Source organism: Borostomias antarcticus (genome assembly GCF_949987555.1).
Source record: "Borostomias antarcticus genome assembly, chromosome: 9".
NCBI lineage: Eukaryota > Metazoa > Chordata > Actinopteri > Stomiiformes > Stomiidae > Borostomias > Borostomias antarcticus.
In genome coordinates, this window is record NC_140242.1 from 17,997,118 (window position 1) to 18,068,934 (window position 71,817).

General features: G+C 46.6%; 4 protein-coding genes and 1 long non-coding RNA gene across 5 annotated transcripts in view; 4 read left to right on the forward strand and 1 right to left on the reverse strand.

The window, feature by feature from the left end:
- Window positions 1-14,011: 14,011 nt before the first annotated feature.
- On the forward strand, window positions 14,012-15,529 carry LOC311312799. Its single transcript, XR_014630586.1, has 3 exons — window positions 14,012-14,424; window positions 14,589-14,684; window positions 14,800-15,529. It is a non-coding gene; the product is annotated as an uncharacterized lncRNA (long non-coding RNA).
- A 19,356-nt stretch (window positions 15,530-34,885) lies between these two features.
- On the reverse strand, window positions 34,886-38,911 carry atp5po (ATP synthase peripheral stalk subunit OSCP). Its single transcript, XM_084443084.1, has 7 exons — window positions 38,845-38,911; window positions 38,045-38,095; window positions 37,739-37,849; window positions 36,574-36,703; window positions 35,954-36,066; window positions 35,736-35,822; window positions 34,886-35,481 (listed from the first exon to the last, which is right to left on the reverse strand). The coding sequence occupies exons 1-7, from the start codon at window positions 38,869-38,871 to the stop codon at window positions 35,371-35,373; spliced, it is 630 nt and encodes a 209-aa protein (XP_084299210.1). The 5' UTR covers window positions 38,872-38,911; the 3' UTR covers window positions 34,886-35,370.
- Window positions 38,912-41,807: 2,896 nt separating this feature from the next.
- slc5a3b (solute carrier family 5 member 3b) lies at window positions 41,808-43,943 on the forward strand (the record flags this gene model as incomplete). The annotated part of the gene is made up of 1 exon (XM_084442864.1): window positions 41,808-43,943. The coding sequence occupies one exon, from the start codon at window positions 41,808-41,810 to the stop codon at window positions 43,941-43,943; it is 2,136 nt and encodes a 711-aa protein (XP_084298990.1).
- Window positions 43,944-58,486: 14,543 nt separating this feature from the next.
- On the forward strand, window positions 58,487-58,822 carry LOC311312858 (potassium voltage-gated channel subfamily E member 2-like; the record flags this gene model as incomplete). The annotated part of the gene is made up of 1 exon (XM_084442865.1): window positions 58,487-58,822. One exon carries the CDS (start codon window positions 58,487-58,489, stop codon window positions 58,820-58,822), a length of 336 nt encoding a protein of 111 aa, XP_084298991.1.
- A 5,436-nt stretch (window positions 58,823-64,258) lies between these two features.
- The window catches only part of casq2 (calsequestrin 2), a gene marked incomplete at both ends in the record, with an annotated part of 8,833 nt that continues 1,274 nt past the window's right edge, over window positions 64,259-71,817 (forward strand). The window contains 7 exons of the mRNA XM_084442771.1: window positions 64,259-64,498; window positions 68,092-68,176; window positions 68,834-68,934; window positions 69,659-69,770; window positions 70,492-70,565; window positions 71,282-71,412; window positions 71,747-71,792. Of these exons, the coding sequence (XP_084298897.1) occupies window positions 64,259-64,498; window positions 68,092-68,176; window positions 68,834-68,934; window positions 69,659-69,770; window positions 70,492-70,565; window positions 71,282-71,412; window positions 71,747-71,792 (789 nt within the window). The remainder of the gene's footprint in view (window positions 64,499-68,091; window positions 68,177-68,833; window positions 68,935-69,658; window positions 69,771-70,491; window positions 70,566-71,281; window positions 71,413-71,746; window positions 71,793-71,817) is intronic.

The following is a 71,817-nucleotide window of genomic DNA, read 5'->3' on the forward strand; positions in this document are numbered from 1 at the left end:
GATGGATGTTGAGGTCATTAAGGCTTCACAAAGACAGAGCAGCTTCTGTAATTGTTTGAATTGTAAATGATTAAAGTACAATGCAACTTTGATTACCAACCTTAATGTTTCTTTGGCGATTTCTCCATTGATCTAATAGCCAAAACACGATCAGGATCCCAGAGAGCGCAATCAAAACTCCCGTGCAGAGGAGTGTCACATCAAGATCCAGGAACTGGGTCTGAAAGGGCGTCGCCTCAGGACCTTGGTTTACAAGTCTACTTGAAATTGGCACCCTCTCTCGGGTCCTAAAAAGATTAGTTATTCCACTAGCGAACATATTGGCAAAGTCACATCTTTAGCAACATGTTCTTCTCATCGCAAACATCATCTCAGACGCTTGTCCACTTGTTACAGCAGGATGTACCTTGCCGCTGTTACGTGTCATCTTACGCCGTAGTGCCGTGATGTCAGACCGGATAGAACACTGTGACTTGATGGCTAGTCCAGGCGGCCAACTAATTGAAATAAATGTAGACTAGATTTAAATAGATTTAAGCTATTTTCTTTTTGCTTAAGACCCAACGATACCCCTTATTTAATACACTCCCACATTCAGAATTAAATAGGAGCGCTTAAAAGGCTGGTCGGATAACAACCGATAGTGTCCGTCACTCAGCGCTGCAGTCGTTAATTGTCCACGTTTTCGATAGAGATGGATAGGCATTATTGGCTAAATTAAATAAAGGTAATCGCTCTCTATGAATCATTCATATTCAAGGGCGTTTTGTTATTTTGAAGACTACTCGTAGGCTAGCAGTAGGATTTGAAAGAAGCCACAGAGGCGCGCTGCACTCTTGACCCCCGAGTGCACAGCCCATGATCCGATGAGAGAGAGCGGTGTCGTGTGGCCGATTAAAGCCCCCCGGGTCCTGTTATTCTATTCATAAAGTAGCCTACTTTGAGACACAACCTCAAAGTGCTGACGAAACGGTTTGGCTACTCGTTCCATTAACATTAGGCCTACCTCAGTCCCTGAATAGCCGCGAACCCAACCAAAACATAGTTTTGATGAAGACCGTTTGAAGACCAGTGCTATGGATGTAGGAGCACCCTACTGTATACTATTGAAAATTACCCATTTCTCATTCATGTGATCATCGTTGAAAATGTATGAATTCATTGTTCAGTCATAACAGCCAACAGCTGCAGGAGCAGCCTAGTCTGACCATATAATTCATCATAACACAGATGGGCGCACTTATAACAGAATTACTACATTTATTCAACATCACAAAGTTGCATTTGAATTAAACTTTATTTTTCTCTCTCTCTCCCCCACCCATCTCCCCCTCCAGTAGTACGAGTAGTAGTATGTTTACTACAGTATCTACATTAAATGCAATTATTGTAATAAGTCACTTTGGATAAAAGTGTCTGCTAAATGACTTTAATTCAATGTCACACATACTGAATATACTGTAACACACAACACATACTGTATCACACAACTATACCTATACCACACAACACACACTGTCACATAACTATAACTATAGCACACATAACACACACTGTATATAACACACAACTATACATATACCACACACAACACATACTGTATATAACACACAACTATACCTATACCACACACAACACATACTGTATATAACACACAACCATACCTATACCACACACAACACATACTGTTTATAACACACAACCATACCTATACCACACACAACACATACTGTATATAACACACAACTATACCTATACCACACACAACACATACTGTATATAACACACAACCATACCTATACCACACACAACCCATACTGTATATAACACACAAATATACCTATCACACACAACACTGTACAGTAGGACCCCACTTATCCGAACCCAACGGGACCGAAGGTCGTTATCTCTGAAATGTCCGGATGACTGAAACATATGTTAAAATGCACCAAATGCAATAAGTGGTATACTTGTTTCATATAGACTCATAATAGACCGATATTACTTGTGAAAATGCATAAAAATTGCAATCAAATAGCCAACTAAACTCATACAGCCTAGCCTATAATAGGCCTACAGTAGCCTATAATAAAATAAATGAATTTCCACTTGAGTGCATGCTTTGATCAAGTACTTTATTCTCAAACGAGAACTACGCTGCATCGCTACTGTATTCGCAGAACAAAATGGTATAGCCTAAAAACAACCCAACATTAGGACAATTAGAGCAAATGATAATAAATAAATGAAATGACTGACAAGTTGTCGTGTCTTAGGCTATTGCAGCCTAAACAACCGATGTAGGCTAACGTGGCCTAGGCTGTAGGCTATTATTTAACAAATACAGTAGGTCTAGTAGGCTAATCTACATGCCCACAACACGTCTGTGTTCCTGAAGTCCATTAACTGGGAACGAATAATGACTCGATGCTCCTCTGCTTCAGGTTGCTGACGCGCTTTCTGGCTACCAAGGAATGCAGCTCTCGCGCAGCAGACTCGTTTGCGTTTTGCGCTCGACATTAAAGTAACAAAGAAATTAAATGTGACAGTTCAGGCAACATGTAGGTCTACATACCTAACTCTGATGATTGCTCTTCAGTTTGCTAGCCAGATGTAGCTACTGTCACGTGTAGTGGTGGTGGCGTTCTCTCTGCTGGAGGGCAGCCTATCACGCGATAACGTCAACCCATATCTCCATGCGTCATCCGTCAACCGCTCCACCTGCTCCTCACTTTCCTCATTGAACGACGGAAAAAAGACTCGTAGCTACGGCCTGTGTAGTAGGACGGTAATGGCTAGTTCCCATAAACGGACAGGCCATAGGCTTAAAGGAGTAGTAAAGGGAAAAATCATGTTTAGTCCTGTTTTAAATTTACTTATGATCATATACAGATCAAGAGGTTGACAAAACTAGCACTTCTGAGAAAGTTGATAATTGCTCCACCACCATTTAGGTCATACAATGGATGTGGGTGGGCACCTTGAAAAATCATTCAAAAACATGTTAAACTTTCGATTTAAAAGACAAGAAGCTCACCGAGGGGGTAATTGGTGTTGGTGTTCTGACATCAAATTCACCACAAAGTATGAATCCTGTAGGGTTTTATTGATCATTTTATGAAATCCATTGACTTGTATTGACAAGACCGTTGTCGATGTGGGGGTCAACCTATATTCCCCGGGTCCTATGTTCCCCGGGATCTATGTTCCCCCCAAACAAGGGTTCTATGTTCCCTGGGTCCTATGTTCCCCCCCAAAAAGGGTTCTATGTTCCCCGGGTCCTATGTTCCCCGCGAAAGATAAACGTGATTATGCCATCGCATGATTTAATGCGAAAAGGGGCAGATTATGCGCCTATCACCAAATTAGATAGACTAACTGTTGTCTATATTTTTTCATAGGCCTATGTGTGTGATGGCCTATTTATTAAACTTCAGTTATTTCAAGCACATAGTGGTTGAGTGACTATCATTTCTACTGCGAGCAGATCCTCTCTCCACGGAGATTTTCCCTCCAACGGATTTGCGCCTCTCATGAGCCATATCCCAACTCACAGGATGGGTTTGGACTGGGACACTGTGAACTTCACGAAGGCATCAAGCAGCTTCTCCATTCATTGACATAAAACCAATATGAGGCTGGCCTTACGATAGCCTACATTATAGTCAGAACTGCTTTGGGTAACCTACTGAGGTGATATGCATTGCGCATCACATATAGGCTAGGCTACGTCTGATCCATGTCAAGTTAACATGCAACATTTTTGAAACTTCATATGAAAAAATGCGGGCATGAAATCATGCAAGCCTCGCATATTTTCCATGGAATTCTGCAATTATTGCCGTGAAAATGCAACCTTCCTAAAATAGGTGCATAATCTGCCCCTTTTGGCATTAACATGCGATGGCATAATCACGTTTTTCTTTCGCGTTTCAGGGGGTAACATAGGACCCGGGTAACATAGGACCCTTTTTCGGGGAGAACATAGGACCCGGGGAGCATAGAACCTGGGGAACATAGGACCCGGGGAACATAGAACCCGGGGAACATAGGACCCGGGGAACATGGAACCCTTTTTTGGGGGGAACATAGGACCCAGGGAACATAGGACCCAGGGAACATAGACATGTTCCCGTAGATGTGTACTGTACATCAATCCGCAGAGGGGATTCAGGAAGTGGAACTACTTACGGTAGCTATTGTTATTGTTTATGTTGCTAAGCTACCTAGTTTGCGGAAGTTTACACACGTACTGTATGTGCTGCGACTAAATAGTTCTATGCTAAATATCTAAAAAGCCTTTCCAGATGAACTAGAATCTTACTTTATGGCAAATTATATGTCAGAACGCCAACTAACACCTCGGTGAGTTTCTTGTCTTTGAAATTGAGAGCTTAACATGTTTTTTTTAATGATTTTTCAAGGTGCCGCGCCTTTTTGGTGTGACCGACGAGAGCTTCCAGCAGACATGCCACGCAGCGGGAAGAGCAACGCCTGATGCAGTACAATTAATTGCCAAAACACATCCAATTCGGATATTGCACTGCATCGTTTCCCCACAGACCCCAAGAGGTAACTAACGTCATCTTGACATTTCTTTTTGAGTTATTCTCAAAAAGGTAATGTTAATGTTAGTGCCTGGCAGCCTTCCATCAATGTTAGCTAGCTAGCTAGCTACACATTAATGTTAGCTTAGCCAGCGCTAGCTAGTGCAGAAAGTAACGTCAACGACCTACATCGACATATGAGATAATGTAGATGTTGTTGAATTTATAGACGTGCTGTTCTTGATGAAGTTAATCAGTGCATTGTAACAAACTTATCACAAAACGTTCAGTATTATGATAAGATTATGCTGCTTTCAGTGCTAGATAACTAGCTAGATAACGTTAGCTAACTTGACGGCACGTGAGCGTGGCATTTGAGTTAGAGACATGGTCCTTCCTACCATCAAATAAGCTCTCCTTGGTCCCACAAGCTGGTAACGCTGCCAGAAGAGGCACCCAGACGCCGGCCGTGAGTCCCTGCTGGCCCAGCAGCTTGCAGTCGGCTGTCCCCCCGGCACAACAATATCATCGACCAGCAGCCTGATGGCAGTAACCCAGCAGCTCGCGGTCGGCTGTCCCCCCGGCACAACAACATCAACATCCTACCCGAAGACAGTGTAGATCTACACACAGGATCAGTCACTGCACCCGACACTGTCCAAGCAGGACCCTCCACATCACCATCACGGTCTCAGCATGATCTGTTTGCTGCAAAAGAAAAAGCCCTGAAGAGGAGGATAAGGAATCTTGGGGATTCTGTCTGTCCAAGATGAGGTCTAAGGTGAAGGAGCTGAAGAGGCTAAAGCAGAGCAAGACTACACACCTTAGTAAAGAGTCTGTGCTAAAGCAGATGAAGAAACTCCTTCCACCCAAGGCCTATGCTTCAGTACACAGATTCGGATGAGTGAGCGTAAACCACATGGATTCCGATGCTCCATTCAGGACAAAGCTTTCTTCCTGTCGCTTCTACATACTAGTCCAAAGTGTTACAGGTTGCTAAGCAGAGTGTTTTCAATGCCGTCTGTCCGTACACTCCGGAGGCTTATGAGAAACACATATGAAGCCTGGGTTGTACAGAAGCATCCTACTAACCAGTGCGCCATTGTCACTGATGAGATGTCTCTGAAACAAGCACTCCACTACAACGAGCCTGAAGACAGAATAGATGGATGCGAGGATTTAGGAAATGGCCAACGCACGCCATACATAGCCAACTACGCCTCTGCATTCATGGTCCGTGGTCTGTTCAGGAAATGGAAGCAGCTTGTGGGCTATTGCTTTACCAGTGGGCCCATTGATCACACCCGTCTGCAGTGTACTGCCTGTGGGATCCACCACACCTGATCAAAAACATCCGTAACAACTGGCGCAAGCGTGGGTTCTCACTGGATGATGGGCAGATCACCTGGAGCATTCTGGGGGATTCGTACGCTTACGACTCTGAACAGGACATCAGAATGTGTTGCCGTCTCTCCAGAAAGCATGTCTATCTACCTCAGTTTGCTGCCATGAGGGTCAGGTATGATACTCAGGTCCTGAGTCATTCAGTTGCGGTTGGAATAAAGACCTTGGCAGATGTCAAACGGCTCACCGGTGAAACTCACAGGAACTACATAGCAGCTGCCACATTCTGTGAGAACTTTGATGGGCTGTTCAACTGCTTCAACTCCAAGCGGCTCAAGGAGTCAAACAAGCTCAAGTCTGCTATCTCAGAGGTGTCAGCTCATTTCCCCTTCCTGGACCAGTGTATGAAGTGGCTCCCTCGTCTGAAGCAGATTGGTGCCCGCCCTGAAGCCAAGCAGGTCCCATGTGTTCAGGGGTGGCAGCAGAACATAATCTGCCTGAAAATGATCTGGGGAGACCTCTGGCACCCAGACCCCGGCCGTGAGTGGGGCCGCGCCCATGGTCCCTGCTGGCCCAGCAGCTCGCGGTCGGCTGTCCCCCCGGCACAACAACATCATCAACCAGCAGCCTGATGGCAGTAACCTGTAGTTGGCAACAGTAAACAACGGCAGCTCCATGGGTGCCAGAAGAAGCACCCAGACAGCTAAGCAACAAACAGTATGATGATCTTAACTTAGGAGAAAAAGGTCTGAAAGTACCCAGCCTGGTCCTTGTAGATTTAATCACAGCCATGGAAATGACCTTCAGAGAGGCAATCAAATCAGTTGTCCACATGGATGGCCTGGGAGGGAAGTTATTTAACACAACAATGGCAGTTGTGAGTGAGTGTAACAGAGTGGTGTGTGACAGAGAGCAGTGCCAAGAGGTACTTATCTCTATGGTGAAATTGTTTTTAAGGGTCAGAATCCATCATGCTAAGACACAACCCATGCGGAAGTAGAATGCGGAAGTAGTCTAAGTTTGCTGCGCTCGCCAGCTCTCCCAAAGTGTATTGTTTTATCCAGTTTTCTTCACTTGTATACCATCCCTACTAACACAATCAGGTTGCAGCAATGTTGCAGAAACGTGCAATTTAGACTTTGGTATGGTCCACTCAACGTCAAGTTAAACGTGCATGCAACGCAAACGCGGTATCTGCACACAAGTTGCTGCAACGTGCAGGTCCAACGTGTCTGCAACGTGCCTGCAATGTGTACACAACGTTGTGATTTCCGCGATGATTTCGATGTATATTGCTGCAACGTTGTATACACGTTTATATATTACTTTGTTACGTTGCTGCAACGTGGTCTACACTTCCGTTGGCTACATTTATAATTTGCATTACAAAACAAATCAGCTCCTTGCACAAGCGCCACTACTTCCTGAAACTCTACAGGCATATTTCTTTACCGTCCTATACTATTGGATAGCAATTGCCATGAATCCGGTGTGCAGCACACCTGATCAATCACTTCCATCCACTAGTATAGGCCAGGAAAGAAATACGCCTGTAGAGTGTCAGAAAGTAGTGGAGCTTGTGCAAAGAGCCTATTAATGTCATAGTCAATGCAGCAAGCAAAATTATGGTACAAAAGTTATGACACAACACCATTTAGTCAAGAACAATTTATTTTATTAAAAAAAGTACACAATATCTAGCCTACAAATGATAAACAATTTTAAAAACAAAAAGTATTTAAAAAAAAAACAAAAAAAAAACAGTTATTTACAAAAAAGTATTTACAAAAAATGGCAGGCTGTGCTCAGATAGGCTGGGGGGGGGGTGGGTTGCTGTGCTCAGATGGGCTGCGGGTGGGTGTCAGATGGGTTGGGGGGCAGCTAGGAAGGGAAGTCTTCCTCATCAGTATGCTGGGGAGTGCTCAGATGGACTGTTCTTGGATGGGCTGTGCTCAGGCGGACTTCTGCAGATACCTAAAGACACAATGAAATGGCCGTAAATACACAACGCACATACATGCACAAAAAAGTGGTACACAATCTTTGGAACCATGCAGTGTCACTGGGTAGGAGAAACCAAAAAAAAAGACATCACTTACCCTTCTGCATTTAGCAGGGGCATGTTTCAATGTCTCCTGCAGCTGGGCGGCCACCTCCGCCATCGTAGCCTTCGGCATGGAGACCATCACTGCACCTTTAAGTTATCAAGAAAGGTAATGGTTTCAATTCACATCGGTCATGGAACAAAGACAATGTATTAAAAAATATTCAAAATATGAACCATTTCTTACGTGTTAGAACATTGAAGAGTGTCATACTCTTCAGTGGCTTCTTCCCCTTCTTCCCGTGCACACTGTAGGCGCTCCACACCGCATGTGTGGCTACAGCTGACAGCACCCGCCGGACTGTGTCCGCCAAGTCTCTGCCACCAATGGCACCTAGGTATTGTGTCTGCAAAACAAAGACAGTTATTTACTGTACCCTTCCCTGCACTGCAAAAATAAGACAAAGTTCTGCCCTGCAGACACTCACCATCTTCCTCTGATGTTCCCGGTCCTTCAACCTGGCCTCACAGACCTGCAGCTCCTCGTCCGTTTGGGCAGGGTTCAGTACATCCAGCACTTCTCCCTGGGCTCCAGACTCCACAGGCCGCATGCTCTGGGCCAGTTCCCTCACAGTCCGTGCAAGCTCACGGAGTTGCTGCCGCATCTCTGAGAACTGCTGATGTACAGACCTCTGGAAATCTAGATAAACACAGATGTGGCTATAAGTACATTGACATAAAACTAAATGAAACTCAAAATATATCCCTGCATGCAACATGAAGTAGTCCCATACCAGCATCTGCAGAGCAGCATCGATTAGGTAGAGGGGTACACGGAGTCAATGGTGCTGGAGCCGTTTTATTGGGCGACGGCATCACAGACCTAACTGAAAAACAAAAGGGATAAAGGAAAGGGATTAGCAGGAAACTGTATGGTGTTGGCAGCATGCCTTGGCTTCTGGCATTTGAAGGAAAATAAATTAAGACATTAACAGGTAGACATCACAACACCACAGCAGTACATGCCACTCTTACCTGGTCTGGCTGGGGTGCTATACATGAGGCCTGGGCTCATATGGTTTTCGCTCACAGGGGATGAGCTCGGAAAATCTGCAAGATGAGTAAATGGTATTCAATCTAAAAAAGCCAATCACAGAGCTAACTGAATGGGATTAGCAGGAAACTTTATGGTGTTGGCTTTGGCTTCTGGCATTAGACACCACAGCAGTACATGCCACTCTTACCTGGTCTGGCTGGGGTGCTGTAATATCTGGCTGGGGTGCTATACATGGGGCCTGGGCCCCGCTCGCTCACATGGGACAAGCTTGGAAAATCTGCAAGATGAGTAAATGGTATTCAATCTAAAAAAGCCAATCACAGACCTAACTGAATGGGATTAGCAGGAAACTTTATGGTGTTGGCTTTGGCTTCTGGCATTAGACACCACAGCAGTACATGCCACTCTTACCTGGTCTGGCTGGGGTGCTGTAAGATCTGGCTGGGGTGCTATACATGGGGCCTGGGCCCCGCTCGCTCACATGGGACAAGCTTGGAAAATCTGCAAGATGAGTAAAATGGTATTCAAAATAAATAAAAAATAGTCCAACTATCAGTGTGCAGTAGGCATAGACATTTCATTTCAACACAAACATGCATACCTGGATTGTACAGCACACATGGATTGTACTGGACCGCTGGCAGAGGCCTTTCAACTCCGGCACCTGGCACCTGGTCTTTGGCCGTCATAGTGGGGACCAATGGCTGCCCGGGGCTTGGAATATCTAGTGGAATATCACTAAATTAGCTCACGATTTCAAAAGTACTACTCTTTTGGGACTGTTGAATGCACTTTAGTATATTACCTTCGTCACTGGAGTGATAGCGCGTGTTGCGCCGTCTCTTTCTAACGTCCTGGCTCTCGTCCATCAACGACTGCTGCTCAAAGACTTTTGCCATGAGCCTGGCACCTTCGTAATGATCTGTGTGCATAAAGTACCATAATCAATACATTTCAGCCATCCTTTTTCCTCAGAATAATGAGTCATGATCTTTTCCCCCCCCGTCAGTATTTTTTAACAGCTTAAAATGCAAACAGTACCAGTTGTGGACTTGGGGAAAACCCGGACTCTGTGGAGCGCCCAGCCAGGGTTAGGTTCCACGCAGCTCTTTATCCGTTGGCTGACTTTGTTCATCGGCCAGGAACACATCTGCAACTGTGAGTGAAACCATGTTAGTACCCGCTTCCCTGTACTATTGAAAAGGCAATCAGAAACATTGTTCACACAAACATGTTCTTACCCCATCCTTTTTGGAGAGCCAGGATACTGGGACAACCGACACTGTCCTCCCCCAGAAACTCCACACTGCAATACAGTCTGCCCAATAAACAAAAAAAATTCAGGTTATAAACACATAACCCTATGGGAAAGTAGGCAGAGGGGAAGAAGCGACTAAAACAACAATTCAACAAGTCATTACAGCCGATAAGTAATGAGTGACTCGCCACTATTCTATCCTTTTTTTTTTAATTCTCTGCCGGCATCTGCCCAGGACAGATGCGGTCAATGGCGGCTAAGTGTGTGTGGGAAACAACAAGCTAGTTTAGGCACCGCGATTACCTCGTGGGTGGCAGTCTCCCACTTTACAGACAAATGGCAAATATATAAAGCATTATCTTGGCTTCGCCTTCACTGTTGCCTATGTAAAATTAGCCTAAGATTCGTGATGGCCTTAGAAAGCCTGACACGAGCGAGCTCCCAACGTGAGTCAGTCGAACAAACAAACAATTCACATTTCCCTCAGTCCAGCGGCCATTTTAGAGTTAACTAACAAAACAAACCACCAGCTACGTTAGCTAACGTGGATTTTAACGCAGGCCTGCGCTGGTAATGTACAAATGTAACTTAGTGCGCTCTTACCTTGAAGTCATTTTTCGAAGAAACGGTAAAAGTAATTAGTCGTCTTTGTGTTCGCGTTCGTCTTTCTCTTCGTGTTTGCGTCTTCTCTCTTCTTCGTCTGCGTCTCTCTCTGTATTTTTCTTCGTGGTCTGGGGGTTTAAATGCCCCACCTGAATCCTCAGTCGCCGAGCCATTGGCCAGTTATTTGTTAAAACGTGACCAATGACAGTACAACTACAGTACACGTTAGCCAATAGGATCCCACCACACCGATGCAAGCGGATGTCCGGCGCTTTAAAATTCGTCTTCTTCTCGCCTACATCTGAAACAGCGCCTCGCTCGCTACCATACAGAGAAGAAGAGGAACAACAACAACAACAACAACTACCAAGTACTACTGTTGAATTCAGGTCAGTACAGTGTGCATTAACCAGCTACAGTATAGCTGGTTAGCCGGCTAGCAATATTTTAACCTGCAGTAACCTGCTAACGTTATACGTTTTCTGTTATCCGGGCGGGCAAACAACAGACAGGCTGGCATTGAAGCTAACGTTAGCACCCCTGTGTTTTTAACTATTGTTGCCCACTGCATTAACAGATGTAATGTTTTTCATACACACGGTAGTAACGCCTTCGAATTCGTATCACTGGCAAGCCTTTTAAAGCTAGCCAGCCTAAAATTGGCTGGTCAAACCATGCAGTTCATGTATACGCCGCCATCATGGCTTTGTGTTGGAGTTCAGTTCAGTAGGATTGTGTACTTTTGGCCACCTCCGACAGAAACTGTTTGTTTTTTTCGGATTTAATTACACTTTTCCTCATATTTGCATTGTCCCTGTTGACGTATTCCATAGTTATCGCCATCAACCAACTGTGTAATATACAAAAGTCACTCGCCTTGAAAATATTGCTAGCCGCCTAGCAAAGGCTAACAATAGCGTCGTTGTGTCTGTGGGTATGGCGCGTCACTGCTACGCGACGTGTTGTTGGCCATATAAGCTATAACTAGCCGGCTAGCAATATATTTACAAGGATTGACTTTTGAATAGTATGCACTGGGTTGATATTTGTCCACAGGGACACTCTAAATATGCGTAGAGGTTTGTTTATGTATTAAAAAGCAAGCATGTCGTAGGTGGCTGAACGTACAGAAACACCGTTCATAACAGTGCGTTGTCCCCCCACTTCCGGAACTACCGTGTATACTAAAATCAAATATCGCGACACTCAACACCCACATCTAAACAATCACTATTGTCTGTCAGTTATGTTGAGATTTCTAAAAGGGCTCTTCTGTTTTTTTGTGTTTTTTATAGGATGGACTTGGAAGAAAGGAGACAGAGAAGGAATCGGTATAGAAGGCATTGGAGAGCTGGACACAAAATGTTCAAGGAACTTAGGGAGTTTCAACGGCCCCTCCACAATGCTGAACACAGCCACATGCAATCCATAGGTGGCACTGCGGAGAGCTATAATAATCATGAAGAGATTGCAAGAGTTGATGTCCCTGACTTGGATGAAGACGCCCTTACAGGCAGCAGAGAGGAGGATGATGAGATGGTGAGAATTGATGTCCCTGGCTTGGATGAAGACGCCCTTCCAGGCAGCAGAGAGGATGACTCGGATCATCTGCGAGAGGATGACTCGGATCATCACCGCGAAGATGACTCAGAACATTCCCAAGAGGATACAGACTCTGATCATTCGGCCTCTCTGCGTGAGGAATTGCGGGACTGGACAAATGCATATCAGGTCAAGCTCAATGCCCTGGATGCATTGCTCAAGATCTTGCAAAAACATGGCCACCAAGAACTGCCTTCCTCCAGCCGTACAGTAATGCAAACACCCAGAGACATTATTGTTGAGAAGAGGTCAGAGATGGAGTACATACATCTTTCACTTGAAAAGCAGTTACGTGATACACTTGAGCAATACCCACATGGAGATTTTGAAAACATCACAGAGGTTGAATTGTCCATTAATGTGGATGGCCTACCACTGTTCAAAAGTTCAGGCCAAAGTATGTGGCCTGTTCTCTGCGCTGTCCAGCTTCATCCTGTCAAGATCTTCCCTATAGTTCTCACTGCTGGGGACAGCAAACCCAAAGACTTGGACTTTTTGAAGGAGGTGGTTGCCGACCTGAATGCTGCGATGAGTAATGGCCTTCTGTTCAGGGGCAAGAGGCTCCAGGTTAAAGTCCGATGCATTGTCTGTGATGCTCCTGCCCGCGCACTTGTGAGGAACACGAAATACTGCACTGGGTATTATGGATGTGACAAGTGTGAGCAGAAGGGTGCTTATGTGACTGGTCGAGTCACATTCCCAAAAGTAGATGGCCTGATTCTGAGGGACAATCACTCCTTTAGAAACAAAACGCAAGAGCTACACCATCGAGGTGACACCCCACTATCCGATTTGCCGATTGACATGGTTGCAGCATTCCCCATTGATTACATGCACCAGAGTTGCCTTGGGGTTATGAAGAAACTGCTCCTCACCTGGACCAGAAAAGGAAAGCGAAGTGTCAGAATGTCTGCCCAGCAATGTGGATTACTTGGCAACAGAATGCGTGAGCTCAAGAACAGCATCCCATCAGACTTTGCAAGGTCGCCTCGATCGATTGAGCATGTGGAGAGATGGAAAGCAACAGAATTCCGCCAGTTCATGCTCTACACTGGAAAACTTGTGCTGAAAGGTCTTCTGGATGATAGACTATACAAACACTTCATGGTGTTCAGTGTCGCTATGGGCATTCTGGCGTGTCCAAAACTCCTGAAAGTCTACAGTACCTACGCCCACGAGCTTCTGGAGTACTTTGTTGCGCAAGCTAGACTCCTCTACGGCGATGACTTCATGGTGTACAATCTGCACAGTTTGGTTCACATTACTGCTGAGGCAGAGAAATATGGTGGACTGGACAACTGCAGTGCATTCCAGTTTGAAAACTACCTTCATGGCGTCAAGCGGCTGGTGCGGTCTGGAAACAATCCCATCAAGCAGGTGGCTAAAAGACTGCAGGAAAGGAATTTCAACATGCATGTCAAACCACACAACGTGAAAAGGTCAAGCCAGGAGAAGGACCGTGCATTCATCACAGAGGATGAACAGTGTGTGGAAGTTGTTGGAATACCTGCAGACGACGACAACATGGCTCTTTGCCTTGTCTACGCAAATCCTGCCCCTCTCTTCAATCACCCATGCACATCCTTCATGATTCATGCCTTCCGGTTTCAGAAGAGAGATGCAGACAGGAAATTCATACCAAAATCACAGCTGACAAGAAGAGCGATCAAGATTGAGCAGCCACAAGGCACAGTGTTTTTGGGACTTCTGCACAGTTTTTGATAAGACACTGCAAATCCTAACATTTGCACATTTGCCCAACAAGAGACAGTAGATAACAGCTGCCCACAATCAGGAACCAAAATCAATCAATCAATCAAGCAAAGCTTTATTTGTATAGCACATTTCATACCCAGAGGAAACACAATGCGCTTTACAGAGAACAAAATCTGCTCTCCAGACCCAGAACAAACCCAAGAGAAGATGCTCTCTTCTGAGACACTGCCACGCTCAGCCCCCTCATGGTCAGGTAAAGCACACATAGACATACATGCACGCACGCACACACACACTACTGGGAGGTTATGCTGTATTCACTCTCCTCACACTAATCTAACACACAGTCAGTGTCATGCACATGCAACCACCTCTAGATGATGAACAAATGCCACTGATGGCTGATCATTATTACAGATTTGGAATCTTGCCCCTGGAGCCAAGTCCAGAGGACCCCTCGTATCTGCAGAACTACCGTCATAGTAGTTCAGGGATGGAGCACCACCACAACAGGTAACACCTCGCCCCCGCACACACACAGGGTCCAATTTGGTGAAAATGCATACAAACTGGATTTGTGGAGTTGTGTCTTTCATAAGACTAACTTTGTGTGTCTGTGATGTTTCAGGTACTGAGTTAGAAGGCCTTTGGACAAGCCAGAGCTCCATTCAATCATCCTCTGTCTGCGCATGACAAATATATTTCTCACATACTGCAAGTGCAACGAGCAGTGAAATGTTTTGCTATGAGCCTCTAGACAAGCTGCAACTGTGATTCATGTAGTCCCAGTGGAGTGGATTGTGTGGTAGCGAGCTGTCCATTGAGGGGGACGACGCACAATTGTTGGCTCAATGGACAAGATTGCCCACACAACGACCATGAATGTAAATTAAATAATCAATCACCTGTTTGAATAGCGAGGGGGCGGGGTGTTCTCATTCATATATGGGTACCTGGGAGAAGGGTTTGTTCTGGGTCTATCTGGGAGACTATAATGGAAATTTGTGATTTCATTCATGTCATTTGAGTGAACAGTGAGGTTAGCCTGTTTGCTCGGTTCCTTTGTGGTACAGTTCTTTTAATGCATTGTTTAATTAGGTAATGTATTGTTTTAATGTAGTACTAAACACTCCCTAGTAGTGACGCAGGCTGTAGAATCTACATGGGGTCTATAAACAGAAAAGCCATCCTCTTGTGTCTTGTTTAATGATGGGGCAGAATGTCTTCTATTGTTTATTGCAGATGTTGACTAATCAGATTTGTGCACAACATTGTAAATAAAGCTTCAGTTGAGGATAGCCTGTAGTATTGTAGTCTTGTACCTGTTCACATAAAAAATGATGGATTTCTGTGGTTGTACACGATTGATTAGATGCCCAATTGTAAATAAAGCTTGGGGTTAACCTTGTGTATTCTCATTGTAATCTCTTGTACCTGTGCACGGCATATCTGCAATAATTAGCTGTGACTATGAAAATGTAAAACTAAAGTCCAGTTGCTCATGAGGGTGTCATTTAAAGGTGCTCTCCCTCCAGCTCTGTTTTCAGCAAGGGGGCATAAACCGTTAGTAGATTAGAAAAGAAACATCAAATTGTGTGCAGGTTGATTAGGCAGTTTGACAGGTCATTCCAATCATTTCACTTGGTCAGAAGTGTGATTGGTTGTTCTGTTTTTATCTGTATTGAGCATTCATGTGTCAAATCTCTTATTTCATTGATTACATTCCGGGGTGATGGCACCTTTGAACACATGATTTCCACCATGGGTCGCAGTGATAGAGAATCCTGCCTACTTTAACTGTGAGCCAAGCAAGCAGTGACGTCACGGGATAGCCCGATGCTAGCCTAATATGACTTTAATCTTTTTTGTTTTATTCATTATAAATTTAATGACGTTGCAGGGACCCATATTGCCAATGTTTCGGCAACGTTGCAGAAAAGTCTAATTAGACTTAGGAGGGTAAAGTTATTTTCGACCTTAGATGAACGTTGTCACAACATCGCCTGATGGTAACGTTGCAACTTACCTAAGTACAACTTATGTGCAACGTTGCTGCAACCCACTGTGTTAGTAGGGATATCTCCGCGTTTAAAAACCGCGCACTAACATTGGTGGTACACAATAATTCGATTTTTTGGATCCGACGCTTGGACATCGAGCCCCAAGTCTAGATCAAACAGCTACGCTGCCGCAGCTAGCCGCGGCTCGCCAACCCTAACCAGCTCCTGACTGGGCTAGCCCATTAGCCAACAGGGGACAGCCGTCCCCTGCCTTTCCAGTACCAACTCAACACACCGGAGGCGTGCCTTGCTCCCAGCAGATCGCGTGAGTATTACCAGCACTACTAGGTAAGTACCCTACTAACACAGTACGTAAAACTGACGGGACACATTGGTGTAATTGTGGTAATTTTGCGACGTCACCAGCAGCGGACCTAGCTGACACCTAGCTGACACTTGCCTTTTCAGTCGCAAAATAACCAAAATAGCCGTCCTCAAGGACACTGTAAGGGAACGTAGCCGCCACTGCTGCTTAAATCCGTAACTACGATGTAATTAAATAACGTGACAATGTGGTTAGATCACAGTCCCAATCTGACTTTATTGGAAATGTGTCACAGTGGGTCAGAACATTTGTAAATTACTTAGGTTTTAAAATAAATTTTGAAGTCATACAGTTACAGAATTGTAATAATGAGGAGAAATCCTGCATGTCTGTTTTGTGTGTAATTTCTCATTTACAGTTAATATTAACACTAAAGATTTGCAGTCTAGGCCTAATAAAAAGAATGATAAAAAATATGCCTATGAATAAAGTCCTAATTTTGCAACCTAAATGTGAGCAATGAACGCTGAGCATTGAACGTAGAATGCAAGGCATTGGGCTACTTTACAATTGAAGAACTAGACAAACAAGTTACACACTCTGTGCCAGTAGGTGGCGGTATGCACATTAAAGTTGTTTGCGATCCGCCACTAAACCCAGCGAAGGAGAAGAAGAACGAGAACGGTAAACTTCCGCCGTTTGAAACAGAAGAAAAACCAACACGCTTTGTCTCCGCGACAACACAGATCATGTAAGTATCTCAATTTCAATGTATACATAGATAGCTATGTATTTTGGTATCGCTCCAGATAAATGACACCAACGTTATGTGCAAGCTACCCTATTGTAATGATTATCTATATGCAGATGCTCTCTTTCCAATGTTAGCTAACTAGCTAGCCAGCTAACGTGATTAGCCTTTTTCTGTACATGGCTAGCTAAGTAGCCTAGGTAAAATTACTCTCGCAATTATTGTTAAAACGTTCGCTTTTGTGTAATTGTAGCTTAAATTATAATGTTGGCTTGGCAACGTGAGAATATTTCAGTTGTGTACACTATAACTTTTATGAAGTGTTGTTGTGGGCCATTGTTTCCTAATAACAGGCTCGCGCGAGCTCCTGCACGTTCGTACCGTTTCATCGCTTGGAATAAAATGCGATAATTAGCTTACTCATTGATTTCGCATTAACCCACGACACCGTTAGTAGGTGTTTGTTTTTAGGCATTCATTTTTCCGATTTTAACGTTAACAGAATACTAGAAGCCCCAACAACGGAGCTAGGCTAGCTAGCAGGATTTGTTATAGCAGCCATCTTGGCTTTTGGCACGTGGTCCTGTGGAGTGTGCATGTCAGCCAACGAGAGGGTCACCCACCCACTTTCTCTCTCTCTCTCCCTCTCTCCCCTCCCATGCTCTCAGTTGCCAACCTCCCAGTTCTTGTTTGAACTGAGCAAGAAGCAGGTGAGCGGGGCAGGAAGAGGCGCTAAGACGGGGACAGGCGTGGCCAGGGGCAGTCCTGGGACAGCACCACAGGCTCTGTGAGTCTTGTTCAGTTGAATGCCCTCATGAGTATTAACAGAAGAGCACCATATACATATGCACACATACACTCTAACATGTCGCTCTCTCCTCAGCTCAGCCCAATGGTCTCTGATGGTTCTGTCTGGCCAGCCCTTAGGTGGAGAAACACCTGATCATCAATATAGGCAGGCACACGTAAGTACAAATGCACATACGTTTCCATAGACGGGATAAACAAATGGGAATATTGATATTGAGTTAGCGGTAGACATGTGAGATTCATAAGACGCATCACTGACGCCAGTGACGCCACAATATCAGGGAAATTGAGCAATTGCTTCCCTGTAGTGCAAACTTGCAAGATTCGCTCAGTTATTAACCCTTCTTGCCTTTTTTGTTGTTGGTTTTCTCTCTCCTCCTTCCTCTCTGTGCAGTTCTCCTGTGTGCTGAGCCGCTACCATGTATTGCCACTGCTGACAGGGTAGAGCTCAGCCCCATGCAGAAGTGAGTGATGAGGAGAGGTAAGATCATTTTCCCGTTTTTTTTCCCTCCAGTTTTAGGAACCGTCTCAAGAATGTGTTCCCCACTTTTATGCCTTTAAATCAGGGTTGGAGTATTCCAGGTGTGTGGCCATGGCCATGAACACCAGTAGAGGAGGGAACCAAGTGTCTCATTCTCTCTCCACAGTTGTGTGGTTGTAACCCCCCACTAGCTACATATTCATTCAATCTTTATTTAACCTCGTGAATCAATTGAGAGTAAGCTCTCATTTACAATGACGTATAATCACTCTATATTTGAACTTGTACTACAGGTGAGATAATCCTTTTTAATGGTCTCTCTCATTGCTGTGCAAGACTTGGGTGTTCTCCTGCTCTGAGTGCCCATTCTCCTATACCTCCCAGATCTACCTCCACAAGCACATCAAGAGGAGCCATGACAACCTCTGTCTCTGCTGAGGAACACACAGAGCATTATGAAGTAGCCAGTGCCTTGGCGAAGGTGTTTGAGCAGCAGTCATCAATGGATTAACTCCCAAGACACAAGGAAGAGACAGCGCAACACACGCTATGACTCCAGTGACGAAGGTAATATAATAAAGTGCATTCAACAGTCCCAAAAGAGTACTACTTGAGTTGACTAATCTGAGCTAATTTACCTCTACTATATGTTCCAGTGCCCAGGCAGCCGGTCGGCAGAACTCAGACCAGACCAGCTATGCCAGGTGCCAGAGCCGGAAGGCCTGCTCTGCCAGTTATCAATGCAGGTATCCATGCATGTTTGTGTTGGTGAAATGTCTATGCATATTTGCACACTTACAGTTAACTCAGGACTTTCTGAAGACTCATGTACTCAGTTCACTAATTCGCTCATCTCACATCTCACTACTCGGCAGTAGATGTTCATCGCCCGGGTCCTTTGAGCCAAGGCGCTGTGAGCCCAGGCCCTTCAGCCCTTCAGACGTCCAGGCACGAGCAGCATGCATCAGCGATTACCAGGTCAGGGTCTGACATGTCTCATGTGGAGTTGATTCTTCCCCTTATGCCAGAATCACTACGCCGCCAGCACCATAGTTTCCTGCTCATCCCTTTATCCTCTGGTTTTCAGGTAGTTCTCTGATGCCATCGCCTGTGAGACCAACAGCTCCAGCAGTGTTGCCATCAAGCTCTGCAGATGCTGGTATGCTGAATTTTTTGAACTACTTCATGCTGCATGTAGGGATATACTTTGAGCTGAATATCCATTATGGGACCGTACAATTACTTATAGCCACATCTGTGTTTAATATCCAGACTTCCAGAGGATGATGTGTCAGCAGTTCTCCAGCGTCATGCAGAGTCTGAGGGAGATGGCACAGACAATGATGAGGCTGGAGCAGAGACTGGAGCAGAGACTGTCCGGCGAGTCTGCAGACAGCTATCGGGGAGCAGTACTGGATGACCTGCACCCTGCTAAAACTGAGGAGGAGCTGCTGGTCTTGGAGGAGCAGCTGAAGGACAAGGATCATCAAAGGAAGATGGTGAGTAACTTAAGGGCATAACTTTGTTCCTTATTTTTGCAGGGAAGTGTTAAGGAAATGTAAAAGTAAATGATTGTCTTTATGTTTTGCAGACACGATATCTGAGTTCCATTGGCGGCAAAGATCTGCCAGATGTGGTCCGGCGGGTGCTGTCAGCCATTGCCATACACAGAGTGTGGTGTGTCTACAGCGTCCATGGGAAGAGGGGGAAGAAGCCTCTGAAGAATATGACCCTCTACAATGTCATATTACGTAAGGGATTGTTCATATTTTCGCAAAATAATACATTGTCTTTGCTTCATGCCATGTGCATTGAAACCATTCCCTTTTTGGTTAAAAGGTTTAGTTATGGCCTGTAAGCCAAGCACCACTGTGACGGAGGTGTCTGCCCAGCTGCAGGAGATGCTGAAACATGCCCCTGCTCGATGCAAAAAGGTATGTGATGTCAGGCAGTTAATTTTCTCGTATCCAGTGACATGGCACGCTTCCAATGAACGTATGCGACTTGCTTTTACAGCCATTTCATTATGTCCTTAGGCATCTGCTCCAGCCCAGCTGACCTCCCCAGCCCAGCCCCTGACCGCAGCTCCAGCCCTGACCACAGTGGAGTATTCAGATGAGGATGACCTCTTCTGCCCAGACCCTCGATTCAGATGTGGGTGACCCCCAGCCCGTCTCCCTAAACCTGCCTTTCCAGCCTGCCAGGATGGATGCCTTTTTTGTAAATAGTTTTTGTAAATTTTAACCTTTTTTTTGTGGGATACAACGGTCTGTTCCCGGTCTGCCTGCCACAGAATGCGCACTGTTTCATTTTTGTTTTTAGAACTTTTGCAATTGTCAGATAATGGGTTGCTAGCCAGAGCTTGTACATGCTTTTTTTTGCTTTTCTGGCTATGCGTAATGTGACAGACCGTAAACCTCATCCTTGTAAATATGTATACTTTTAATTTGTAATGTACTTTGTGTAATAAAATGTTCTAAACTGTTCAGTCTTATATTGGTTTGTATCATAATGCTTGCTGCTATATCCCCATATAGCATTAATTCGTTTTTGTACTGCAAATGCTAAATATAGCCAGTGGTCAGGGTTTAGTAAGTAAGTGACCATATTTGCACCGTGCGAAAAAGACGTGCAGACCAAGTCATATAAATACCTGTAAATCTAGTGTCAGCCAAGTGAGTTTATTACGGAAGTTCCTGCCCACGTTTTTTGCACGCGGCCGCACCGTATTTGCACCGTGCGAAAAAGACGTGCAGACCAAGTCATATAAATACCTGTAAATCTAGTGTCAGCCAGGTGAGTTTATAACGGAGGTTCCTGCCCACGTGATCACGTGCGTTCTTTGCACGCGGCCGCAACTTCGGAATGACGTGTCGTTCTTACGTAGAGTCTACTAAACGGCAGATCTCGCGTTTCCGTAAATGGCCGCGTAATTTCCGCACGCGGCGCAGACGAATCGTCACCTATAGCGGCCGTATGTCGAACGTTTGCGCAACCTGCGTGTGTTAGTAGGGTAGCCCCACTCTCCCGGCTTGCACTGCTAGCTAGCAGCCCCCACTCCCCCTGCTAGCACGGCTAAGTAAATAGCCCTACCTCCCCGTTAGCATTACTACGTAAATAGCACTCCCTCTCCCCGCTAGCATCGCCTTTAGCAAATAGATTGGCTGTTTTATCCTCTTATTTTAATTCCGCAATTATTTTAACAAGTCTCACGATGGCTCCACACCCTCCCGCCCCTAACTGCTCGGGTTGCCTCCAGCGTAGCCAAATAATCTCAGAGTTGGAAGGAAGGATCTCTACTCTACACTCTATACATCAAGTCGAACATTACCTGGACTCAGTGCTACCCGACCCAGATGTCGACGTCCAGCCTCCCACTGCTCCACCGTCGGCGGCATCCGAGGGTGGGAATGTGGATTTTGATCTCCCCCTGAGTGAGAAATCCTGGCCCAGACTCGGAGCAAAACCCAAGCATTTAAGCTCCACCCCTTGGGCCACTGTTAGGAGGAAACGAGGAAGGGAAACCTCCAGGGTCCCCTCCCAACACTCCGACGACGACACCCTCCAACTGAGGAATAGCTTTACTTTACTGGCCGAGCCTGAATCCAAGAGGTCCAAGGATACTAGCATCAGCTCCTCGTCCTGGCTCCCTGCTACTGAGGCTCATTTCACACCCAGCCCTCCTCAGTACCATACCCATACTCCGCAGCCCACCCACACCTCTCCGGTTAGTGAGCGGCATTATAGCCAGGCTAATAAGCCTGCTCCCCGGCCTAAGCATAGCCCAGTCCACCGAGGGGACCCCCGGCCCCCACCCTCTACCACTTGGCCTTCAGGTGTGAGGCAGCAAAGGAAGTCCCCTAAGCCCAGTGGGCCCGCCACTGAGCCCGCCCCCCCATCTGTGCTCGTCATCGGATCATCCATGGTGCGCCATGTAGTGGTCCCGAAAGCCCGGACGTGCTGCTTCCCAGGAGCTAAGGTCTCGGACATCAGGACTGTTCTGCCATCACTCCTCGCAGATTATCCCCTGGCCTCATCCATTATCATCCATGTCGGAACAAATGACATCAAGCTCCAGCAGTCTGAGCGGCTGAAGGAGGATTTCAAGGACCTGATCTCCACTGCTCAGGCACCAGGAAAGACCTGCATCATCTCTGGCCCTTTCTCCTCCCCCCGGTATGGTGATGCCAAATATAGTAGGATCCGTCAGCTCCACATCTGGCTGAAAGGCTACTGCTGCCAGTTGAAGCTTCCCTTCATAGATAATTTTACCACGTTTTGGAACCACTCGGACCTCTTCGCCAGGGACGGCCTCCATCCTAGTAGGTCAGGTGCCCGTCTGCTCAGTATGAATATGGACCTGACGCTGAGATCTTCCAGCGTCTGATGTGGGGTTAGCCTGACCCTTGCCAAACATAAACCTCCTGTACCCGCGGGTCGGGCTACACCAGCTCCATCTCACCAGCGCCCCATCACCATAGACCTGGACTCCCTGCCCCTCACTGAGACCTGGCATAGCGACGTTTATATTTCTATAAACAAATTCTGCCCACCTGAATATGCCATTCAGCGAATTATCTCCCACCGCACCCCTATTACCATAATGAAACAGTCAGGTGGATCTAATATAAAAAACCTGATATCCGTTCCAGTGAATATACTATCCAGGCCTACTAGACAGGCGAGCCAGCCCTTTTCTCCGGAAGCTATTTCAATGGCGATTCTAAATGTCAGGTCCCTACCAAGCAAAACCTTTCTCATTAATGATCTTATATGTGAACGTAAATTAGACTGTATGTTCCTAACTGAAACCTGGCTAAATATAAATGGACCAGCAGCCCTCATTGAAGCCTCTCCTCCTAACTATAGCTTTTTTCAATCTATCAGAAGTGGGAAAAAAGGTGGAGGTACAGCCACCATAGCTACAGATGCCCTCAGCTGCAGGACCATCTCCTTTGATGATTTCGCGTCTTTTGAATACCACGCTATTGTCCTAAAATGCCAGCCCCCAGTTCTGGCAGTAACCGTGTATAGGCCTCCCAAACAGTGCTCTGCCTTCTCTACAGAATTTTCAGAACTCCTGTCCATCATCCATACAAATTATGATAAGATTATCATCACTGGAGATTTCAACATACACGTAGACACTGAGGCGGACTCGAATGCTAGGGACTTTATCAACCTCCTAAACTCCATGGATTTTACCCAACATATCTCTGAGCCAACCCACAACCGCGGCCACACCCTTGATCTAGTTATTACTAAGGGCCTGACTATCACTGTTTCCTCTATTAGTGACCTCGCTCTCTCCGACCATTTCTGTATCTTCTTCACTGCATTGTTTCCTAAAGTCAAAAGTAGTACTGAGCGCTTTATCAAGAAACGTTATCTTACCTCCGCAGTAGCCGATAGCTTTAGAGAAATAATGACCACAAACAATTTATCAACTCCAGAAGTGGGGCCCTTAGGACATATTGAAGACTTGGCAACCACCTTTAACACCAGAGTAAGGGCAGCCTTGGATTCTGTAGCACCTATTAAACTGAAAAGGATCACAACCAATAATAAAGCTCCATGGCGAAATAAGGAAACATATCAACTAAAGAGAACCTGCAGAAGCTCTGAGCGTATATGGCGAAAAACCAAGCTACAGGTCCACCATAATATTCTCAAAGAACATCTCTCTGCTTTTAATAAAGCAATAAGAAATGCAAAGAAAGACCACTTCTCAAAATTGATATCTATCAATCTAAATAATTCAAGAGTGCTCTTCTCAACAATTGATAGCCTAATAAACCCTGCCGTAAAAACACCTGATAACCTGCTCTCTACCTCCAAATGTGAGGAATTTGCAGCTTACTTCAGAGATAAGATTATGAATATTAGGAGAAATATCACCCAGGAAAGGCCATGCATCCCGTTTACAGATCCTCTCCCTCCATGCAATGGACATATGAGCCTGTTTACACTGATTGACACAGAAATGTTGAGGAAAGTAGTATCCAAACTCAAAACCTCCACATGCCTGCTGGATCCCATCTCCACCGATTTTTTCAAAACAATTTTTGACTCTGTATCCTATGACATTTTATCCATTGTTAATGACTCCCTATCTACAGGTGTCTTCCCACCAATACTTAAAACTGCTCTGGTGAGACCCGTACTGAAGAAAAACAACTTAGACACTTCAGTTTTTAGCAATTTTAGACCAATCTCCAACCTTCCCTTTTTGAGTAAAATTCTGGAAAAAATAGTTTTCAAACAGATTAATGATTTCCTAGCTACAAGTTGTACCCTTGACCTTTTCCAGTCCGGCTTTCGCGCCCACCATAGCACAGAGACGGCATTAGTCAAAGTTGTAAATGACCTCAGAATTAATGCTGACTCCAAAGAGCTTTCTGTTCTCGTCCTCCTGGACCTGAGTGCAGCCTTTGATACTATAGATCATGCAATCCTCATCGAAAGACTGGAAAAGTGGGTTGGCCTCTCTGGTCCAGTCCTAAATTGGCTTAAGACCTATCTAACCGGTCGGATTTCTTCGTCGCCCTCGGTGATTATAGCTCAGGAAAGATCCCAATGACCTGTGGGGTGCCCCAAGGATCGATCCTAGGACCTCTACTCTTCAGCCTGTACATGCTGCCCCTTGGCAGTGTCATCAGGAGGCACAACATTAGCTACCATAGCTACGCAGATGATACCCAACTCTATATTTCTGTAACACCCAGTAACTACAGCTTGGTTGACTGCCTTGTCAAGTGTACTACAGATATAAATGTATGGATGTCACATAATTTCCTCCAACTAAACCAGGACAAAACAGAAGTACTGATCATTGGAGAAAAAGCTGAAAGAGAGAAACTAGCTGCACACTTAAAAACTCTGGAAATTGACACCAATTGCCAGGCTAAAAACCTAGGTGTCATACTTGACTCAGATCTTAATTTCGAAAACCACATAAAGAATATTACAAAGACATCTTTCTACCACCTAAGGAACATTGCCAAGGTGCAACCCTTTCTCTCTCAGGCTGACACCGAAAGATTAATGCATGCTTTCATCACAAGCAGGCTGGACTACTGCAATGCTCTACTATCAGGCCTACCAAAGAAAGCAATCTCTAAGCTACAAATGATACAGAATGCTGCAGCACGAGTCCTCACTAAGACTAGACGAAGGGCACACATCACACCAGCCTTAAAATCACTACACTGGTTACCTGTCAACTCTAGAATAGACTTTAAAATACTACTACTAGTCCATAAATCTCTCCACAATCACTCACCAGAATATATTTCAAACATGCTTGTTAAGTACATGCCCAACAGACCACTCAGATCCTCAGGTACTGAACTTTTAACAGTTCCAAAAGCCAGGACCAAGAAACACGGAGAGGCAGCTTTTAGTTTCTATGCCCCCAACCTCTGGAACACCCTACCGGAGTGCCTAAGAAGGGCCGAAACAACGGAGGTCTTCAAGCGAGACCTCAAGACATACCTTTTCGACCTAGCCTACAATCACTAGCTAGGAACTTGAGACACAGAAAGGCAGCCTCAAACCTACCTGTGAATCTTCTGTATACATTGGTCCAGTAGATGCCCCACTGTCGCCCGCAGACAATAGATACCCCCGTGTCAGTTGTGGATGTTGTAGTACTTAGTTAACACACACACGTACACACAGACACACACCAGTCCACATCCAGCTTAGGCCTGGACCTGGGCCCAGTTTCCCTTTCCCCTCACCCTACCCCGGGTCCGTATCCTTTTCCCACCCCCAACCCTACCCCCGACCCCTGCCTCTAACTGGACCCAGGCACACCTACACTCACGCTCACACACATACAGACATACACCAGTCCTGGGCTCAGATCCCCTCCCCCTCACCCTAACCCGGGTCCGTATCCTTTTCCTACCCCCCACCCTACCCCAACCCCTGCCTCTATCTGGGCCCAGGCACGCACACACACACAGACACACATCAGGGTTTGCCACACCTCTCCCATGATGCTCTTATCCTTTCTTGCTCTAAAAATGTAGTTTAATGTAATGTACTGCTCTATATATGGCTCTGTGTGCTACTAACCCTGTTCTGCCTCCCCTCTCCCTAGTGCCTCTCTCTCTCCCTCCTATCTTCTAACCAGGTCCAGTGGATGCCCCACTGTCACCAGCAGACCACCCTGAGACCGATAGATACCCCTGTGTCTGCTGCAGATGTCGTAACAAATTAGTTAACACACACACACGTACACACAGACATACAACAGTCCACTTCCGGCTTTAGGCCTGGGCCCAGTACCCCCTACCCATCACCCTAACCCGGGTCCGTATCCTCTTCCTACCCCAACCCTACCCCTGACCCCTGCCTCTACCTGGACCCAGGCACACTCACACACACACTGACATACACCAGTCCTGGGCTCAGATCCCCTTCCCCTCACCCTAACCCGGGTCCGTATCCTTTTCCTACCCCCCACCCTACCCCAACCCCTGCCTCTATCGGGGCCCAGGCACGCACACACACACACACACATTAGTGTTTGCCACACCTCTCCCATGATGCTCTTAGCCTTTCTTGCTCTGAAAATGTAGTTTGACGTAATGTATAGCTCTATATATGGCTCCGTGTGCTACTAACCCTGTTCTGCCTCCCCTCTCCCTAGTGCCTCTCTCTCTCCCTCCTATCTTCTAACCAGGTCCAGTGGATGCCCCACTGTCACCAGTAGACCACCCTGAGACCGATAGATACCCCTGTGTCTGCTGCAGATGTCGTAGCAAATTAGTTAACACACACACACGCACACACAGACATACAACAGCCCACTTCCGGCCTTAGGCCTGGGTCCAGTACCCCCTTCCCCTCACCCTACCCCGGGTCCGTATCCTCTTCCTACCCCCATCCTACCCCTGACCCCTGCCTCTACCTGGACCCAGGCACACTCACACTCACTCACACACACACTGACAGACACCAGTCCTGGGCTCAGATCCCCTTCCCCTCACCCTAACCCGGGTCCGTATCCTTTTCCTACCCCCCACCCTACCCCAACCCCTGCCTCTATCTGGGCCCAGGCACGCACACACACACACACACACATTAGTCTTTGCCACACCTCTCCCATGATGCTCTTAGCCTTTCTTGCTCTGAAAATGTAGTTTGACGTAATGTATTGCTCTATATATGGCTCCGTGTGCTACTAACCCTGTTCTGCCTCCCCTCTCCCTAGTGCGTCTCTCTCTCCCTCCTATCTTCTAACCAGGTCACCAGTAGACCACCCTGAGTCCGATAGATACCCCTGTGTCTGCTGCAGATGTCGTAGCAAATTAGTTAACACACACACACGCACACACAGACATACAACAGTCCACTTCCGGCCTTAGGCCTGGGTCCAGTACCCCCTTCCCCTCACCCTACCCCGGGTCCGTATCCTCTTCCTACCCCCACCCTACCCCTGACCCCTGCCTCTACCTGGACCCAGGCACACTCACACACACACTGACAGACACCAGTCCTGGGCTCAGATCCCCTTCCCCTCACCCTAACCCGGGTCCGTATCCTTTTCCTACCCCCCACCCTACCCCAACCCCTGCCTCTATCTGGGCCCAGGCACATTTATGCACACACAGACATACACCAATGTTTGCCATGTCTCTCCTATGATGTTATTAGCCTCTCTTACTTTGAAAATGTAATTTAATGTTATTTATTGCTCTATAAATGTTCTTAGCCGGTAGACAAACATACTCCAGGAGCTTGCTCGATCGCCTCGCTGAGAGGGGTCAGGGAATAATTTTTACAGCTCACTTATCTGGCCCCCGGGTGATTACTGTTTTTTTTGCTTCCCTCTGGAATATGTAGGGGTGGGATGTCTGCCCACCTCCCTTGTTCTCTGTAAAGCGCATTGTGTTGCCTCTGGGTATGAAATGCGCTATATAAATAAAGCTTTGATTGATTGATTGATTGATGCTCTTAAGGAGAAAAAACGTCTGATGTCTCAGCCAAACGTCTCAGCCAAACCAGAAAAGTTTGGTCCAGATCTCAGGTTTCAGCTATTAGCGCTTGAGATGAAGAACTGCTCTCCTCGCTGTTGGTCCTGTCTGGAAATGTACAGTATCATCATCTCTTCATCTGTGCTGTCTATTCTGCACCCTCAGCTTCTTCTTCTCCCTCCCTCCCTCCCTCCCTCCCTCCCTCCCTCTCTCTAGTTATTTTATTACAATCTAAAAACATGAATTAATAAAACTTCTATTTTTCAAAGATGACCGTGTTTAATGTGGTAAATACAAATGTCATTTATCTGATCAACTTTTGAGCAATTTATATCTGGTCCTTTGCTTATTCAGTGGTTCTTTGAATTGAAAAATGTTCCAATTCCTTGCTCAGAATCAAACCAACATGAATTGCCGATTTCTTTTGCTTGTAATGCTAGTTGTGTTGGAATTAGACAAATGGTTCAAAGGACTTATTTGAGTGCCTAAGTGTCTCGAGTATTTTAAACCAGGAGTGGACTCGATACGACATTCCTGTGCAAACTTATGGATGTTTTAATGCAGCTACTCCCAACATGATCAATACAGACCAACACTGAGTGTGGTGCTGTGACATCATCGGTCACACCAAAATGGCGGCCGCCCGACTCAGCGCATGGGCGGCAATGTTGTATAGGCAGAATGCATTGAGCGTCCGGTCTTATTGATATATAGTCTTTGGCTTAGGTATAGGGCTGGGTTATGGGTAAGGTTAGGTTTAGGTATAGGGCTGGGTTATGGGTAGGGTTAGGTTTAGGTATAGGACTGGGTTATGGGTAGGGTTAGGTTTAGGGTTGGGGTTAGTGTCTCTGCATTTATGGAAACCAGCTTTCTACACAGGCCGTAACTGTACCGCATCTAGCCACAACCAATAGCCTACAAGCACATGATCTCTGCTGGCTAAGGGAGCTGTCAGGGTATGGCTACCCGACTGGCCACTTGGGGTCCCTGATCCTGTTGCTTTTTTCTGTTCTCGGGGTTAGTTTGATTGTGTACACCTGTGTGGGCACCTATTTAGGAGAAGGGGATTGCCTTTTGCAGCAATCGTCACAGCCTCCCGTGTCACAGAGCTCCATGCTTTTGAGCGTTTAAGCCCTTTTCACAGCAGCCATTTGGACATGTCTACATTAATATATAATATATAACATAATATATATAATGTCATATATAACATTAATTATGGCCCTGTTCCATTTAGGATTTAGATGGGCCAGGGCCCTAGTGCATTCTGGCTCACTTGAATGGCTGTAATGCACTAAATACAACATAACCGTAATTCATTTGACCTGTGTTTACCCTGCTTTGACATGGCTGCTGTGAAAAGGGCCTACCTACGCTTTCAACTGTTTCGATTCCTCTTTGCCAAATTTAATCTTCATGAATTTCTAAAGGAAAAATTAAAATAGGTATAGTGAGTTGCTGTGCTACAAATAGTTTTATTTATTTATTATTATTATTATTATCATGTCTATTACTGAGGATTTGAGGAGTACTTCGCCCTACTGTACCACAGCAACATAGTCCAGGTCTGACCTGCATGTTCTTGTCAGCCGTGGCCGGGCCCTGGGTCTGCTGCTGCCAGCCTGCCAGGCTAGGTTCTGGAGCGGTCTGTCGTGACCAGGGGCCTCATTTATCAAAGAGCGTGTAAATTCAGGTGTAAAAGAGGGCGTATGACGAAAACGCGGAAAATGCCAAATGTAGCGTACGACGAGAATATTTACACGCTTTTCGGATCTATCAAAAATGTCGTACGCCATTTCCTGCACGAAAAATCCGACGCTGGCGGGGAAGAGAGCGTACGCGCACGCGCCCCGTGTTCCGCCCTCTCCACGCCAAATCCAACCATATGGTCAAAACTATGACAGCGCACAACGTGGAGACCCCGGAAGGAACCGACAGAATATAGCGTGGAGCATAGGACAGACAAAAGCTGAATCCCAATCTGAGTGCGCAAACCGCACTTGCGGCCCCTCGCACTTGTGGCCTGAGGCCTGAGCACTTAATTGACGTCAGCTGGAAGGGCCAGAGGGTGCAGGGCCGTGAATTAAATGGGACAGCACTCCCAGTTTCGCTCAATGCCCCTCCCACTTCGTTTTCATTGGCTGCCGCGTTCCTCCGACGCAGAGGCTGCTCTGACGCTCCCCTCAGCTCTGCAAATTGACCGATTGACGTCTGTTTTAATTTAATAATAATTAAAAAATTAGGTTGGGTGGGATATGTTTGCAGCATGTGGATTTCAAGATAAATGTTGTGTTATCTGCAAATGTCATCATTTATGTGTGATGCACTCGGATCATGACTCGGATGCACTCAAGCACCGTCACATGAGACGCGGTGGGCTGTGGGTATTTTCTGCTCCTAAGTCCGTGAAATTGCGGACTTTCGGTAAGTGCGGTTACAGTGCGCAAAATGGCGGCGTGGCGCACTTGTGGACCTAGCGATTCCGTTTTGGAACTACCCTGAGCCCTTGTGGACTTAGCGGGAACGCGCATGTAAGGCCACAAGGCCGCGAGTGCTCTGCACTTTCGCCTAAGTGCGCGATTTGGGATTCAGCTAAAGACGTTTATGGAAAAACGCGGAAAGAAGAGAAACTTTTCGGAGACGGAGGTGCATGTGCTTGTTGGTGAGGTCCACGCGAGGAAAGAAAATCATCTTCGGAAGGTAAGCTATTTGTACGAGCCTACATTTGTCTGATTGCTCCTACAGTTTAGGTAGCCTACTGTACGTTTCGTGCATCCTGTATGTGGCGTAGGGCTGGGAGTCCGAACTTCGGGATTCGAATATAATTCGAATATTGACAGAAATACTGGTATTCGAACGAATATTAGGCAGCCCTTAATATTCGAACCTGTAAGTTTTGTAAATGTGTTGGCTAGCAAACGTTGCTTTTGATTCAGATTCAGAGGGTTTTTCACGCCTGGTGAAGTTGCAATCGCGAGCTCATTAGCAAGGCTATTGGACCTGTAGGAGGTGACGTTAGTTAGCACTTAGTTAGCAGAACAATGGCCTCGCCAACGCCCACAATCACGCTGGAGGAGTCATCCAGTGAAAGCGACGGGCTCCGGCTCGCATATGCGATTCATGTTAAACTTACAACAATATTGAGCTAGCCAGGCATTTGAGTTGGTCATCCAACACAGGCTCGATCCTCACCTTTCTGTATAATCCCAACTGTGAAATGGATGTGATAATAGTCCACAAAATATTCTTCCTTTGCCTCGTTTAGCACCAGCTGCAACACTCTTCTCCAAATTCATTATCTCCGTTAGCAAGGCTAACGTTGCACTCGGTAGCTTGTGCTTATTATTATTATTGGAGTTGGTGCTTGTGCAGTGGAGGGGTTCTTTTGGGGGAGTTAGCCGTTGGATTGTTATGCTTAAATTATCCTAGCCAGCTAGTTCCCAAGCTTGTTTGATAACCTTTGATTCAGACATAACGTAGGCTGCCTGGTACCGTCCACTGACCAGTTGCTGGTTAACTATGAGGATCCCAGCCGACCGTTGCATCCCCCCAACCCGCAACGGAGGGTTATCAACTCGGCTGGGACTCCCCCTCTCATCGCTAACCAGCAACTGAGACCATTGAGCTAAAGGTGGTTAGCTAGCTCGATCGTGAAATTACTCAAACTTATTAAATATGACACCAATAAGCACACCGGTGCCAATAGTTAGCTTAATCTTGATATAACTCCTGGTTGACGAGGGTTGTTGAGTCTTACATACTGCAGCCAGATAGCCCATAATGGCAAGTTCTGATTTAGCCTAGGCTACATGTTTGATTAATGGGATATACATCCTACTACCTTTATTTATCTTTTATTTGTCTTTCAGTACCTAGCCTGACTGGCTTATTTTTATTTATTTTTGTCAAACAGTGAAAACCTACTGTTCAAGCCAGGGTCTGACATAAATTAAAAGAACGGTTGTTGACAAAGACTTGTATTTGCTTCTGAAAACATCATTGCTTATCGATATTGCCTATGATACAATGCCCACTAGTGGACAGAATGTGCACAACTTTATTTTAATACCTAGGTAGGTCTTTCTGTAAGAATTTAATGGTAAAAATATTATTAATAATAATTCGAATATATTCGAATATTATTATTAATAAATAAACGAACTTCGAATATGATTTTGGGGCAAAAGTCCCAGCCCTAATGTGGCGTAGGCTACACGGACATGCTGTATTATGTGGCTGTGAGGAAAGCAAACATTCCACACATTCTGTGGTAGGCTATGATTGATTTAGGACCAAAAACAGGGAACGATAACACAGATGACCACTTCATAATGTTAGACCACATTAAACATTTTCCCCTCTGGGAAATTTAGACTCTCATCTAAATCACCCGGTAAATCACACTTAAGCATTTATTTGGCTGCCAACAGAAAAACATATCAATTGAATATGGCTACACAATAAAATGTTTAATGCATAATCAAGTTAACAGACAAACTCAAAGAAAATGACTGAAATTGTTTCTCCAGACTCTGACGTGGGGTGGGACTCAGAGGAGGGGGAGTCTGCAGTGGTCCTTGACCTGACGGTCGTGCCCCCGCCGTCTGCAGCCTCTACATCCAGCGCCACGACCTCCAGTGCCTCCACCTCCAGCGCACCGGCCTCCACCTCCAGTGCCATCTCCAGCGCCTCCGTCTCCACCGCCCACGCCTCCACCTCCGGCTGCCAGCGTCCCTGCCTCAAGGGTCCCTGAGGGCTGGGCTTCCTATCAGATGCTGTGCTGGAGGCTCATGACCCTAGAGGCCCAGAGGGAAATGGCAGAAGGGATTGGGGCAGTTGTGGGGCAGTTGTGCAGCAGTTGGTGGAGGTCACCACACTACACCACCAGAGCCAACAGGACATCCTCACTGCACTTCATTCCCTCACACATGCTGTCACGGACCTCACACTGTCACTCACTACCACACTCACGGACCTCACACAGTCACTCACTACCACACTCAAGGACCTCACACAGTCACTCACTACCACACTCACGGACCTCACACATTCACTCACAAACGCACTCACACACCTCACACAGTCACCCACCAACAGACAATAAAATGGTAGAAATGTGAACCTTACTTGTTTGTGTCTTCATAGCTGGCGCATGACCTCAGTGTGGGCCCTTTGGCCCCGCTGGTAAACCTCATGACGGGGAGGGGGCTGAGGGCTTGGGTCCTCATTTTGTGGTGGGGTCTTGACTGGTTCTCATTCTTATCAGCTTTGAATATACATCTTGGCAAACATAACAGAATGATGTACAAGGAGGGGACAGATACCTAGTGAAAGTACTATTGGTTGCTAGTAAAAAGACAATAATGAGGGCTTGGTATAAGGTGGAACCCCCAACCAAGGAGCAGTGGTGGGTGTTGTGGAGGAGATTTATGAGATTTATTTATGCATTGAGGATGCAGGAAGGAAAGTTTGAAGGGAGATGGGAAAATGGATGGATTATAGAAGGAAGTGTGATGATACCACTAATATTAAAATTGTCATATTTGAGTAAGAAAAAAAAGCTGCATGGATGGAAGTACCCATAAGCTGTTATTGTAAGTTTTTATGTTTTATTGTATTGTCGTTGTATGGATGGAAAATGCTAATAAAGATTAAAGTAAATAAGACAAAGAATATGTATCTTGGCTATGCACACACCAACAAGCCAGCCGTCACGCGCAGCGCCTGCCTCCAGTCTAGTCCCTACCCTGCTGTGCGCCACGATGAATGAGTCATGCGTGGAGCCAGGCCACCGTGCCACTACACTTGTGATGAGCATGTCGGCGTCACATATGATTTGGGTATTTATAGTGTGCACATTTTAGCGATTCACATAGACGTATTCATTCACTGATGGTGCCCTTATGTGGGTGCAGTCGCCATCGCCGTCACCTCTTTGGAGTTCTATCTCGGCCAGTAGGCCGAGTAGCGCCGGATTCATTTAGGCTCGCATTACGCACAGGAGGACTGTCATTTATATGCTTGAGTTTAACATGTTTTTTGAATGATTTTTCAAGATGCCCACCCACATCCATTGTATGGCCTAAACGGTGGTAGAGCAATTATCAGACTTTCTCAAAAGTGCTAGTTTTGTCAACGTTTTGATCTGAACCATTGTATATGATCATAAGTAACCTTAAAACAGGGCTAAACATGCATTTTCCCTTTACTTTTCCTTTAACATGCCTTTGGTGACAATTTAAGCTTTTTGTGTCAATGTTTATAAGAGCAGTTAACACTATAAGGGTTACAAACAATAGAGAAAGGTTAACACTTTACATTGAAAATTATTTTACTTCAGCTTTACATGTGTAACAGAGTAGAATATTTTCTTAGTTTAAAATTATGTTATTACATAGTTAGTACAACTATGCCAAGTAGCTGTAGCGACAGTGAGATTCACATTGCCCATTTATTTATCTGTTGATAGTGAAGTCAAAAAGGTATGACATGATTTGTTTTTGCCACTAGATGGAGCTAAAGCATTTTGAAAGACAGAGCAAACTATCCCTGGACAGCTAAAACAGCCACCAGCATCTAACCCTATAATACAGTAGCATACTTTAAAAACTTTACATTGTCCTCACTGAGCTAACTGTTCCCATCTGAAACTGAATGTACACTGTCAGCACAGGCCCCCTGAGACAAAACAGTGCATAGTTTATATGAAGAATAAAATATTAATAAGAATAGAATATTTTATTATTAACAACAACGAGGATGGAACAGCCATAGCCTGTAGAGGCTCTAGGAGAAAGAAGAACAGTTTTCTTGTCTCTGGTCCAATCACACCAGGCCCAGGCGGGTTTAGCTGTCTCTGATGATCTTGGTCAGTTTCTGGATTGTGGTCTTAGTGGACATGTCCACGTACTTGTCACCGATACTGACGATCATCCCGCCCAGGATGGAGGGGTCGGACTAGGAGGAGGGAGACAGAGAGAGAACCACAGGTCAAAACCAAAGCAGCGTAATGCTTCAAAAGTGGCCTTATTCAGTGGGTATTTATGTAATGGCTCATTTTCATTTCATTTCATTTTCATTTTGTTGCATAATAAACCAACGGTATCTGGATATACCCCCCCCCCCCCAAAAAAAAATCTTGATATTATTTGAATAGCAAATATTTTCAAATGCCCATCCCTACAATGATAAGGGACTGTTATTGTTCTCACCTTGGTCTCTAGTTTTAGAGTCTCTCCCTTCGCCAGGAAGCCGTTCAGAGCAACCTTCAGGTCCCCCAGGTTAGCCTTATCCAGGGGCTGTCTCACATGCACACACACACAGGATTTCACATCACTTGCATTTCCAACAACAACCGAGTATGCGTGTGTTACTTTTAACTGTGCAGATGTGTGTGTGTGCGCGTGTGCATGCGTGTGTGTCACTGTACCTGTGCGGTGGTGACAGAGCAGATGACCTCTCCACGGTGGGCGCTCATCATCTTGCCGAAGGCGGCGATGACATCGGCAGTCAGGGTCAGGCGGCCATTTTCTGACAACACGTCTGAAGAGAGGGAAAGCAGATACAACAGGATCAGGATTGTTATCTGAAGGAGGAGGTTGCGTCACTTCAACCATTGCAAACAATGTCGTTTCAGCATGGTCACTGCAACGTGCGCATGAGCTCAAACATGTCATGCTACAACATTTTTTGCTGCTTGATACAAAAGGAGAACTCGCACAGTTCTCATTTTCCATGACTAATCTACAAGAGACGTCTGATACAACAATTTACGGGTTCTTGGATACACAGTTTGTTGCTAGTGAGGCTCTGCATGCAGTGAACCACCAATCACAATCATTCTTTATTATTCAGTCATCAGGTGAAAATTCCTGTATTATTTCATATCGCAGTTGTTTTTTTGCCATGTGCGTTTTTCCCCCAATATCCAATCCTGTTTTACTATTCAGATGTGACGGAGGCAGATGAGGGGGTGGCAGAGCAGGGAGGGGGTTTTGAACTCCGGTCTGTGGACATGCCTGTGTGGCCTGGTCTGACTGGGGAACTCACTGATGAGGTTGATGGTGATGGGAGACAGATTCTCCTTGTCCAGGGCGTCTCCAAAGGTCTTCTGCTTGAGGCTACGCTTCACATGGGGGTTCATCACTATGCTGGACAGCTTGGGGTCCTTGACCATGGACTGAGGAAGGGAGAGGGAGAACCGAAAGAGGATGTTAAGAGGACGTAAAGTAAGACTAACGTGATGATGGAACTAGTATTTAAGAGGGACTATTGCTCTTAGTCACTTGTTTAGAAAGGAGATGTACAAGGTGTGGGATATATACCAGATGGAGCAGATAACATCTCTTGCGGCTCCAAAAAGGGACATTTCTTACGCGATGGGGACCTGTCATGTGTTTATTTATACAGTAAAGGATGCTACAGTACTGCTTCTATTATTTTTTATTATTTAATTGTCCTTTCTTATTTTCCAAAAGCAGTCGTTTCTCTGTGTTATGATGCACTATAGGTTATTTTTGTTTCTGACTTCTTTTTTTTTTATACCTTGGAGTCGACCATTCTTTTGTTTTTATAGCTGTTTGTCTATTGAATATTTGTAATCTATTGTCAATAATGTATTGATACAGCTGTAAGAGAAAAAGGAAAGGTGTCTGATATTGTATTGTACAATTGTTTGAATCTAAATAAAAATTAAGTTAAAAAAAGAAAAGAAAAGAGATGCACTTGTGAGCTCTGGTGAGTGGTAGTACACTGACTACCTACGTTAAATACAATCATTGTAAGTTGCTTTGGATAAAAGCATAGATCTGCTAAATGACTAATGTAATGACTTGATAGCACATTTCCATTTATTGCTTTACCTCCAGACTGGCCAAAAAACAAAGACTCGACAACAGAAACACCTTCCAAATGTGTCTGCCATGGAATCAGCACCTGTCTCTGTGATGTAGGTCTCTTTACTTTGCCTTGCCACTGAGTGTAATAATCTCATGTTGAATCTCTGGGTTTTAAGACATGCAGTACAAGAGCTACCAAGCACAGGCTAGAAATCAAGAATATTTCCTAGCTGGAAAGGGAGACAGACACATTAAGAGAGAGGGCAAGAGAGAAGGTAAGTATGAAGACAGGTCTGGATAAACAGAGAGACTGTTGGGAAGAATGATAGCAGGATGATCAGGAAGGAAGATCAGTTGGACGGAAGGTTAAAACTCACTGCGACTTTGCCCAGCTCCTCCTCCACCTGGTTCAGCTTATTCTGCTTGCTAGCAGCGGAGAACAGGGCGGTGGCATAGCGACCCTCCACACCGTACACCTGGATAGGGGGCTTTAGAAGAGGTGAAGGGACATGAGCGAATAGGCCATAGACGTGTAGTAGTCAGCTGTAGGTATGATCATGAACGGACGACATAGATATTACACTGTTCATGTAGTAATTATGCAAAGATTTGAGCAGTGGCTCACGCACGACGTACCATCTAGGTGGTTGCAGAGGACACTGCCACCCAAGCTCTAAGCTTACCTTGATCAGTTTAGCCACGGGCCGGATGCCCGACGTGCTGAACTGACGCACCTGGAGAGATGATGGGGTAGTTAATTGACGGGCTGGACACACAATCGCTCCCTATTCACTATATAGTGCACTATATAGGGCGTCAGCCATTTTGTTTGCAGTGTCCGAATTCTCCACGGAATTTTCGTTCCCTATATAGTCCACTATTTATTACCCACAATTCACCTTGATTTGCAGGGAACAGTGCATGTACCCTACATTTTCTCCGTTCCCTAGGTAGTTCACTACGTGGTGAACCCTATATAGGGAATAGGGAGTGAGGGGACGAGGGAGCGATTCCGAACACAGCTATGGAGATAGTGATGTTTTCATTTGGGACTTGATCTGTCCTGGTTCTCATGCCCGCGTTGGCTAACGTTAGTTAGGTTACTGGCGATGGTAGCGAGCCTACTAGCTAGCCTAGGAGGCAAAGTAAACTAGGTATCTAACGTTAACCGTAGGTATGCTTAAATATATCCGGTAGGTCAAGCAGCTTGTATGCGTGGCTGGACAGAAAGACAGCTGGGCTAGGCAGCTAACCTCAGTGCTAGCGTTAGCTAGCTTAATGTTTGTCAAGTTCATGCGGACCGATGGGGACATTGCACTTTGTTGATAGTTAGCACCTTGGCTAGCTAGTGCTAGCTGTGTGCGTTGCATTCGGCTTTTCGTTGCATCTCTCCCCCCATGCATCTGTAATTAATTCAAGCTCTGAAACGAAATGGAGAGGTTCATGCCAGCCACACACGCTGTTTTCCAAAAGTCATATCTACCTGGAGCCCCAGTCCCACTGCTGCCATTTTTTCCAGCGACTGTAGGTCAAAGCTCTGCGCACGACACGGCGGCGCATATGAAATACGTAGGCAGAGGCAGACGAGCGGGGGGCGTAGTTTATGTATTTGGAAATTTACAGCGCGCCTTGAAAAGAGAGAATGGAAATTTACTGTCACCATCAGCCATATCCTCAGATCCGAGTAGCCGGATCCAAATGCCATATTGTTAAATCCTCAACTCCTGGTCCGATTCCTCTGATTCTGCAGAGCTGTAATATGGTAATTATCGGTCAGGAAAATTATAAAATGAATGAATGAATTTCCTATTTCCAGATATCTCTGTATGAATATTTAATGTGGTATTGAAATTCAACGTTTTGGTTCTCTTTTTTTTTTTTTTTACATACTATAATATATTGAAAGTTAATAGGCTATATAGGGGAATATATTTTCTGCACATAAAGGTAGGCTATATCAAACATTTCAGAACAGCCGAATATAAAGAGTGCACTTAAACAATTTACTGATCCAGTTTCCAGGCTGTTCTGTTGTTATGCACCACCACCGTCACCGAGATTACCGGTAGGTCCTCAGAATCCCCCAGCCCCGCCCCTCCAGTCACCTAATTCTAATGAGGTTTCTGGCCATTTCCATCCTGGCCATCATTAAAATAATCATCTCAGCTGCCTCCGCCATTCATAACAAGTACTAGAAACACACAATGGAACAAAAGCTAGGCTACATAAAGTATGAGGAGTAGCCTATGGAAGGCGGCATTAGGCTATACGGTGTTAATGGCAGGAGGTGTGGACGTTTCATCTGGCGACGTCACGCGTGTCTACACGTGTAGGGCGTCGACTTGACTGGGAGGGAGCGGAGATACGATGGCGACAATAATCCCAGTCTACTACATAAGAGAGCCGCGTCTCACATCACGCAGATTCTTCAGCACCTGAAAGGCACCAAACAGCCGTCTGAACAGGCTATAGTCAGACCGTAATCTGAGACGGACGACAATCCACAGGACCGACTAAACCGACTCAAGAGGTCATCTAAGAGGACGGCCGTAGCATCCCCACCACCATCCTCTACATATGCCCTTGTGGATTTTTAAAGCAATTATAAACATTGTAGACTACTTGTTGTAAGTAATCAATGGTGAGTGCTTTAGTGATCGTCCGGTTAAGGTTACGTAGGGTGTGACTTCGTGAAGAGCCAGTGTGTGAACTAAATGCTGAATGTTTCGCAACAATAAGCGCGCACTATTATTTAAAGCTAATAACAGGAAACCGGGCGCCAGCTGTCAGCTGCTTCGTAGGCTAGCCTACCTATATTGACAGAAATCAAAATGGAAGCATCATCGGCGTTAGATGATGAGCATGACGGAAACAATGATTATATTAAAATATGTTTTCTCAACAAGTAAGATAGACTATAGGCTAATAGTAGGTAGGGTATGTTGACTCATCTCGAGATAATGCGGAACATGCGCACGCTACTTATGACATTATTCTAGAATTCATCATCGCCTTTTGGTAGAACGCGCCTCTCCTGTTATGTCTCGAGTCTGGCTCACCGTGGCGCAGTCTAGTCTGACAAGGATAATGGACACTCATATAGATCTAGTAAACACTCCTGGATCCAGACCCAGCGTCAGCTTTTATTAAATCAAATGAATGGACACTCCTTGAGCATGTAATTATGTAATTAGATGCACTTTATTCAGACACTAGCCTACCTATTTTGTTCTAATTCTATGGTTAAATGTTTGAATGTTTGAAATGTTTTCTGATTGAAAAGAAAAAAAGACTATTGTAATCAATATCTTATTAAACGAAAGATTTAAGATTTGATCGATAATAATTTTTTATCAAGGCAGATTTTGCATCATCAACAGTGGCATCACATCACATCCTGAAGTTTTGTAGGCTACTTCTGTGTGGTTAGCAATGGCATATCTCTGAAGCTACACCACATGCAATCCAGTGATAATGAGCCAGGAAAAACAAAGGCTTCTTTTAGCTGAGGGATGGGGGGGGGGGGGGGGTGAGGGTGAAGTGACTGGGGTCGAGCTATGAAGCGGCAATATGGAAACCAGAGAAGAATAACTGCTGTGTTTTGTGCCGCAGACAGAGTAAATTGTGCTATAATCGAACCAGAACAGATATGGTACAACTATCACACACCCCTTATGCCTGCTCAGTGATTAGACTTGTTTCACAAACTGTAGTTAAATGTTTTATTTTTTGGAGTAAGCAGAGACTTAAAAGATTAATACAGGGAGTCACAGTAAAACCAAACAATAACTGGCAATGTTTACTAGGTCCGATATTCTGTCAGGCTGAAAAAGGTGCGTTCTGAGCGTGTGAGTGAATTGGTGAATTCATTAATTAATTGGTGGGTGTATTAGCTAAGTGAGTAAACATGAGCTCAACTCACAAAGTCACATGCTGCCCAACACTGTCATATTGTTGTTTATGTCTTTGATGTGTTCTCGTGCTTTGTGTTGCCTGGTTATCAGGAATGGTGTGTAGCTCAATAAAGCAATCTGTTCAAGCTGCAATTTTGTCCTGCACTTCCTTTTTCTCTGTCCGAGGCTTGGCTTCATGCTTCAGAGCTCTTTACAGCCCGAGTGAGTATGTCACCTCTCCTCCCTTCCTCTGATACAACTCTAATCAGGTGTTTCTCTTTGTCTTTGCTGTCTTGCAGGAGTGTTAAGTCTAGGCTTTACTAGACCAGAGGCCTGCAGCATCCTTCCCTTAAAACTAGAATCTGCAGTGCCGGTGGATAACCCCTCTGAACGCACAACCTAGTGAATTTGAACTGCCGGTGGAGACTACAGCTTCCACCCAGACAGCAAACCAGAGCACTTCTCTCTGATTGAGTTGGCTTTAACCTTTTTTCGCAGGGTCGGAGACATTGTCCATAGTGTCAAACTGTTTTACTGAGTACTGGGGGTAGACATGATGAGTCCGGGGATGGAGACGGCGGACATCGCTGTCGTGGTGCTCTACTTCCTCCTGGTGCTGGGGATCGGCTTCCTGGCCATGTGGAAGGCCAACCGCAGCACGGTGAGCGGGTACTTCCTGGCGGGCCGCTCCATGACCTGGGTGGTGATCGGCGCTTCGCTGTTCGTGAGCAACATCGGCAGCGAACACTTCATTGGCCTGGCGGGCTCCGGCGCCGCCAGCGGCTTCGCCGTGGGTGCCTGGGAGTTCAACGCCCTCTTCCTGCTGCAGCTGCTGGGCTGGGTGTTCATCCCCGTCTACATCCACTCTGGGGTCTACACCATGCCGGACTACCTCTCCAAGCGCTACGGGGGCAGCAGGCTGAAGGTGTACTTCGCCTGCCTGTCCGTGCTCCTCTACATCTTCACCAAGCTCTCCGTCGACCTGTTCGCCGGAGCGCTCTTCATCCAGGAGTCGCTGGGCTGGAACCTCTACCTCTCCATCATCCTGCTGATCAGCATGACCGCGCTGCTCACGGTGACGGGGGGGCTGGCGGCCGTCATGTACACCGACATGCTGCAGGCGGTCCTGATGATCGGAGGGGCCCTCACCCTCACGGTCATCAGTCTGGTGAAGGTGGGCGGGCTGGAGGGCGTCAGGACCAAGTACATGCAGGCGGTGCCCAACGTGACGGCCATCTTGGCCAGCGGCAACTTCTCGTACTCCGCCTCCTGCCGCGTGGAGCCCAAGCATAACGCCCTGCGCATCCTGCGGGGCCCGGCGGACGAGGACATCCCGTGGCCGGGCTTCCTCCTGGGCCAGACGCCGGCGTCCATCTGGTACTGGTGCGCCGACCAGGTCATCGTCCAGAGGGTGCTGGCCGCCAAGAACATCGCCCACGCCAAGGGCTCCACGCTCATGGCCGGGCTGCTGAAGGTCCTCCCCATGTTCATCATAGTCATCCCCGGGATGATCTCCAGGATCCTGTTCGTGGATGAGATTGCCTGCATCGGGCCGGAGCACTGCCTGGCGGTGTGCGGCTCCAAGGCCGGCTGCTCCAACATCGCCTACCCCCGGCTGGTCATGTCCGTGATGCCCGTGGGCCTGCGGGGTCTCATGATGGCCGTGATGATCGCCGCCCTGATGAGCGACCTGGACTCCATCTTCAACAGCGCCAGCACCATCTTTAGCCTGGACATCTACCGGAGCGTCCGGCGGGCCGCGTCACAGAGGGAGCTGCTCTTCGTGGGCCGGCTGTTCGTGGTCGCCATGGTGGCCGTCAGCATCGCCTGGGTCCCCGTCATTATCGAGCTGCAGGGCGGGCAGATGTACCTGTACATACAGGAAGTGGCCGGCTACTTGACCCCGCCCATCGCCGCCCTCTTCCTGCTGGGCGTCTTCTGGAGGCGCTGCAACGAGACAGGTGCGTTCTGGGGGGGCATGGCGGGGTTCGTGCTGGGCACGGGGCGTCTGATCCTGGCCTTCATCTACCGGGAGCCTCCGTGCGACCAGCCGGACAACCGGCCGTTCTTCACGCACGTCCACTACATGTACGTGGCGGCCGGTTTGTTCTGGGTGTCCGGGCTGGTGGCGGTGGTGGTCAGCCTGTGCACGCCGGCGCCCGACGAGGAGCAGGTCCGCACCACCACCCTCTGGGGCCTCCACCGCGTCCGGAAGGTCCACTCCAAGGACCGGGAGGCGGCCTACCGGCTGAAGGAGCGGGGCCCGGCGGTGCTGTGCAACGGCGGCCTCCACAAGGACCCACCGGCGGACGTTCGCACCGACCGGTGCCTGGACGGGGCGGACGTCCGTCTCCTGGACCCCCCGACCGACCTCACCACCCCCAGCACCGCGGAGACCACCCCGGCGGGCACGCCCGGCGACCAGAATGGCAACGCGGGGCTGGTGAGCGCCAAGGAGGGCTGCGGCGGCGATGAGGAGGAGAGGCGGGGCTTCCTGCGTGCGCTGGACTGGCTATGTGGCGGCGGCGCGGCAGGAGCCCAGGACGACGCCCCCCAGACCAGACTGACCACAGAGGAGGAAGTCGTGGAGATGCTCTACGAACCTCCCAGAACCAAACTACTGCTGAACCTGGGTCTGGTGCTGGTCTGCTGTCTGGGGGTCTTCATGTTTGTCTACTTCTCCCTATAGTCCAGGCTGTCCTCACGGCAGGGGGTCTGCAGACTGACCGACCGACTGACTGAGGGAGGGGAGAGTTAAATTTGGGGAGATTTGTAATGAAATAAATGCTCCATCTGAAGTCTGTAATATTTACAGCAGGTTATTCTAGAAGGTTCTTGACAGTCTATACTCAAACGTGAACAGGTGTGCTTCCAGTGAATTGAAATGCAACGTAGACACAGGTGGTTTGCATATACAGTATAAATGAGGATTAAGCTCATCTTTTGAATTATCACTACATCTTCTACTTGTCGACTACTAAAGAATCAAACCCAAAATGAATGATGAACTATACTGTACCAGTGTGTTATTTTTGTAAAGCCTTTGTTTTGTAAACAGTCTATTGAGATTTTATAGAACTGTTGTATTCTACTAATAGTCAAAGACAAAAAAAGATTTGCCTTACTTGATATGCTATCTTGTTTTTTTCTGTTTATTGAAGAGTCGTCTGTATTTCTGTATTTAAAATGTGTTCAAACTATACCTCAGCTATAGTACTTCTGTCATGAATCATGATTATCATTTGAAAACATGCCTATAATACTGTATATGTGTGAACACATTCCATGTCTGTTGTTCTTAGTCTAATGCTCTGAGAGAGTGTCTTTTATTTATTTACATTTACACTAGCTAACAAGCCATCGTTCAAAATGAGACATTCATGATAATACATTGTTTTCCATGATGTGTGCTGTGTGATCATTATTTATAACTAGTTGTTGTGTTGGGTGGTGTTTGTAGGAATTTTGTTCCGGCTCAGTTCATATTAGGATAAGTCTCAGTAAGCTTATTTGGTGAACCACCAAAAACAACATGGCTCTTGTAATGTATTGGTGTATCATTTGTTTTCTTTTGACTTGATCTTTTGAGGTTTTGAGCATTTCTTTGTCGAGTCCGCTTAGATTTGGTGCATATCCCTGATAAATCTACCGAATGGTTTAGTTAGCTTTTTTAACAGATTTTATTGAGCTTTATTGTGTCTTCTGAACAAGTGATAATTTGTGCAGTGAATTTTACTCTTGTTGAAAGCCATTAGATCAGCTAACCTAATTTAATTGTATAGTACAAAACTGGAGCAAATAACCTAAAGTTGTATAATAAATTAAGTTGTATAGTAAATTAAGTTGTATAGTAAATTAAGTTGTATAGTAACTCATTGGGGAATCATTCTGTATTTTCAGGCATTCACTGGCTTGTTGCGTAAAGAGGCTCAGCAAAACAGCAGGAGTGAAGCTGCTGTTCCCAGTCTGCTAGCAGGATAGTGTGGGTGAATCCAGTCTGCTAGCAGGATAGTGTGGGTGAATCCAGTCTGCTAGCAGGATAGTGTGGGTGAATCCAGTCTGCTAGCAGGATAGTGTGGGTGAATCCAGTCTGCTAGCAGGATAGTGTGGGTGAATCCAGTCTGCTAGTAGGATAGTGTGGGTGAATCCAGTCTGCTAGCAGGATAGTGTGGGGGAATCCAGTCTGCTAGCAGGATAGTGTGGGTGAATCCAGTCTGCTAGCAGGATAGTGTGGGTGAATCCAGTCTGCTAGCAGGATAGTGTGGGTGAATCCAGTCTGCTAGTAGGATAGTGTGGGTGAATCCAGTCTGCTAGCAGGATAGTGTGGGTGAATCCAGTCTGCTAGCAGGATAGTGTGGGGGTGAATCCAGTTTGCTAGCAGGATAGTGTGGGGTGAATCCAGTCTGCTAGCAGGATAGTGTGGGGGTGAATCCAGTCTGCTAGCAGGATAGTGTGGGGGTGAATCCAGTTTGCTAACAGGATAGTGTGGGGTGAATCCAGTCTGCTAGCAGGATAGTGTGTGGGTGAATCCAGTCTGCTAGCAGGATAGTGTGGGGGTGAATCCAGTTTGCTAGCAGGATAGTGTGGGGTGAATCCAGTCTGCTAGCAGGATAGTGTGGGGGTGAATCCAGTTTGCTAACAGGATAGTGTGGGGTGAATCCAGTCTGCTAGCAGGATAGTGTGTGGGTGAATCCAGTCTGCTAGCAGGTGTGGGTGAATCCTACCTCGCTCAGAGGCGCGTCTACTGTATAAAGATGTCTCCCTGGAGATTGAAATGCTTTAAATTGTTTTTCTCTTTCTGAAAGATATTGTTATTTTTTATGGATTCTTATTTTTAAGATTGAAAATAAAATGTTTCTGAACAGTGGAAGTGTCCAATTCTTAAAAGGAAGTGATGTTAAATAAATGACTGGTCGGAAGTCATATCTACAAGGGTGTGTTTTACCATGGGCCTAATATGCCCCCATTCCAAGTACAAACTACACTAACGACACTCATGATGAACCACAAGCACAAACTAGATATTACTGAGACAGGGCGGTCTAGTGTCTAACTACTGACGGGAAGGTCGCTGGTCAGCGGGGCTGACCCAGGCCACTTCACAATCAAGCAAGGTAACCTACGTAACCCCAACACTAGCTCAAAACATTGTAAATCACTTTAGATAAAATCATCTTCTAAATGGTCGAATTGTAGATAGAACTGGCCGCCTAATCTTGATGAGGAGACAGGCACCTTCCAGGCGGGTAGTTGTGAACAGCAGTGCCAGACTCTGATTCTAATGGCCTCCATCCACACTGAGAACCAGAGAGAGTAGCTAGGTTGGTGAATGTATGACCTTATAACGCAGCGATTCCCATGCATCCCAGGGGCTCTGTACTACTGCTGCCCCTGGAAACGCTAGCTCGCTATTAATCTCTGAGGCAGGGATTGGCTGATCCTGGGCTTCTCTGACTCTGATGTTGGCGAGAGCAGGATCAGTGTCTCTCATCAGCGTACACAGCCCCCCTCTCTCCTCCTCCTCTCTCCTTTCTTCTCATCCCTTCCCTCACGACAAGGAGTCATTTAAGGACACATAAGGAGTTAATCTTGTAAAGTGCCCTGCAGGTTTAGCCTAGAAGCCAGACTTTCTCTCAAAATGTTTTTTTTTTTTTTTTTGCAACTGCCAACTATATATATTTTTTGCGAGGAAGTTTGGCTTCCAGGCTACTGCAGGTTGTTGTCATGATAGTCAGTTAAGGGCTAAGCCCCTCCCCCCAAAGCGAGTCATAGAGATGGGAGTTCTGTTGTGAATAACAAGGTTAACCGGAACAGTGTGCGTAATTATCACCTTGCTGCCCCACTTTCATAATTACTGTTACTCAGAGAAGGTATCTTGTATTTAAAATTAAGGCAAGGGAGCTGAAAGTAGGACATCCCCCTCCTTCCCCTGCTTTCCTGCATAACTAATTAACCCTAGTTAATTACTATTATTCCCTCTGAAAGGCCCTTTGCAGGTAATGGATACCAGCTCAAATTGGTGGAGGGTGTTGGCTCTTTCTCAGTGTATCTGTGTACCACGGACTGATATCCGACCCTCTCTTCTGGATGTGTGTGTGCTGGCTGAGGCAAACAACCAACACTGGACAATGGATGAAGATGTAAAATTGCCTGCCCCCCCTCCCCCTTCTCTCTCTCTCTCTCTCTCTCTCTCTCTCTCACACACACACACACACTCTTTCTCTCCCTCTATCCCATCCGGACCTCCCTCTCTCTCTCTCTCTTTTGTATCTGTCCTTCCTTTCTCCAGCCCACACTCCATCCCTCCCTCCCCTCCCCTCTCACTAGTGGAAAAGTACTGGGGGAAAAAGATCTATGGGTTGTTTTGAGTGAGAGAAAGAACAACAAAATAACTAATAATTTTAGGCTCAGTCTGTTGTTGTGAAATTTACAGAATATTTTACTCTATTTATATAATAACAAGGTGAAATATGATGGTGAAATATATCATTCATGGTAGAAGGTCCACCAATAATAATAATAATAATAATAATACTATTACTAAAAATAATAATAATAATACATTGAGTGTATATAGCTTCTCATCTGCTGAGACAAATCTCGATGCACAAATGAAAGACTAAACCAGTCTTGTGTGTCGTCAAGCTGCTCCAGAGACACTGATTCTAGCTTTCAGTCGACAAGTGTTGTTTAATAGTAGTAGTATTAGTAGTAGTAGTAGGTAGTAGTAGTAGTAGTAGTAGTATTAGTAGTAGTATTAGGTAGAAGTAGTAGTAGTAGTAGGTAGTAGTAGTGGTAGTAGTAGTAGTAGTAGTAGGTAGTAGTAGTAGTAGTAGTGGTAGTAGTAGTAGTAGTAGCAGTAGTAGTAGTAGTAGTAGTAATAGTAGTAGTAGGTAGTAGTATTAGTAGTAGTAGTAGTAGTAGTAGTAGTAGTATTAGTACTATTATTATTATTATTAGTAGTAGTAGTATTAGTAGTAGTAGTAGTAGTAGTAGTATTAGTAGTATTAGTATTAGTATTAGTATTAGTATTAGTATTAGTATTAGTATTAGTAGTAGTAGTAGTATTAGTAGTAGTAGTAGTAACAGTAGTAGTAGGTAGTAATATTAGTAGTGGTATTAGTAGTAGGTATGTTGATCCCCCCAGGTGGGGGATGGTACTGTTACAGCATCAAAATAAAAAAAAGAAACACAATCCAGACTAGATACAAATTTATAATAGATACAAATATAGGAATCCAAATACACATGGGTGCAAATATTCTCCAGAGATGTCTCTGGGAGAGAGGGGAGAGAGAAGGGAGAGAGGCTTTGCCTCAAAGTCTGGTCCTGACATCAGAGCACCACTCAGCTCACAGCTGGTCTGGACATGGATGACCACACGCTGGGCTGTAGCGCTGCAACAGGTCGCTACCGTAGCTGGTTGGTACAGTAGCTGGGATGACCTGCAGCTAGGCTACCAGCCAGTGCCGCGTTTCCTAGAGCCATCATAGTGCTACGTTCATCGTAAGATACGTCGTGAGGTCCCCCTCTAGGTGGCGCGTCGTTTCCCAGAGCCTTAAGGTATACCTTGGCTAAGGAGGCTCTGGGAAACAGCTCTTCCCAAGGTACATCGTAAATCGAGCTTACTGCGGTCACGCCATCTACACCCTACAATAAAAGGAGAGTTGCAATATAGCGCACATCTATCTACCCCACATGCGCGTAGCCTACATAACACATCACTGGAATGTTGTCTTTTAAAATTGAGCCAAATAAAATATAGGGACTATCCATAATATAAATTCAACACTTTCTTATGTAAAGGAGCAATTTGATGGCATATGGCTTTTCTGGCTGTCTGTAGGCTACCCCACCACGCACAATCTAGGATACCGACAGGCGAATTGATTAATCCAATGAGGCCTTCTAGACACAGGTAATTAATCAAGGTCCCCTTCTATTTAGTGTGTCACAGCCAACTCGTGCTTCGTTTAGGCCTATACATCATGGCTGCATTAAAACATTATTGTGTTTAATTCATGAGTAACGTATTGTGTCATGTAGGACATTTTGAAATGCCTATCAACATTTCCTACCTGACAGGATGCGCTACATGAATTGAACATAACATAATGGGTGGTAGGTCATCCTGAGGAGGTAGGCTATATGACAACTTTTCAGAACACCGGCTGAACAAAATCAGTCACTCATTTAGCTATTATCATCATCATCATTAGCTATCATCATTATTATAATTTTTTCCTGGGCTTTCAAGAAGTCCCAGACTAGGCTTATATGTCCCAATAAATGCTCTTTATTTTATATTTTGTAGACTATAATGTATGAATTGGAACTATCATGAGGTCTCGCCTTGACTCTTAAATAGATTAGCAGATGAGCTTTAGTAGGCATAGCTTCCTTTTTGTTAATATTAGATTGGGGTAAAATCAAAATGATTATGGGAATGCTTGAAAACGCCATCAACAAGGGACAGCTTCGCTAACGATGTGCCTTACGATGTATCTTAAGATGCCCAATAAGGGATAGTCTGGGAAACACTCCCCTTCGCCAAGGTCGTAGATTGCCAAGGTACATCGTATCTGGGAAACGTGGCCCCCAGGTCTGGAGCTACCTAAGACTACCAACTACCTAGGACTACCACCTACCTAGGACCACCAACTACCTAGGACCACCAACTACCTAGGACCACCAACTACCTAGGACCACCAACTACCTAGGACTACCATCTACCTAGGACTACCACCTACCTAGGACTGGAATGAGGAACTGATTAGTGCTGATAAGACACTGTAAGGACAAGCGATGAATAGGACTGTACCTGTACTGGTTATACAGGTATATGGCAAATAAACTGTCTATCATATTCTATTCTATTCAGGTACTGCAGCTGAAAAGCATGGCTACTTCAGACAGCAGGTATGGAGAGGTGTTGCAGACAGCCGGTGTCCTGAGATGTTGGTGTCACAAACCAGGCCGTATGGCTGTGACAAAAGAGGGGGACGCACACCAAACTAAGGATTAACAATAGGATTTAATTAAAGAGTGAGATTGAAGAGTGTATGGGTGCAGTGTTGAGTAGTGAAGAGTGTATGGGTGCAGTGTTGAGTAGTGAAGAGTGTATGGGTGCAGTGTTGAGTAGTGAAGAGTGTATGGGTGCAGTGTTGAGTAGTGAAGAGTGTATGGGTGCAGTGTTGAGTAGTGAAGAGTGTATGGGTGCAGTGTTGAGTAGTGAAGAGTGTATGGGTGCAGTGTTGAGTAGTGAAGAGTGTATGGGTGCAGTGTTGAGTAGTGCAAAACCAGGTTCAAACTACAAAGCAAGACAAAGCAATCAGTGTCCCCCCGGGAGGAGGAAGGGCAGCAACTGAGCTCCCAGCTCTTCTGGTAGAGCCCTGACACACCGGGCCCAGGTGTGCCAGGGTAGCTGCTGATGACGGCCATGCCCACCTCAGGAACCTGCTAGGACAGACACACTGAACAGACAGTGAACACACACACACACACACACACACACACGACACACCCACACAGGCAAATGGAGTAGGCGGGGCCGTCAACTTGGTCTACACCCTCAGGATAACTTACCAGTGGCCTACACCCTCAGGGTGACCTACCAGTGGCCTACACCCTCAGGATGACCTACCAGTGGCCTACACCCTCAGGATGACCTACCAGTGGTCTACACCCTCAGGATGACCTACCAGTGGCCTACACCCTCAGGATTACCTACCAGTGGCCTACACCCTCAGGATGACCTACCAGTGGTCTACACCCTCAGGATGACCTACCAGTGGCCTACACCCTCAGGATGACCTACCAGTGGCCTACACCCTCAGGATGACCTACCAGTGGCCTACACCCTCAGGATGACCTACCAGTGGCCTACACCCTCAGGATGACCTACCAGTGCCGTATGACCCATTATATTCTGCTTAAACCATGGGTAGCGCGCATCCTATTAGGTAGGAAATGTCAAAATGTCTATCGACATTTACTACCTGACAGGATGCGCTACCATTAAGTATAGCGAGTCGTGGGGCACTGGTAGGTCATCCTGAGGATGTAGGCCTACTTTTCAGTACTCCGGTACTGCACCCAAGTCCCAAGATGCATTGCAGCTGAGAAGTAGCATCCTGCAGTGGAGAAAACCTGCAGCAGATCCTGTAGATACTGCAGCTAGATCAGTGGGCATTCAGGGACAGTTAACGCATAATGGCCTTCCATGTACAAGTAATAACTCTGTACTATTTATCTACTCTACTGATAGTCGCGTTTCTCTTATGAAGTATTTAGCCCATGTTTAGTGCTCTGTAAATGTTCCTAGCCATTAGTTTTAAAGATTTTCCAGGAGCTTGCTCGATCGTCTCATTGAGAGAGGTCAGGGAAGAGAGGTCAGAGAGGTCAGGGAAGGATTTTTACACAGCTCACCTATTTTGGCCACTAGGTTTTTTGCTTCCCTCTGGAAATTACAGGTGCATCCCAAAAAAGTAGAATATTGAGAAAAAGTTCATTATTTTACATGATTTAATTCAAAAAGTGAAACTTTCATGTATTCTAGATCCATTACAGCATGGAGGCAGTCAGCCTTGAAATATTTCACTTCATGTGTAATGAATCTATAATATATGAAAGTTTCACTTTTTGAATTAAACTACGGAAAAAAAGAATTTTCCACAATATAGTAATTTTGTGAGATGCACCTGTATAGGGGTAGGATCTCTGTCCATCACTGTTTGCTCTCTGTAAAGCGCATTGTGTTGCCTCTGTGTATGAAATGTGCCATACAAATAAAGTTTGATTTGATTTGATTCAGAGTGTGTTCCCCTCTGGGACTCCCTCAGTTTGACATCCATCAACATGACCTATCAGAACCAGGAAGCCTGGGGGGCAGAGCTAACAGTAGATACTGGGCTGTTGAACATGTGTTGATCAGGGTTACTCTCAATTTCCCATCAACTTAACACTCAGGGATAGGGATGCACCATATATCGGAAATCATATCGGTATCGGCCGATGTTAGTTATTTTTTAATACATCGTATCGGTCCGATGTGCAAAACAGGGCCGATGTGAACAGCCGATAATTATTTCTGCCTAGCTGCTGTTGTGTGTGTTGTTTTTTGAGGGGAAACAATGTGGCAAATCTATGATTTATCGGCTTTTCTGAATGTTTTGGAAATAGAGACAATGTTTCCATGTGTTTTTCAGTATGTATAACATTTCATTATCATAGAAACTTGTTTTTATACAGAACATATGGTCATCAGTAAATATCGGTTATTGGCCATGACAGCAATGTTAATATCTGTTATCGGTATCGGCCAACATTTTCATATCGGTGCATCCCTACTCAGGGATTCAGTTCTACATTACAGGGACATGAACAGTATGGTTTGAATGGTTGTGATGCAGGCCTACAGGGTGTTATCATCACCTGGCTGTGTGTGACTGAATGGTTGTGATGCAGGCCTACAGGGTGTTATCATCACCTGGCTGTGTGTGATTGAATGGTTGTGATGCAGGCCTACAGGGTGTTATCATCACCTGGCTGTGTGTGACTGAATGGTTGTGATGCAGGCCTACAGGGTGTTATCATAACCTGGCTGTGTGTGATTGACTGAGCGTATATGGCAAAAAACCAAGCTACAGGTCAACCATGATATTCTCAAAGAACATCTCTCTGCCTTTAATAAAGCAATAAGAAATGCAAGGAAAGACCACTTCTCAAAATTGATATCTATCAACCGAAATAATTCAAGAGTGCTCTTCTCAACAATTGATAGCCTAATAAACCCTGCCATAAAAACACCAGATAACCTGCTCTCTACCTCCGAGTGTGAGGAATTTGCAGCTTACTTCAGAGATAAATGAATATTAGGAGGAATATCACCCAGGAAAGGACATGCATCCCTTTCACAGATACTCTTCCTCCATGTAATGGACATATGAGCTTGTTTACACTGGTGGACACAGAAATGTTGAGAAAAGTAGTATCCAAACTCAAATCCTCCACATGCCTGCTGGATCCCCTCCCCACCGATTTTTTCAAAACTATTTTTGACTCTGTATCCTATGACATTTTATCCATTGTTAATGACTACCTATCTACAGGTGTCTTCCCACCAATACTTAAAGTCGCACTGAAACGAACGTTTGAGATCATCTAACTTCCCTAGTTTGACGTATTTCCGACGCAAACAAGCTATGAGGGTGGGACATATGTTTAGAGGAATTTGATTGGAACATTGACAAGAAGACGGGTTTTAAGAACTTTAGACAGATTCAATAGAAGGATAGCGTTGATTGACGGGTGGATGTCGTCAGATTATTGGCCTAAAATCTAAGGTACCTGTTGTCGTCATTGCACGTGACCTACCATTTTCCAGGAAGTAAGAAATTATATACTTTGATATAAGATTACAACAAAAGTAGAATTTTGTAATTTTTTTGGGATACATCGTTGAATAGGTGAACACTATGACCAATTATGTGAACAAAAATGGGACATAATGCTTTTTTCATTTCAGTGCGACTTTAAAACTGCTTTGGTGAGACCCGTGCTGAAGAAAAACAACTTAGACACTTCAGTTCTTAGCAATTTTAGACCAATCTCCAACCTTCCCTTTTTGAGTAAAATTCTGGAAAAGAGTGTTTTCAAACAGATTAATGATTTCCTAGCTACAAGTTCTACCCTTGACCTTTTCCAGTCCGGCTTTCGCGCCCATCATAGCAAAGAGACGGCATTAGTCAAAGTTGTAAATGACCTCAGAATTAATGCTGACTCCAAAGAGCTCTCTGTTCTTGTCCTCCTGGACCTGAGTGCAGCCTTTGATACTATAGATCATGCAATCCTCATCAAAAGACTGGAGAAGTGGGTTGGCCTCTCCGGTCCAGTCCTTAATTGGCTTAGGACCTATCTAACCGGTCGACATTTCTTTGTTGCCCTCGGTGAACATAGCTAAGGAAAGATCCCTATGACCTGTGGGGTGCCCCAAGGATCAATCCTAGGACCTCTACTCTTCAGCCTGTACATGCTGCCCCTTGGCAGTGTCATCAGGAAGCACAACATTAGCTACCATTGCTACGCAGATGATACCCAACTCTATATTTCACCCAGTAACTACAGCTTGGTTGACTGCCTTGTCAAGTGTATTACGGATATAAATGTATGGATGTCACATAATTTCCTCCAACTAAACCAGGACAAAACAGAAGTACTGATCATTGGAGAAAAAGCTGAAAGAGAGAAACTATCAGCACACTTAAAAACTATGGAAATTGACACCAAATTCCAGGCTAAAAACCTAGGTGTCATACTTGACTCAGATCTTAATTTCGAAAACCACATCAAAAATATTACAAAGACATCTTTTTACCACCTAAGGAACATTGCCAAGGTGCAACCCTTTCTCTCTCAGGCTGACACCGAAAGATTAATGCATGCTTTCATCACAAGCAGGCTGGACTACTGCAATGCTCTACTATCAGGCCTACCAAAGAAAGCAATCTCTAAGCTACAAAAGATACAGAATGCTGCAGCACGAGTCCTCACTAAGACTAGACGAAGGGCACACATCACACCAGCCTTAAAATCACTACACTGGTTACCTGTCAACTCTAGAATATACTTTAAAATACTATTACTAGTCTATAAATCTCTCCACAGTCACTCACCAGAATACATTTCAGACATGCTTGTTAGGTACATACCCAACAGACCACTCAGATCCTCAGGTACTGAACTTTTAACAGTTCCAAAAGCCAGGACCAAGAAACACGGAGAGGCAGCTTTTAGTTTCTATGCCCCCAACCTCGGTCTTCAACCGAGATCTCAAGACGTACCTTTTCAACCTAGCCTACAATCACTAGCCAGGACCTTGAGACACAGAAAGGCAGCCTCAAACCTACCTGTGAATCCTCTGTACACATTGGTGTATATCCTGCTATGCACTGTATGTATATCAAGTAGTGTACAGAAACTGGTTACCCTGAAACAGGCTTGTTCTGTTCTGACAGCTGTGTTGCTTCAATGGCTCAGCGTGTTACTAACCGTTTTCTGCCTCCTCTAGTGCCTCTATCTCTACCTCCTATCTTCTAACCAGGTCCAGTGGATGCCCCACTGTCACCAGCAGACCTCCTGGAGTCCGATAGATACCCCTGTGTCTGCTGTGGATGTCGTAGCATTTAGTTAAAACACACACACATACACATAGACATACACCAGCCCACTTCCGGCTTTAGGCCTGGGCCATAGCAAACACACACCAGTATTTGCCATGTCTCTCCTATGATGCTTGTTTAGCCTCTCTTACTCTGAAATGTAATTTAATGTAATGTACTGCTTTATAAATGTTCTTAGCCGGTAGACAAACATACTCCTGGAGCTTGCTCGATCGCCTTGTTGAGAGGGGTCAGGGAAGAATTTTTACAGCTCACTTATCTGGCCCCCGGGTGATTACTGTTTTATTGCTTCCCTCTGGAATATGTAGAGGGGTCGTATGCCCACCTCCCTTGTTCTCTGTAAAGCGCATTGTGTTGCCTCTGGGTATAAAATGCGCTATACAAATAAAGCTTTGATTGATTGATTGAATGGTTGTGATGCAGGCCTACAGGGTGTTATCATAACCTGGCTGTGTTTGATTGAATGGTTGTGATGCAGGCCTATAGGGTGTTATCATAACCTGGCTGTGTGTGATTGAGAGCGAACAGCACTCACCAGACCAGTACATCACCAGGTCTCGGCAGATGAAGGGAGATGTAAACATGTCAGGGTGTTATTCCTGCTCATGGGGACAGTCCGCAATGAGCCATGACAGGAATGCCGGTCAGCGCTTTGGACTATATGACAAACACACTCTCACGCACACACTGTGCATTCCTTGAATCCTCACGCCCCTGACCGAACCGTGGCGACGTGTCTGGGATGGGGGGCAGAACAGGTTGAGATGCTGATCCGCGGGGAGGAGCCTGAGTGGACAAGGGAAATATTGACCGCGATCTGGTTAAACCAGGGGAACAGGCCATTCAAGGATACAGGGAGGTGATAAGGGGGGGGGGGGGGGGCAGTGAAGTGTGTGGAACAGCTCGCTTAGTAGGGCTTAGGGGAGCTTTCTCTAGCCATGCTGCAAGCGGTACCCACACAGACACATACAGCCCTTTGAGCTCCCTGGTGTGTGTGTGTGTGTGCGTGCGTGCATGTGTGTGTATAGAAGCTGTTGGTTACCATTCTTGCTGACGTGGAGGCGTCATGCAACAGGAAGTCATGAGATCATGAGATTATAGCTGAGAAAGAGAAAACACACACACTGCAGGTGGTACCCACACAGAGAGAGACAGCCGTTTAACCTTCCTGGTGTGTGTGTGTGTGTGTGTGTGTGTGTGTGAAGCTGTTAGTTACCATTCCATGAGATCATAGCTGAGAAGGATAAAACACACACATTTACTATATGTCTGCCGTGAAATGAGAGAAAGTTAGATCAGAAATTGTCTGCTGTGAAGTTAGATAAAAAGATAAAAATAACCACTCCTTTTTAGAGTTGTAGGCTACTTCAGATTAGCATATATGTGCTGTGCTGATGGTATTTGCACATGACAAGCAGGAACCTACAAGTAATCGATGAACAACAACAACAGCAACAACAATGACACTGCAGGAAAGTTAGTTACTCAACCTGAGGAGGTTATACATGTAGGAAGAGCTTAAGTCTGCCACAATAGAGTGGCCATGGTAGAGATCATCGATGCTTGGTGGTGTGGTGAGCATCTGACCGCCATCTTGGCATGTGCTTGAACACTTACCTCTACTTCTCCTCCCTTCCTTCCTCTCTCCACCCACCCAGGAATATGAGGTCTGGCTTCATTTGGTTTTCTGATGAGTGGGGTATGCATTTGACTGTGTGTGTGTGTGTGTGTGTGTGTGTATGTGTTTCCCAGCCCCAGGATGCGGCATGTGGTGGTGTGTATGGCTACAGGAACTGATGGGGAGATTCCCCACGGTAATTAAAACATTTGTTGCTTGACAAGTTCAAACCTACACTGTATACATTTCAACATTGTAAACTGACACCTGCATGAGGAACAGTGAAATGTTTTTGTTCTGCCCAATACTGCAGCCTAGTGGAGGACGTGAGAGCTACAACAAAGTACCCTACAGCAGGAGGCCAACAGGGAGAAGACGTGACTGCCCCCATGTGGTTGACTTAGCTATTACGACCAGTCTCTGCATTACTCTGTTAGATTAGATAGTTATTAACTTTAATAATAACCATAGGAGGAAATTTTGTCTGCTCAGTTCAGACTTCATGGCTCCATGACTGAAAAATGTGTTACTACTAGTCTACATATTCATTTTACACCATTCAACATGGGAAACTGTGTCGTGAACAAGTCTTGAAGTTCTTCTTTCAAAACAGTTGAAAGTGTGTTTGTGTGTTTCTCAGGGGGTGAGACTGACCTCAGCTCTGTACTCCCACTGCGCTATCAGCACTCTCCCGCCTTTTTCAAGGTCACCCGAGCGCACCAACACCCACCAGGCAACACGCAAACAAAACGGATAAAATGTAGATGAAACAGTAGCAGTGTTTCATTGTGTCCTGAGCTGAGGCTGGTGTGTTGATCCGTCCTGACCTCCTGTCCGTGCGTCTCTTCCACCCTGACTCTTTCTCTCTGGTCTCCTGTGTTCCTGTGTTCTTCTCCAGGGTTCTCCAGGGTTCTGCGTCTCCTACCTGTCATCTCTGGACCCTCGAAGAAACATCTAGAGCCCTGAACAGGTCAGACTGCGCTAAAGACCAAGAACACAACACCCAAGAACACAACACACACAGCAGCAGTGAGGAGAACATGTTCGTTTTAGTGAACACCAACACTTCATTTAAGTTTAACAGACGTGTGTTTGGTTAGTATACGGTCTTTGAGTGTGTGAAACATGTACAGTAGTAAGCAAGTATGTCCTGAGTGATATTTATAGAAGCTTAAGTAATATTTCCTCTTAGGATATTCTTCTATGCATACTGTATCATAAAGAGTAGCTGAATGTCTCAGTTTAGGCTGTTTCTGACACATCAGTATGAGAGTAGAGGCCTGATAGTTAATATTATAGTAATTATAATATATACTGTATATAATGCTGATAAAAAATGTAAAATAATCAGGCCTCCACTCTCATATAGGTCTAACCTCGCACTGAAGAAGAAAACGCAGATCCCTTTCCTCTGCCCCGCCCACCAGGCAAAACATGCTGTCTGATTGGACGAACCTCACCCTCCACCTGGAGGACTCTCTGAACCGCGCCCTGGAGCGTTACCTCGGCAACTGGCATAAGAACCAGTCGGCGTCGGAGCGGGCCCTGGAGAACACGCTGGGGGAAGAGAACTTCCGGAACGCCATCTGGTACCTGATGGTGATGATCGGCATTTTCACCTTCATCATGGTGGCCATCTTGGTGAGCACGGTGAAGTCCAAGAGGAGGGAGCACTCGGACGACCCCTACCACAAATACATAGAGGAGGACTGGACCGCACAGATACGACAGAGCTACATCCTCACCAACCCTACTGCAGAGCAAACTTAGACATGTACACACACACACACACACACACAGTCAGAAACACACACACTGACAGAATACTTACACACACAGAGACAGAGACACACGCACACACACACTGACAGAATACTTAAACCGATACACACACTAACATCATAAACACACACACTAAGTGAATATAGCACATTGATTGTGGATGTATTTTACTTGGAATCAGAATAAAACACACACTAACATCATAAACACACACACTAAGTGAATATAGCACATTGATTGTGGATGTATTTTACTTGGAATCAGAATAAAGTTGTCTTATGGACATGCTGTACTGTACATGTATCAATTCTGTAGATATCTTGTCAAACCATGTGTGTCCTGTGGGGGGCAGCACTAACGCACTCACAAAGAGAGCAGCAGCACAGAGAGAGCAGCACACACGCACTCACAGGGAGAGAGGAGCACACACAGGGAGAGCAGCAGCACAGAGAGAGCAGCAGCACAGGGAGAGACTGAGATATGGACGACATACTGTACATACTGTAGCTATGATGGAGGGAGAGATATGGACAGAGGAGGGAGATGAACATGTATATATATATTATATATATATATATATATAGAGAGAGAGAGAGAGAAAGAGAGAGAGAGAGGGAGAGAGAGAAAGAGAGAGATAGAGGGAGAGAGAGAAAGAGATAGAGGGAGAGAGAGAGAAAGAGAGAGATAGAGGGAGAGAGAGAGAGAAAGAGAGAGAGAAATAGAGGGAGAGAGAGAAAGAGATATAGAGGGAGAGAAAGATATAGAGACAGACAAAACAGTCAGAGAGGGAAAGCAGGACAGAGGAAAGGTCTGATGAGAGAGGAAAAGGGAGATAAAATGAGGACTAATAATGCGATCAGTAGAAACAGCTGGTGCTCTGAACACTCTCTCCCCCTCAGGGCTGTTTGTGATGGGGGGGGGGGGGGGGGTCACGGGCCTCCATCCAGACACTGAATTGGAACTGCAGATTGCAGTGCTGCTGACTAGGAAAGGTTCCAGATGCGTTTTAGAGACTTAGCTGGACAACACTGGCCAGGCCTGTTTGGTCCTTCAAAGTGGAACTATACTAGTGTATATAATATCTCCATACTGTATATTTACAGTATAATGACAGTACAACCCCCCCTCCCGGCTGAAACTGGTGTTAATTACTGGCAGATTATTTAAATTAAATGAGGCAAATGTGACATCTGACAAATCTGGCATTTAAAACAATCTGCCTTCAACAGACATTTAATTCTGCTGTTTTTTACTGCACGCTCATTCCATACCTCTCTGCTGCGTGGTGTGCTTTGCACTTGTGCACTTTCCTTCTGCATTAAATCAGCCAGGCAGAGTGAATACCGTTAATAAGAACGTTCCAGCAATTGACATGAGGTAACATGAGCAGGAGGGATTGTTGTGGAACTAATCATTTGAGAAAAACAAAAAGTAAGGATAAGTTTGCGTCCCATCACAGAGACAGACCAGTGCGTGGGGACACATTACAGCTGCCAAAAACTCCTCGCCTATGCCCAGTAATAGGCCTGTTTGAAAAACATTCCTTCTTGTCAATTTGTGAATTGTGGCTAATTCTAAAATCAGCAGCTATCCTATACAGTAAAATAGGAAGTAAGAGGGAGTAGAGGTAGAGGAATAAGAGAGAGTGAGAGTGACTAAGTGTCATGGCGGTTGGGCTGCTCTGGCCCTCTGGAGAGGCACGGCGCCGACGTCAGGGTTGAAGTAAGAGCAGAGCTCCTCTTGGTGCTTCTTGGCCCGCCTGGTGGTGTTGGTGGTGGGGGGCAGGGAGCCTGGTGGTGTTGGTGGTGGGGGGCAGGGAGCCTGGTGGTGTTGGTGGTGGGGCAGGGAGCCTGGTGGTGTTGGTGGTGGGGGGCAGGGAGCCTGGTGGTGTTGGTGGTGGGGCAGGGAGCCTGGTGGTGTTGGCGGTGGGGGGGCAGGGAGGCGCTGGCCGGTCGTCCCTCCATCTTCCCGGGATCAAGCTGTGCTCTGCCCCCTCCTGGTCCACGATGTCGTACGTACACGGCGCCGCACTCGGCAGACGGGAAGTTGAGCGGGGCGCAGCGGACCGCCACGAGCGACTCCGCCTTCTCCGTCCAGAGGGTCGTGGTGGTCCGTAGGACGTGAAACCGGTTGGCCGGGAGGCCTAGGTCGTCGTCCGCGCCCCACCACGCCTGTGACAGCCTAAGTGGAAGACACGCTGCGGGGCGGAGAGCCCCCTGCTGGGGTAGCCTACCCCCTCGACGGACCCGTCTCGTACGCCGCCACCGCCAACGGAGCCGGCCGCTCGGTGGCGGGACAGGCCGCAGGGAGACTGGCGGTTCTCCTCTCCGAGGCGTCCCGTAGCGCGTGATTACGACCCCGTTGTCCGAAACGCGGCCATTGCGGCCGACGTCGACGTACAGGAACCTGTAACGGCTGTCCACCAGCGCCGTGAGCTCAACGGAGCGGCACGTGGACGCAGCTACGCAGTAGAGGCATCCGCGCCCAGGGATCACACACAGCTGGGGAAGTTCCAGCCATCTTGGAAGCCGCTGGCCACTTGTTGCCACTCTGTGGTTGTGTATGGGCACTGAGAAAACAAGACAACACAAGGTCTGACTTGAAGGGGGCGATGGGCAAGTGTAACCATCCGTTTTGGCATGCCCAGGCCGGGATTAGAACCCGTTTGGGAGGCGGGCGCGTTTACAGTTGTGCCAATAGGGACGCCCCTCTTGGAGGGACTCTCAGTGCTCTTTTAAGGAGTGAGTTTCACCAGTTACTCCACGTTTCACTCGTTTACACAAGCATAACATGACCATGCTTGGAATAGGACAGCGACATAAAAGAAAATCAGTTTCACCTTCACGTATTTGTCCTTCAACACCTGGTGAAGTGCTCTGCAGGTTTCTGAGATAATTCCCCCAATAGTGGACAGTCCAAAACCCAAGTGGTTGTGCAGACTCCTTTAGTTTCCCCTGTAAACATAATCAAGAACAGCTAAAGTTACGTTACAGCTAAATGCTTCTCAGTTTCGCTTAGCCCTTTTCAGCCCTGTAGTCGCATGCTCGCTCATGCCAGACTACAGGCCTTTCACCCTCCGTTCACTTCGCCGTCAAAATAAATCGGTGTCGGCCTATTTAGGAGAGGCGCTCATATTGTGTCATATAAACATGAAACTTAACTTACCTAAGCAAAAGGGTTTATTTAAACAAATGCTGGGTTTTCAAGCGTCGGCGCTACCATTAAATAACTTATTTAGACGCGTTTTGTCCGAGTGAATTTATTTTTCCGAGGTAGGCCATAGTCTTCTTCTGTGGTGGTGGCGGTCTCTTTGAAGCAAACAAAACAAAAACAAAACCCAGCATTTGTTTAAATAGACCCTTTTGATTAGGTAAGTGAAGTTTCATGTATCTGACACTTGTAAATATGAGCGCCTCTCCTAAATAGGCCGACACCGATTTATTTTGACAGCGAAGTGAACGGAGGGTGAAAGGCCTGTAGTCTGGCATGAGCGAGCATGCGACTACAGGGCTGAAAAGTGCTAAGCGAAACTGAGAAGCATTTAGCTGTAACGTAACTTTAGCTGTTCTTGATTATGTTTACAGGGGAAACTAAAGGAGTCATGAGCGAGCATGCGACTACAGGACTGAAAAGGGCGACGTTTCGCTTATCTGCTGGCTAAATTAGCCACGCATTTCGTTTTGAATTTCCAGAATGAGATGAATCTGATGGAGTCTCTGTAGTTCGTGTTCTGCCTCTGAACCAGAGGCGTGATCAACTCTTCCAGCATGTGGAACTGCTCTGGAAGGATGAGGGATACGTCCTGTCCACCACCTCGTCCGGTTTCAGCTCACGGCACAGGTTCGTAGCCTACTGAGCCTGTCGCGGCACCTGCGGTGTTCATGACTTCGCCGGGTTGATACCATGGGTTGATACTGCGCATTTTCCGTATCTTACGCCGCCGTCTCTTCTCCTCAGCCTTTACATCAGAAATCCCGCAGAGCATAAAGCCAGTAGCAGGAGATCATGGCCGGTCTCGGACATGTTCTTGCTATAGACTAGCCCCTGTGTTGTGAATCGTCTTGTCTCGTTGCTGCGCGTCCCTCTCTCACCGCTATTTGTTTACCTTTAATTTCTCTTGGTATATTTCCGGCTTTCGGTGTCCTTATCAAGAGTTATTATACTGTACATCCATGGTTATTACTCAATTACGCCATCTAGTGGTAGGCCTACATCATGTTTCTATGCACAAACAGCTTGACCATAGTGAGGTAGGGCAGACCGCCGTCTCTACGGTGTGAACAGTACGTCTGTCAGCATCTTGCAGAAGATGTTTTTTTTTCGGGGGGGCATAATCTGCCAGGCTGGTCGGTCTGTCTGCCTTTGGATGCATTTTCTTTGGTGTGTCCCTGGGTCCTGCTTTGGGCTTTGGCCATATGAACACATAACAGGCTATAATGTGCAAACTCACATGCACTCAAATCTATCACACACACACACACACACACACACACACACACACACACACACACACACACACACACACCTGCTAGAGTCAGAGGCATTATCGTAGCAGAGTAATTATCAGACTCTCCCAAAGGATATCTATTTACAGAGTCTTGACTGACAAGTCTCTCAACAGGGGGATCCACACACACACACACACACACACACACACACACACACACACACACACACACACACACACACACACACACACACACACACACACACACCTGCTAGCAGACCAAGGCTGTTGCTGTAGCACATCGAACGCCAGAGGCAAATTCATACATTCATCCCCAAATCTTTATCGTCCCTCTGTCACCCCCAAAACGTCTGAACACTTAACTCAGTCAATCGTGTATAAGCAGAGACGTCATACTGTCAGAGCCAGCTAATGTAAAACCTGCTACCCCCACCCCCTCTCTCTCCCTCTCTCCCTCTCTCTCCCTCTCTTGCTCACCTCTTTATTTTTAGCCTCTAAACAACTGGTCTCCTAAAAATGGGCCTGAGCAGTGAGGATAGGAGGAGAGAGGCGCTGCTATGCGCGGTATCCAGCCCTCCGCCGCCCGACAACGCCACTCTTCTTTCCCTTTGTCTCGGGTGGAGAGAGGGAGCGAAAGAGGACGAGGAGAGAGAGAGAAAGAGGGCCGCTGGTTCCTGCACACTCCGGGAAAGTCGGATTACGAGGGGGACCGTCTCCCGAAGCGTCAAGGAGACGTGACGTTGAGGCGCGAACTTTGACTTTGTCCGCTTTTTTGTGCGTTTCTCCCTTGGGGTGCTTCGGAGGACCGCGCTGACCTCCCCCCCCCCCCCCCCCGCCAGCCTCGCCGCTGCTGCCGTGTGACCGAGCCCCGTGTTCGTCTGCTGAGCTCTGCCCTCCGAGGGGTTCTGCGGCGTGGGTGTGCTTCCTCTGACTGCCTGACCACCACCACCACCACCATGCGCTCCCTGTGGCTGCTCCTCCTGCTGCCCTGCCTGGGCCTGGTGACCCCCGGCGGGGCGGAGAAGGGGCTGGAGTTCCCCCGCTACGACGGGAAGGACCGCGTCATCGACGTCGACGACAAGAACTACAAGAAGGCCATGAAGAAGTACGCCATGCTGTGTCTGCTGTACCACGAGCCCCTGCCCGACAGCAAGGAGCTACGCAAGCAACACCAGATGACTGAGCTGGTCCTGGAGGTACAGCATTAGAGGAGGAGGAGGAGGAGGAGGGGGGTGGACAGAGGAGAGAGGAGGAGGGGACAAAGGAGAGGAAATAGGAGCAGTAGGTGGGTGGAGAGGGAGGAGGAAGAAGAGGATGGATGGGGAGAGGAGGAGGAGGAGGAGGAGAAGCGAGAGGATTATAGGAGACAGAGACGGATATGGGAGGTGGAAAAGGAAAAGATCAAAATAAAGGCAGTAAAAGAGAGAGATGAGGGAGGAGGAGGAGTGACCGGTGCCGGTGAGCGATGGGTAGAGTTAGAGTGTAGGTGGTGGTTCTGGCTGGAGAAGTGTGTGGGTGTGTGCGTGGGGCGTGGGGTGGGGGGGGGGGGTGAGTAGTTTGGGGTGACTAGGTCATCCTCAGCCCATTAGTACCTGAGCCACAAAGTTGATTTATAGTACAGTAGCAGGAAGCCCCTGTGCTCCAGTGGGCCAGGAGCCCACTCCTGGGGTCAGGGGTCAGCCTCTACAGTGCCCAGCACCACGGCCTGGAGATGCACTGTGGCTCAAATCAATCACAGACAGAAGACAATTAGTCAGTCTAATGTACAGACATGAAAGCCAGTTAATGTGTGTGTGTGTGTGTGTGTGTCTTTGTGTCTGCGTCTGTCTTCCTCAAGGTCAGCGTGTCTGTGTGTGTATGTGTGTGTGTGTATTGTGTGTGTGTGTGCATGCATGGGAATGTCCATTTGCATGTGTGTGTGTGTATGTGTGAGTGTGTGTGTATGTGTGTGTGTCAGGCTGTTGGGTGCGGTGCTGGGCTGTCAGTTAAGGTTATTTCTATCAATTCATTGTGCTGCCGCCACCTCCAGCTCTCAATCCCCCCCCCCTTCCAGAAATAGGACGGACACCCATGGATGATCCACCACTGAGCTAAACATGGGAAAGACAATTTGTCTCTCATCCCCCCCGGTATCTCAGCTTGGTGTTGGCCCACTGTAGGGTTTGTTAGAGGGTGTGCTGTAGTTGTCTATGGTAAGGCTGGACCATCTATACTAGCAACCTGACACGCCAGATTGTTTGCTTTGCATAACTATCTGGGAACTCTCCGTTGGGAGCTGTTTGGAAAAAGGGCAGGTACTTTCCAAAATACATGGCAGGTGATTGGACGAACCATCTATCACCGTCTATTATGCGCTAACTTCAACCGCTCATCACACCTAAACCTGCCCACCGTAGCCGATTGTATTTCAAATTCCTCAGAACCAACGCCGATTGGCGAGATTGTTTTCTGATCTGGCACGAACAGATCTGGAGAGTATTCAGACTGGTTTGCGAGAGAAACAGAATGTGAGCTCGCTAGATCAGGATGGTCTCACCAGGCTAGTACAGTAGAATACTGATGGACAGTCTTATACTATGGATTGGTTGAATACTTGATTCTGATTGGCTGCTCAGAGGTGGTGGATTCAATTCATATAAACGTCTGGCTATGAAGCAGCAGTTACATTATCACCATTCCAAATCAATACTCCAATCATTACAAACCAATACTCCAATCATTACAAACCCGCACACCTGTTGGCTTTAAGTGTACTGTATATGCAGCTAGCTAATACGTCGGCTGCATTTTCTAGGCCTACAGTAGTTCCCTGCTAAACAAACAACCTCCCAAAAAGCTGTTAAACTGAAACATTTGTCTCTATAAGCCATAGTGGCATAATATTAATCTATAAGAAAGCACCCCCATCGCTGGTCTCTTTCCTACTGTGCATGGCAGTGGGGTGGAGGGTTCTGTCTCTAGTGCCTGGTCAGTGACGTTGAGCTGAGTGTTGACAGCGGTCTTCAGTGTGAAGTGTGTCTCGGGTTTCACGCAGGCCGGTGGCGTGGAGCTGCGTGTTTTCTGCTCTCCGGGCAGCGGTAACCCGAGCCTGCTGTTTCTGCCTGATAATAGACTGAACTATTTCTCTCAGCACAGGTGGAGGCCTATCTGAGGGCTAGTTAGCCTCTCGCTAATACGCTCTGTCCACCAGCGTGAACTTTCCCTAGCATCAGATGCTAGCTACAGTATGTACAGTATAAAAAAAGATGCTCGCATAACGTGTTCTTAGTTGTTCTTGGGGGGAGAGCCTTTTGAAAAGGTCTTTGAAACTCTTTGGTCGTCACAGTACTTGACTGGGACTCAAATAGGTCCCAGCATGCACCAGTACTGTTTATAGGTGCAGGAGGACCACAATCCTTCACAGCTGGTGTTCTATAAGAGGTGCAGGAGCTCCAGCAGTGTTGAGGCTCCGCTTCTCCAGTGAGCCCAAGTCATCTGAGCACTACATGTCTACAACTAAAGGTTCTTCTTGGGGCAACCAAAGAACCGTTTTGGAACCCTTGTTTCAATGAGTGTAGTTATCTACTGGTATATATAGAGACAGGTCCGGTCATAATTTTCCATTCCATGACCAGGACAGTTACCAGAAGGACAGATAAGAACAGCCAGGTGTGTGTGGTCATGGCTTCTACATACAGTAACATGAACATTGCATGTATGTATGAAAGGCGAACGCTTCAGTCAGATAGAGAGACGACTTTCCATATAAACGGTTCAGGGCGAAGCTGTCCCTGTCCAGTCACACATGGGTCAGATGGGTTTGATGTGCCTGAGAGGTAGAGGAGTCAATCGAATGAATCAAATGAATCAAGGAGTCAAATGAATTGTTTGAGCCGAAGCTCTCTCCAGCCTCGTGTCCTGCCTGACATCCAGACACAGCTCCTGTCTCGTTCATAACAACCAGCATACCTGTATTCACAACGCACTGATCGCTAATACCACCCGGTCCGCTCAGCGCTCCGCATGGCTCTAGCAGCTAATCAGGACGTCTGAGCCGGTTCCTCTGCTGGGACGGGTATTCTTAGGACCAAAAATTGGCAGTGGGATCATTACTGAGACAGACATGGACACATTTCTGGGGTCTGGGAGAGACGGACAGACGGACAGACGGACAGACGGACAGACGGACAGACAGACAGACAGACATACAGACAGGGAGAGAAAGAGAGAGGGACAGAGACAATTATAACTTTTGATCCTCTTTATCAGGAACATCCTTCAATTTAAAAAAATCATTACTCAAATTCATATTTACATCCAATGAAAACCCAAAGGCACAACCAGAGAAACATCCTCACAAAAAACCTGTCAAAGATGTACGGCACTGTAAAACATGAGAGAGAAAACAGAGACTCTGTCAAACGTTGTGTAACTGTGTGTGTGTATGTGTGTGTGTGTGTGTGTGTGTGTCATAGCCCAGGGCTGCTCCCTGCTCTGGCCTGTGATGCTGTCAATAACCCTAGCATAATATGCTACGTCACGGGCACTCCTTTACTGTCAGTGTGTATGTATGTGTGCGTGTGTATGTGTGTGTGTATGTATGTGTGCGTGTGTGTGTGTGCACGTGTGTGTGCATGTGTGTATTATACTGTCGCTCAGTATCCTCAGTTTCTCAGATAACGTTAGATAGCGCCATACAGTATAATATGATAAATGTAGATATAGAATATAATCAGGTTTAGCTCACTCTGGACTGGGTCAGTCAGAGAGAGTCTTCTCATGTTCGTCCTCTGACTGTCCTCTCTTGCAGCTGGCGGCCCAGGTCCTGGAGGAGAAAGACATCGGTTTCGGGATGGTGGACTCCCACAAAGACGCCAAGGTGGCCAAGAAGCTGGGTAAGACTGACCTCACAAAAGTATATTGTAAACCCACCAGTGTTGGGAGTAACTACAGAGTAATGGATTACTGTAATCAGATTACCTTTTCCAGTAAATTGTAATGTAAGGGATTACATTTGAATCAATCAGATTACAGTTACTGACCTAATAAACATGTGATTACTTTTGAGTTACGTACACGCATAACTGCTCCCTTTCGTTTGGTTGATATGCGGTGTCTGTAGTTGTGGCTGAACTGACTGTTTATGTCATCAGGGTAGAGATGTGACAAGAGTGCTGGTTTAGGATCAGATTTTCTAGTGTCTATTATGATATAAGATGCAAAACTGATCCTCGATTCTTCTATGATTAGGATAAGGAATGATCTGGTTTTAGAAAGTAACTCATAAGTAATGTAATTAGTAATCCGATTACTTTTCAGAGCTTAATTAGTAAAGTAATCTAATTAGAATTTAAAGAAAGTAATCAGTAGCTTTATGTGATTACTTTTATTAAGTAACTTGCCCAACACTGCTTATAACAGGTAGACACCATGGTATGGTATAGACTCAGTGTGTGCGTGTGTGCGTGTGTGTGCGTGTGTGTGTGTGCGTGTGTGTGTGCGTGTGTGCGTGTGTGTGTGCGTGTGTGTGTGTGTGTGTAACCTGGCCCCAGGTCTGGTGGAGGAGGGCAGTGTATACGTGTTCAAGGCCGACCGCGTGATCGAGTTTGACGGCCTGCTGTCTGCTGACACCATGGTGGAGTTCCTGCTGGACGTGAGTCTCTGACCCCAAATCAGCTACTGTCAATCACCAGCTCTGAGGGGGAGGACACAAACTGACCTCAGTTCTGTCTGTCTCCCCTCTCCCTCCCTCTCTAACTATCTCTCTCTCTAACTATCTCTCTCTGTCCCTCCCTATCTCTCTTTATCTCCCTCCCTATCTCTCTCTATCTCTCTCTCCCTCCCTATCTCTCTCTCTCCCTCCCTATCTCTCTCTCTATCTCTCTCTCCCTCCCTATCTCTCTATCTCTATCTCCCTCCCTATTTCTCTCTCTAACTCTCTCCATCTCCCTCCCTATCTCTCTCCCTCCCTCTCTCTCTCCCTCCTCACCTCTCTCTCTCCCTCCCTCCCTCTCTCTCTCCCTCTCTCTCTCTCTCTCCCTCTCTGTCTCTCTCCCTCACTCTCTCTCCCTCCCTCCTCATCTCTCTCTCCCTCCCTCTCTCTCCCTCTCTCTCTCTCCCTCTCTGTCTCTCTCCCTCCCTCTCTCTCTCCCTCCCTCCTCATCTCTCTCCCTCCCTCCCTCCCTCTCTCTCTCTCTCTCTCTCTCCCTCTCTGTCTCTCTCTCTCCCTCTCTCTCTCCCTCCCTCCTCATCTCTCTCCCTCCCTCTCTCTCTCTCTCCCTCTCTGTCTCTCTCCCTCCCTCTCTCTCTCCCTCCCTCCTCATCTCCCTCCCTCCCTCTCTCTATCTCTCTCTCTCTCTCTCTCTCTCTCCCTCCAGCTGTTGGATGAGCCGGTGGAGGTGATAGGTAATGCTCTGGAGCTGAGGGCGTTCGACAGGATGGAGCAGGACACTCGCCTCATAGGTTACTTCAAGAACGAGGACTCTGAGCGTGAGTAGTGTGTGTGTGTGTGTTTGTGTGTTGCCTATTCTTGTGCTGGTGTTGATACGGTCAATGTGATCACATACAACCACTTCGTTAATTCAGAGATGGACATGGAGGGACGCCATTGGTCGGTTTCCCTCCTCAGAATAACCAGGGCATTTTAAACTCCATCATCTCCTTGGATTTATGGAGCCAATTTTACCCCGACGCACAGAGCTGGGAGCACCTGCTCTTTTTCCAAATAACTCCTTGCCATGCCAGGGTCCGCCTCAGAGGTCAACTATTCTGGTCCCCTGCTGTGTCAACGGTCTCTTCCTAAAAGCCAGAACAAACAAACGCGCGTACACACACACACACACACTTGCCAAGGACTGCATGGGCTAATGGCTGGGCTACTATCATGCTTGGGAGCCTGGTGTGCTGTGCTGAATGGTTTTTGCCCGTCTGTAAATGACTCCTCCCACACACACCTCTCAGTTCTGTTCCGTCTGATGTCGTTTCTCTGTCTCTCTCCTCCTCTCCTTTCCTCTCTCCTCCTCTCCTTTCCTCTCTCCTCCTCTCCTTTCTTCTCTCCTCCTCTCCTTTCCTCTCTCCTCCTCTCCTTTCTTCTCTCCTCCTCTCCTTTCCTCTCTCCTCCTCTCCTTTCTTCTCTCCTCCTCTCCTTTCTTCTCTTCTCCTCTCCTTTCTTCTCTCCTCCTCTCCTTTCTTCTCTCCTCCTCATATCCAGACTTCCATGCGTTCAAGGAGGCAGCAGAGCAGTTCCAGCCGTATATCAAATTCTTCGCCACCTTTGAGAAATCTGTAAGAACTGGTTGTTGTTGTTTTTCCAAACTAAGTAATTCACACAGAGATACACATTAAACACACACAGTACTGTAGTAGTGTAGTAGTAGTGTATTTAAGGCTTCTTGGGGCCTGCGGACGTTCCTCCTGGTCTCCTGCGGCCCCTGGTCTGTGAGTAGAGAGGCCCTATGGGGGCCGGACATTCGGGATCTCTCCGCCTTCCCAACTTCGGGGGTTTCTATGTTGAAAGATTCGCTAGAACGCCGGTCACAAGACTACGCCTACTGCGTTGGATTGGCTCAAACCTGAACAAAGCTACGCTCTAATCCTTTGGATTTTATTTATTTATTTTTGACTCTCAAATTGCTTCCACCCAGTGTGGAAATCTGAATGAATGTCCTCTAGTTGAGCGAAGCGTTTAGAGCTGTAGGGGCAGCAGTAGCTCAGGAGGTAGTCGTATGGGAATCGAAAGGTTCCCGGTTCGATTCCATCTCCTTCCAGCAGCGTGTCGAAGTGTCCTTGGGCAAGACACTGAACCCCAAATTGCTCCCAATGAGCAGGCTAGCACCTTGCATGGCTGCTGACGCCATTGGTGTGTGAATGGGTGAATGAGAGGCCGTTGTAAAGCGCCTGGGATAAAAAGTGATAGATAAGAGTGGTCTGTCTAGCGTCCTGGGAGGAGACTGGCTCTGGCTCTGGTTCTGACCCGGCCATCCTGTCTCCCGGGGTTCCAGGTGGCCAAGGAGCTGACCCTGAAGATGAACGAGGTGGACTTCTACGAACCCTTCATGGAGGAGCCGGTCACTGTCCCAGACAAGCCCAACTCTGAGGACGAGCTGGTGGCCTTCGTCACCCAGCACAGGAGGTAGGGAGTGGAGGGAAGGTGGGAGGTGATGGAGGGAGAGGAGGGAAGGAGGGAGGTGAGGAGGGAGAGGAGGGAGAGGAGGGAAGGAGGGAGGTGAGGAGGGAGAGGAGGGAGGGAGGTGAGGGAGGGAGAGGAGGGAGGTGTGGGAGGTGATGGGGGAGAGGAGGGAGGGAGGTGAGGGAGGGTGGGAGGTGATGGGGGAGAGGAGGGTGGGTGGTGAGGGAGGTGAGGAGGAAGGTGCAGGGTAGTACAGGTACGTCCCATTGCGCCCATCACAGTATATCCTGGTTAGGGTCTTCGTCTAACAGGAAGAACATTTCTATGTGTTTTTCAGGCCCACCCTGAGGAAGCTGCGAGCCGAGGACATGTTTGAGACCTGGGTATGGACCTTTCACACAACAGCGT

Excerpts from the sequence above, each read along its gene's own strand:
- atp5po (XM_084443084.1), bottom strand. The coding sequence starts at position 38,871 with ATGGCAGCAGTGGGACTGGGGCTCCAG. Across the intron at positions 36,704-37,738 it reads AGGAGCTGGGCAAAGTCGCA|TCCATGGTCAAGGACCCCAA; the intron begins GTGAGTTTTAAC and ends TCCCTTCCTCAG. Across the intron at positions 35,482-35,735 it reads CTCTAAAACTAGAGACCAAG|TCCGACCCCTCCATCCTGGG; the intron begins GTGAGAACAATA and ends CCCTCCTCCTAG.